Source organism: Prorops nasuta, unplaced genomic scaffold, assembly GCF_024137725.1.
Source record: "Prorops nasuta isolate Cenicafe-Biocafe unplaced genomic scaffold, Cenicafe_Pnas_1.2 PNAS00041, whole genome shotgun sequence".
Taxonomy (NCBI): Eukaryota; Metazoa; Arthropoda; class Insecta; order Hymenoptera; family Bethylidae; genus Prorops; species Prorops nasuta.
The window spans coordinates 489,211-561,299 of NW_027116838.1; positions in this window are offsets into that span (position 1 = coordinate 489,211).

The window sequence follows — 72,089 nt, forward strand, 5'->3', positions numbered from 1 at the left end:
GGTCAGAGAGCACATATAAAGGGGCTAGAATAACTCACTTGGGATCAGGGAGTACTTATAAAGGGGCTATGGTAACTCACTTGGGGTAAGGAGTACTTATATAGGACTAGGGTAATTCACTTGCGGTCAGAGAGAACATATATAGGGATAGGATAACTCACTTGCGGTCAGAGAGTACATATAAAGGGGCTAGAATAACTCACTTGTTGTCAGGGAGTACTTCTATGGGACTAGGGTAACTCACTTGGGGTCTGGGAGTACTTATATGGGACTAGGGTAACCTACTTAAGGTCAGGGAGTACTTGTATGGGACTAGGCTAACTCACTTGGTGTCTGGGAGTACTTATATGGGACCAGGGTATCTCACTTGGGGTCAGGGAGTACTTCGATGGGACTAGGGTAACTCACTTGGGCTCAGGGTGTACTTATAAAGGGGCTAGGGTAACTCACTTGGGGTCTGGGAGTACTTATATGGGACCAGGGTAACTCACTTGTGGCCGGGTGTACTTATAAAGGGGTCTAGGGTAACTCACTTGGGGTCAGGGAGTACTTATAAAGGTGATATGGTAACTCACTTGGGGTCAGGGGGTACTTATATGGGACTAGGGTAACTCAGTTGCGGTCAGAGAGTACATATAAAGGGGCTATGGTAACACACTTGGGGTCAGGGAGTACTTATAAAGGGGCTAGGGTAACTCTCTTGCGGTCAGAGAGTACATATAAAGGGGCTAGGATAACTCACTTGGGGTCAGGGAGTACATATAATGGGGCTAGGATAACTCACTTGCGGTCAGAGAGTACTTATAAAGGGGCTAGGGTAACTCACTTGCGGTCAGAGAGTACATATAAAGGGGCTAGGATAACTCACTTGGGGTCAGGGAGTACATATAATGGGGCTAGGATAACTCACTTGCGGTCGGAGAGTACATATAAAGGGGCTAGGATAACTCACTTGGGGTCAGGGAGTACTTATAAAGGCGCTAGGATAACTCACTTGCGGTCAGAGAGTACATATAACGGGGCTAGGGTATCTCACTTGGGGTCAGGGAGTACTTCGATGGGACTAGGGTAACTCACTTGGGATCAGGGTGTACTTATAAAGGGGCTAGGGTAACTCACTTGGTGCCAGGGTGTACTTATAAAGGGGCTAGGGTAACTCACTTGGGGTCAGGGAGTAGTTATAAGGGACTAGGGTAACTCACTTGGGGTCTGGGAGTACTTATATAGGGGCTAGGGTAACTCACTTGTGGTCAGGGAGTACTTCTATGGGACTAGGGTAACTCACTTGGGGTCTGGGAGTAGTTATAAGGGACTAGGGTAACTCACTTGGGGTCAGGGTGTACTTATAAAGGGGCTAGGGTAACTCACTTGGGGTCAGGGAGTACTTATAAAGGGGCTAGGGTAACCCATTTTCGGTCAAGGAGTACTTATACTAGACTAGGCTAACTCACTTGGTGTCTGGGAGTACTTATATGGGACCAGGGTAACTCACTTGTGGCCGGGTGTACTTATAAAGGGGTCTAGGGTAACTCACTTGGGGTCAGGGAGTACTTATAAAGGTGATATGGTAACTCACTTGGGGTCAGGGGGTACTTATATGGGACTAGGGTAACTCAGTTGCGGTCAGAGAGTACATATAAAGGGGCTATGGTAACACACTTGGGGTCAGGGAGTACTTATAAAGGGGCTAGGGTAACTCCCTTGCGGTCAGAGAGTACATATAAAGTGGCTAGGATAACTCACTTGGGGTCAGGGAGTACATATAATGGGGCTAGGATAACTCACTTGCGGTCAGAGAGTACTTATAAAGGGGCTAGGGTAACTCACTTGCGGTCAGAGAGTACATATAAAGGGGCTAGGATAACTCACTTGGGGTCAGGGAGTACATATAATGGGGCTAGGATAACTCACTTGCGGTCGGAGAGTACATATAAAGGGGCTAGGATAACTCACTTGGGGTCAGGGAGTACTTATAAAGGCGCTAGGATAACTCACTTGCGGTCAGAGAGTACATATAACGGGGCTAGGATAACTTACTTGTGGTCAGGGAGTACTTATATAGGAGCTAGGGTAACTCACTTGGGGTCAGGGAGTACTTATATGGGACCAGGGTATCTCACTTGGGGTCAGGGAGTACTTCGATGGGACTAGGGTAACTCACTTGGGGTCAGGGTGTACTTATAAAGGGGCTATGGTAACTCACTTGGGGTAAGGAGTACTTATATAGGACTAGGGTAATTCACTTGCGGTCAGAGAGAACATATATAGGGATAGGATAACTCACTTGCGGTCAGAGAGTACATATAAAGGGGCTAGAATAACTCACTTGTTGTCAGGGAGTACTTCTATGGGACTAGGGTAACTCACTTGGGGTCTGGGAGTACTTATATGGGACTAGGGTAACCTACTTAAGGTCAGGGAGTACTTATATGGGACTAGGCTAACTCACTTGGTGTCTGGGAGTACTTATATGGGACCAGGGTATCTCACTTGGGGTCAGGGAGTACTTCGATGGGACTAGGGTAACTCACTTGGGATCAGGGTGTACTTATAAAGGGGCTAGAGTAACTCACTTGGTGCCAGGGTGTACTTATAAAGGGGCTAGGGTAACTCACTTGGGGTCAGGGAGTAGTTATAAGGGACTAGGGTAACTCACTTGGGGTCTGGGAGTACTTATATAGGGGCTAGGGTAACTCACTTGTGGTCAGGGAGTACTTCTATGGGACTAGGGTAACTCACTTGGGGTCTGGGAGTGGTTATAAGGGACTAGGGTAACTCACTTGGGGTCAGGGTGTACTTATAAAGGGGCTAGGGTAACTCACTTGGGGTCAGGGAGTACTTATAAAGGGGCTAGGGTAACCCATTTTCGGTCAAGGAGTACTTATACTAGACTAGGCTAACTCACTTGGTGTCTGGGAGTACTTATATGGGACCAGGGTAACTCACTTGTGGCCGGGTGTACTTATAAAGGGGTCTAGGGTAACTCACTTGGGGTCAGGGGGTACTTATATGGGACTAGGGTAACTCAGTTGCGGTCAGAGAGTACATATAAAGGGGCTAGGATAACTCCCTTGGGGTCAGGGAGTACATATAATGGGGCTAGGATAACTCACTTGCGGTCAGAGAGTACATATAAAGGGGCTAGGATAACTCACTTGCGGTCAGAGAGTACATATAAAGGGGCTAGGATAACTCACTTGGGGTCAGGGAGTACTTATAAAGGGGATAGGGTAACTCAATTGCGGTCAGAGAGTACATATAAAGGGGCTAGGATAACTCACTTGGGGTCAGGGAGTACATATAATGGGGCTAGGATAACTAACTTGCGGTCAGAGAGTACATATAAAGGGGCTAGGATAACTCACTTGGGGTCAGGGAGTACATATAATGGGGCTAGGATAACTAACTTGCGGTCAGAGAGCACATATAAAGGGGCTAGAATAACTCACTTGGGATCAGGGAGTACTTATAAAGGGGCTATGGTAACTCACTTGGGGTAAGGAGTACTTATATAGGACTAGGGTAATTCACTTGCGGTCAGAGAGAACATATATAGGGATAGGATAACTCACTTGCGGTCAGAGAGTACATATAAAGGGGCTAGAATAACTCACTTGTTGTCAGGGAGTACTTCTATGGGACTAGGGTAACTCACTTGGGGTCTGGGAGTACTTATATGGGACTAGGGTAACCTACTTAAGGTCAGGGAGTACTTATATGGGACTAGGCTAACTCACTTGGTGTCTGGGAGTACTTATATGGGACCAGGGTATCTCACTTGGGGTCAGGGAGTACTTCGATGGGACTAGGGTAACTCACTTGGGCTCAGGGTGTACTTATAAAGGGGCTAGGGTAACTCACTTGGGGTCTGGGAGTACTTATATAGGGGCTAGGGTATCTCACTTGGGGTCAGGGAGTACTTCGATGGGACTAGGGTAACTCACTTGGGATCAGGGTGTACTTATAAAGGGGCTAGGGTAACTCACTTGGTGCCAGGGTGTACTTATAAAGGGGCTAGGGTAACTCACTTGGGGTCAGGGAGTAGTTATAAGGGACTAGGGTAACTCACTTGGGGTCTGGGAGTACTTATATAGGGGCTAGGGTAACTCCCTTGCGGTCAGAGAGTACATATAAAGTGGCTAGGATAACTCACTTGGGGTCAGGGAGTACATATAATGGGGCTAGGATAACTCACTTGCGGTCAGAGAGTACTTATAAAGGGGCTAGGGTAACTCACTTGCGGTCAGAGAGTACATATAAAGGGGCTAGGATAACTCACTTGGGGTCAGGGAGTACATATAATGGGGCTAGGATAACTCACTTGCGGTCGGAGAGTACATATAAAGGGGCTAGGATAACTCACTTGGGGTCAGGGAGTACTTATAAAGGCGCTAGGATAACTCACTTGCGGTCAGAGAGTACATATAACGGGGCTAGGATAACTTACTTGTGGTCAGGGAGTACTTATATAGGAGCTAGGGTAACTCACTTGGGGTCAGGGAGTACTTATATGGGACCAGGGTATCTCACTTGGGGTCAGGGAGTACTTCGATGGGACTAGGGTAACTCACTTGGGGTCAGGGTGTACTTATAAAGGGGCTATGGTAACTCACTTGGGGTAAGGAGTACTTATATAGGACTAGGGTAATTCACTTGCGGTCAGAGAGAACATATATAGGGATAGGATAACTCACTTGCGGTCAGAGAGTACATATAAAGGGGCTAGAATAACTCACTTGTTGTCAGGGAGTACTTCTATGGGACTAGGGTAACTCACTTGGGGTCTGGGAGTACTTATATGGGACTAGGGTAACCTACTTAAGGTCAGGGAGTACTTATATGGGACTAGGCTAACTCACTTGGTGTCTGGGAGTACTTATATGGGACCAGGGTATCTCACTTGGGGTCAGGGAGTACTTCGATGGGACTAGGGTAACTCACTTGGGATCAGGGTGTACTTATAAAGGGGCTAGAGTAACTCACTTGGTGCCAGGGTGTACTTATAAAGGGGCTAGGGTTACTCACTTGGGGTCAGGGAGTAGTTATAAGGGACTAGGGTAACTCACTTGGGGTCTGGGAGTACTTATATAGGGGCTAGGGTAACTCACTTGTGGTCAGGGAGTACTTCTATGGGACTAGGGTAACTCACTTGGGGTCTGGGAGTGGTTATAAGGGACTAGGGTAACTCACTTGGGGTCAGGGTGTACTTATAAAGGGGCTAGGGTAACTCACTTGGGGTCAGGGAGTACTTATAAAGGGGCTAGGGTAACCCATTTTCGGTCAAGGAGTACTTATACTAGACTAGGCTAACTCACTTGGTGTCTGGGAGTACTTATATGGGACCAGGGTAACTCACTTGTGGCCGGGTGTACTTATAAAGGGGTCTAGGGTAACTCACTTGGGGTCAGGGGGTACTTATATGGGACTAGGGTAACTCAGTTGCGGTCAGAGAGTACATATAAAGGGGCTAGGATAACTCCCTTGGGGTCAGGGAGTACATATAATGGGGCTAGGATAACTCACTTGCGGTCAGAGAGTACATATAAAGGGGCTAGGATAACTCACTTGCGGTCAGAGAGTACATATAAAGGGGCTAGGATAACTCACTTGGGGTCAGGGAGTACTTATAAAGGGGCTAGGGTAACTCAATTGCGGTCAGAGAGTACATATAAAGGGGCTAGGATAACTCACTTGGGGTCAGGGAGTACATATAATGGGGCTAGGATAACTAACTTGCGGTCAGAGAGTACATATAAAGGGGCTAGGATAACTCACTTGGGGTCAGGGAGTACATATAATGGGGCTAGGATAACTAACTTGCGGTCAGAGAGCACATATAAAGGGGCTAGAATAACTCACTTGGGATCAGGGAGTACTTATAAAGGGGCTATGGTAACTCACTTGGGGTAAGGAGTACTTATATAGGACTAGGGTAATTCACTTGCGGTCAGAGAGAACATATATAGGGATAGGATAACTCACTTGCGGTCAGAGAGTACATATAAAGGGGCTAGAATAACTCACTTGTTGTCAGGGAGTACTTCTATGGGACTAGGGTAACTCACTTGGGGTCTGGGAGTACTTATATGGGACTAGGGTAACCTACTTAAGGTCAGGGAGTACTTATATGGGACTAGGCTAACTCACTTGGTGTCTGGGAGTACTTATATGGGACCAGGGTATCTCACTTGGGGTCAGGGAGTACTTCGATGGGACTAGGGTAACTCACTTGGGCTCAGGGTGTACTTATAAAGGGGCTAGGGTAACTCACTTGGGGTCTGGGAGTACTTATATAGGGGCTAGGGTATCTCACTTGGGGTCAGGGAGTACTTCGATGGGACTAGGGTAACTCACTTGGGATCAGGGTGTACTTATAAAGGGGCTAGGGTAACTCACTTGGTGCCAGGGTGTACTTATAAAGGGGCTAGGGTAACTCACTTGGGGTCAGGGAGTAGTTATAAGGGACTAGGGTAACTCACTTGGGGTCTGGGAGTACTTATATAGGGGCTAGGGTAACTCACTTGTGGTCAGGGAGTACTTCTATGGGACTAGGGTAACTCACTTGGGGTCTGGGAGTAGTTATAAGGGACTAGGGTAACTCACTTGGGGTCAGGGTGTACTTATAAAGGGGCTAGGGTAACTCACTTGGGGTCAGGGAGTAGTTATAAGGGACTAGGGTAACTCACTTGGGGTCTGGGAGTACTTATATAGGGGCTAGGGTAACTCACTTGTGGTCAGGGAGTACTTCTATGAGACTAGGGTAACTCACTTGGGGTCTGGGAGTAGTTATAAGGGACTAGGGTAACTCACTTGGGGTCAGGGTGTACTTATAAAGGGGCTAGGGTAACTCACTTGGGGTCTGGGAGTACTTATATAGGGGCTAGGGTAACTCACTTGTGGTCAGGGAGTACTTCTATGGGACTAGGGTAACTCACTTGGTGTCTGGGAGTACTTATATGGGACCAGGGTAACTCACTTGTGGCCGGGTGTACTTATAAAGGGGTCTAGGGTAACTCACTTGGGGTCAGGGAGTACTTATAAAGGTGATATGGTAACTCACTTGGGGTCAGGGGGTACTTATATGGGACTAGGGTAACTCAGTTGCGGTCAGAGAGTACATATAAAGGGGCTAGGATAACTCCCTTGGGGTCAGGGAGTACATATAATGGGGCTAGGATAACTCACTTGCGGTCAGAGAGTACATATAAAGGGGCTAGGATAACTCACTTGCGGTCAGAGAGTACATATAAAGGGGCTAGGATAACTCACTTGGGGTCAGGGAGTACTTATAAAGGGGCTAGGGTAACTCAATTGCGGTCAGAGAGTACATATAAAGGGGCTAGGATAACTCACTTTCGGTCAGAGAGTACATATAAAGGGGCTAGGATAACTCACTTGGTGTCAGGGAGTGCTTATAAAGTGGCTAAGGTAACTCACTTGCGGTCAGAGTGTACATATAAAGGGGCTAGGATAACTCACTTGGGGTCAGGGAGTACATATAATGGGGCTAGGATAACTAACTTGCGGTCAGAGAGTACATATAAAGGGGCTAGGATAACTCACTTGGGGTCAGGGAGTACATATAATGGGGCTAGGATAACTAACTTGCGGTCAGAGAGCACATATAAAGGGGCTAGAATAACTCACTTGGGATCAGGGAGTACTTATAAAGGGGCTATGGTAACTCACTTGGGGTAAGGAGCACTTATATAGGACTAGGGTAATTCACTTGCGGTCAGAGAGAACATATATAGGGATAGGATAACTCACTTGCGGTCAGAGAGTACATATAAAGGGGCTAGAATAACTCACTTGTTGTCAGGGAGTACTTCTATGGGACTAGGGTAACTCACTTGGGGTCTGGGAGTACTTATATGGGACTAGGGTAACCTACTTAAGGTCAGGGAGTACTTATATGGGACTAGGCTAACTCACTTGGTGTCTGGGAGTACTTATATGGGACCAGGGTATCTCACTTGGGGTCAGGGAGTACTTCGATGGGACTAGGGTAACTCACTTGGGCTCAGGGTGTACTTATAAAGGGGCTAGGGTAACTCACTTGGGGTCTGGGAGTACTTATATAGGGGCTAGGGTATCTCACTTGGGGTCAGGGAGTACTTCGATGGGACTAGGGTAACTCACTTGGGATCAGGGTGTACTTATAAAGGGGCTAGGGTAACTCACTTGGTGCCAGGGTGTACTTATAAAGGGGCTAGGGTAACTCACTTGGGGTCAGGGAGTAGTTATAAGGGACTAGGGTAACTCACTTGGGGTCTGGGAGTACTTATATAGGGGCTAGGGTAACTCACTTGTGGTCAGGGAGTACTTCTATGGGACTAGGGTAACTCACTTGGGGTCTGGGAGTAGTTATAAGGGACTAGGGTAACTCACTTGGGGTCAGGTTGTACTTATAAAGGGGCTAGGGTAACTCACTTGGGGTCAGGGAGTACTTATAAAGGGGCTAGGGTAACCCATTTTCGGTCAAGGAGTACTTATACTAGACTAGGCTAACTCACTTGGTGTCTGGGAGTACTTATATGGGACCAGGGTAACTCACTTGTGGCCGGGTGTACTTATAAAGGGGTCTAGGGTAACTCACTTGGGGTCAGGGAGTACTTATAAAGGTGATATGGTAACTCACTTGGGGTCAGGGGGTACTTATATGGGACTAGGGTAACTCAGTTGCGGTCAGAGAGTACATATAAAGGGGCTAGGATAACTCACTTAGGGTCAGGGAGTACTTATAAAGGCGCTAGGATAACTCACTTGCGGTCAGAGAGTACATATAACGGGGCTAGGATAACTCACTTGTGGTCAGGGAGTACTTATATAGGGGCTAGGGTAATTCACTTGCGGTCAGAGAGAACATATATAGGGATAGGATAACTCACTTGCGGTCAGAGAGTAAATATAAAGGGGCTAGAATAACTCACTTGGGGTCAGGGAGTACTTATAAAGGGGCTATGGTAACTCACTTGTGGTAAGGAGTACTTATAAAGGGGCTATGGTAACTCACTTGGGGTGAGGAGTACTTATATAGGACTAGGGTAATTCACTTGCGGTCAGAGAGAACATATATAGGGATAGGATAACTCACTTGCGGTCAGAGAGTAAATATAAAGGGGCTAGAATAACTCACTTGGGGTCAGGGAGTACTTATAAAGGGGCTATGGTAACTCACTTGTGGTAAGGAGTACTTATATAGGACTAGGGTAATTCACTTGCGGTCAGAGAGAACATATATAGGGATAGGATAACTCACTTGCGGTCAGAGAGTACATATAACGGGGCTAGGATAGCTCACTTGTGGTCAGGGAGTACTTATATAGGGGCTAGGGTAACTCACTTGGGGTCAGGGAGTACTTATATAGGACTAGGGTAATTCACTTGCGGTCAGAGAGAACATATAAAGGGGCTAGAATAACTCACTTGGGGTCAGGTAGTACTTATAAAGGGGCTATGGTAACTCACTTGGGGTAAGGAGTACTTATAAAGGGGTCTAGGGTAACTCACTTGGGGTCAGGAGTACTTATAAAGGGGCTATGGTAACTCACTTGGGTTCAGGGAGTACTTATATGGGACTAGGGTAACTCACTTGGGGTCTGGAAGTACTTATATGGGACTAGGGTAACCCACTTAAGGTCAGGGAGTACTTATATGGAACTAGGGTAACTCTCTTGAGGTCAGGGAGTACATATAAAGGGGTTAGGGTAACTCAAATTGGGTCAAGGAGTATTTGTATTGGACTAGGCTAACTCACTTGGTGTCTGGGAGTACTTATATGGGACCAGGGTAACTCCCTTGGTGCCAGGGTGTACTTATAAAGGGGCTAGGGTAACTCACTTGGGATCAGGGAGTAGTTATAAGGGACTAGGATAACTCACTTGGGGTCTGGGAGTACTTATATAGGGGCTAGGGTAACTCACTTGGGGTCAGGGAGTACTTCGATGGGACTAGGATAACTCACTTGGGGTCAGGGAGTACTTATAAAGGGGCTAGGATAACTCACTTGGGGCCAGAGAGTACATATAAAGGGACTAGGATAACTCACTTGGGGTCAGGGAGTACTTATAAAGGGGCTATGGTAACTCACTTGGGGTCAGGAAGTACTAATATGGGACTAGGGTATTTCACTTGCCGTCAGAGAGTACATATAAAGGGGCTAGGATAACTCACTTGGGGTCAGGGAGTAGTTATAAAGAGGCTATGGTAACTCACTTGGGGTCAGGGAGTACTAATATGGGACCCGGGTAACTCACTTGCGGTCAGAGAGTACATATAAAGGGGCTGGGATAACTCACTTGCGGTCAGAGAGTACATATAAAGGGGCTAGGATAACTCACTTGGGGTCAGGGAGTACTTATAAAGGGGCTAGGGTAACTCAATTGCGGTCAGAGAGTACATATAAAGGGGCTAGTATAACTCACTTGGGGTCAGGGAGTACATATATTGGGGCTAGGATAACTCACTTGCGGTCAGAGAGTACATATAAAGGGGCTAGGATAACTCACTTAGGGTCAGGGAGTACTTATAAAGGCGCTAGGATAACTCACTTGTGGTCAGAGAGTACATATAACGGGGCTAGGATAACTCACTTGTGGTCAGGGAGTACTTATTAGGGGCTAGGGTAACTCACTTGGGGTCAGTGAGTACTTATATAGGACTAAGGTAATTCACTTGCGGTCAGAGAGAACATATATAGGGATAGGATAACTCACTTGCGGTCAGAGAGCACATATAAAGGGGCTAGAATAACTCACTTGGGGTCAGGGAGTACTTATAAAGGGGCTATGGTAACTCACTTGGGGTAAGGAGTACTTATATAGAACTAGGGTAATTCAATTGCGGTCAGAGAGAACATATATAGGGATAGGATAACTCACTTGCGGTCAGAGAGTACATATAAAGGGGCTAGAATAACTCACTTGTTGTCAGGGAGTACTTCTATGGGACTAGGGTAACTCACTTGGGGCATGGGAGTACTTATATGGGACTAGGGTAACCCACTTAAGGTCAGGGACTACTTATATGGGACTAGGGTAACTCTCTTGAGGTCAGGGAGTACATATAAAGGGGTTAGGGTAACTCAATTTGGGTCAAGGAATACTTGTATTGGACTAGGCTAACTCAATTGGTGTCTGGGAGTACTTATATGGGAACAGGGTAACTCCCTTGGTGCCAGGGTGTACTTATAAAGGGGCTAGGGTAACTCACTTGGGGTCAGGGAGTAGTTATAAAGGACTAGGGTAACTTACTTGGGGTCTGGGAGTACTTATAAAGGGGCTATGGTAACTCACTTGGGGTCAGGAAGTACTAATATGGGACTAGGGTATTTCACTTGCCGTCAGAGAGTACATATAAAGGGGCTAGGATAACTCACTTGACGTCAGGGAGTAGTTATAAAGGGGCTATGGTAACTCACTTGGGGTCAGGGAGTACTAATATGGGACTAGGGTAACTCACTTGCGGTCAGAGAGTACATATAAAGGGGCTAGGATAACTTACTTGGGGTCAGGGAGTACTTATAAAGGCGCTAGGATAACTCACTTGCGGTCAGTGAGTACATATAACGGGGCTAGGATAACTCACTTGGGGTCAGGGAGTACTTATAAAGGGGCTATGGTAACTCACTTGGGGTCAGGGAGTACTTATATGTGACTAGGGTAACTCACTTGCGGTCAGAGAGTACATATAAAGAGGATAGGATAACTCATTTGGGGTTAGAAAGTACTTATAAAGGGGCTATGGTACCTCACTTTGGGTCAGGGAGTACTTATATGGGATTAGGGTAACTCACTTGTGGTCAGGGAGTACTTATAAAGGGGCTACGGTAACTCTCTTCGGGTCAAGGAGTACTTATATTGGACTACGCTAACTCACTTTGTGTCTGGGAGTACTTATATGGGACCAGGGTAACTCACTTGGGACCAGGGTGTACTTATAAAGGGGCTAGGGTAACTCACTTGGGGTCAGGGAGTATTTATAAAGGGATTAGAATATCTCACTTGCGGTTAGGGAGTACTTACAAAGGTGATATGCTAAAACACTTGGGGTCAGGGAGTACTTCTATGGGACTAGGGTAACTTACTTGCGTACAGAGAGTACATATAAAGGGGCTAGGATAACTCACTTGGGGTCAGAGAGTACATATAAAGGGGCTAGGATAACTCACTTGCGGTCAGGGAGTACATATAATGGGGCTAGGATAACTCACTTGCGGTCAGAGAGTACATATAAAGGGGCTAGGATAACTCACTTGGGGTCAGGGAGTTCTTATAAAGGCGCTAGGATAACTCACTTGCGGTCAGAGAGTACATATAAAGGGGCTAGGATAACTCACTTGTGGTAAGGGAGTACATATGTGGGACTAGGGTAACTCAGTTGCGGTCAGAGAGTACATATAAAGGGGCTAGGATAACTCACTTGCGGTCAGAGAGTAAATATAAAGGGGCTAGGATAACTCACTTGGGGTCAGGGAGTACTTATAAAGGGGCTAGGGTAACTCACTTTGGTCAGAGAGTACATATAAAGGGGCTAGGGTAACTCACGTGGGGTCAGGGAGTACTTCTATGGGACTAGGATAACTCACTTGCGGTCAGAGAGTACATATAAAGGGGCTAGTATAACTCACTTGCGGTCAGAGAGTAAATATAAAGGGGCTAGGATAACTCACTTGGGGTCAGGGAGTACATATAATGGGACTAGCGTAACTCAGTTGCGGTCAGAGAGTACATATAAAGGGGCTAGGGTAACTCACTTGGGGTAAGGGAGTACTTCTATGGGACTAGGATAACTCTCTTGGGGTCAGGGAGTATTTATAAAGGGGCTAGGATAACTCACTTGGGGTCAGAGAGTACATATAAAGGGACTAGGATAACTCCCTTGGGGTCAGGGAGTTCATATAATGGGACTAGGGTAACTCAGTTGCGGTCAGAGAGTACATATAAAGGGGCTAGGATAACTCACGTGGGGTCAGGGAGTACATATAATGGGGCTAGGATAACTCACTTGCGGTCAGAGAGTACATATAAAGGGGCTAGGATAACTCACTTGCGGTCAGAGAGTAAATATAAAGGGGCTAGGATAACTCACTTGGGGTCAGGGAGTACTTATAAAGGGGCTAGGGTAACTCACTTGCGGTCAGAGAGTACATATAAAGGGGCTAGGGTAACTCACTTGGGGTCAGGGAGTACTTCTATGGGACTAGGGTAACTCACTTGGGGTCAGGGTGTACTTATAAAGGGGCTAGGGTAACTCACTTGGGGTCAGGGAGTACTTATAAAGGGGCTAGGGTAACCCATTTTCGGTCAAGGAGTACTTATACTAGACTAGGCTAACTCACTTGGTGTCTGGGAGTACTTATATGGGACCAGGGTAACACAATTGGGGCCAGGGTGTACTTATAAAGGGGCTAGGGTAACTCACTTGGGGTCAGGGAGTACTTATAAAGGGGTTAGAATAACTCACTTGCGGTTAGGGAGTACTTACAAAGGTGATATGGTAACACACTTGGGGTCAGGGAGTACATCTATGGGACTAGGGTAACTTACTTGCGGTCTGAGAGTGCATATAAAGGGGCTAGGATAACTCACTTGTGGTCAGGGAGTACTTATATAGGGGCTAGGGTAACTCACTTGAGGTCAGGGAGTACTTCTATGGGACTAGGGTAACTCACTTGGGGTCAGGGAGTACTTCTATGGGACTAGGGTAACTCACTTGGGGTCAGGGTGTACTTATAAAGGGGCTAGGGTAACTCACTTGGGGTCAGGGAGTACTTATAAAGGGGCTAGGGTAACCCATTTTCGATCAAGGAGTACTTATACTAGACTAGGCTAACTTACTTGGTGTCTGGGAGTACTTATATGGGACCAGGGTAACTCACTTGGGGCCAGGGTGTACTTATAAAGGGGTCTAGGGTAACTCACTTGGGGTCAAGGGGGACTTATAAAGGGGTTAGAATAAGTCACTTGCGGTTAGGGAGTACTTACAAAGGTGATATGGTAACACACTTGGGTTCAGGGAGTACTTCTATGGGACTAGGGTAACTTACTTGCGGTCAGAGAGTACATAAAAAGGAGCTAGGATAACTCACTTGTGGTCAGGGAGTACTTATATAGGGGCTAGGGTAACTCACTTGAGGTCAGGGAGTACTTCTATGGGACTAGGGTAACTCACTTGGGGTCAGGGAGTATTTCTATGGGACTAGGGTAACTCTCTTGAGGTCAGGGAGTTCATATAAAGGGGTTAGGGAACTCAATTTGGGTCAAGGAGTACTTGTATTGGACTAGGCTAACTCACTTGGTGTCTGGGAGTACTTATATGGGACCAGGGTAACTCCCTTGGTGCCAGGGTGTACTTATAAAGGGGCTAGGATAACTCACTTGGGGTCAGGGAGTAGTTATAAGGGACTAGGGTAACTCACTTGGGGTCTGGGAGTACTTATATAGGGGCTAGGGTAACTCACTTGGGGTCAGGGAGTACTTCGATGGGACTAGGATAACTCACTTGGGGTCAGAGAGTACATATAACCGGGCTAGGATAACTCACTTGTGGTCAGGGAGTACTTATATAGGGGCTAGGGTAACTCACTTGGGGTCAGGGAGTACTTATTAGGAATAGGGTAATTCACTTGCGGTCAGAGAGAACATATATAGGGATAGGATAACTCACTTGCGGTCAGAGAGTACATATAAAGGGGCTAGGATAACTCACTTAGGGTCAGGGAGTACTTATAAAGGCGCTAGGATAACCCACTTGCGTTCAGAGAGTACATATAACGGGGCTAGGATAACTCACTTGTGGTCAGGGAGTACTTATATAGGACTAAGGTAATTCACTTGCGGTCAGAGAGAACATATATAGGGATAGGATAACTCACTTGCGGTCAGAGAGCACATATAAAGGGGCTAGAATAACTCACTTGGGGTCAGGGAGTACTTATAAAGGGGCTATGGTAACTCACTTGGGGTAAGGAGTACTTATATAGAACTAGGGTAATTCACTTGCGGTCAGAGAGAACATATATAGGGATAGGATAACTCACTTGCGGTCAGAGAGTACATATAAAGGGGCTAGAATAACTCACTTGTTGTCAGGGAGTACTTCTATGGGACTAGGGTAACTCACTTGGGGTCTGGGAGTACTTATATGGGACTAGGGTAACCCACTTAAGGTCAGGGACTTCTGATATGGGACTAGGGTAACTCTCTTGAGGTCAGGTAGTACATATAAAGGGGTTAGGGTAACTCAATTTGGGTCAAGGAGTACTTGTATTGGACTAGGCTAACTCAATTTGTGTCTGGGAGTACTTATATGGGACCAGGGTAACTCCCTTGGTGCCAGGGTGTACTTATAAAGGGGCTAGGGTAACTCACTTGGGGTCAGGGAGTAGTTATAAGGGACTAGGGTAACTTACTTGGGGTCTGGGAGTACTTATTTAGGGGCTAGGGTAACTCACTTGGGGTCAGGGAGTACTTCGATGGGACTAGGATAACTCTCTTGGGGTCAGGGAGTATTTATAAAGGGGATAGGATAACTCACTTGGGGTCAGAGAGTACATATAAAGGGACTAGGATAACTCCCTTGGGGTCAGGGAGTACATATAATGGGACTAGGGTAACTCAGTTGCGGTCAGAGAGTACATATAAAGGGGCTAGGATAACTCACTTGCGGTCAGAGAGTAAATATAAAGGGGCTAGGATAACTCACTTGGGGTCAGGGAGTACTTATAAAGGGGCTAGGGTAACTCACTTGCGGTCAGAGAGTACATATAAAGGGGCTAGGGTAACTCACGTGGGGTCAGGGAGTACATATAATGGGGCTAGGATAACTAACTTGCGGTCAGAGAGCACATATAAAGGGGCTAGAATAACTCACTTGGGATCAGGGAGTACTTATAAAGGGGCTATGGTAACTCACTTGGGGTAAGGAGTACTTATATAGGACTAGGGTAATTCACTTGCGGTCAGAGAGTACATATAAAGGGGCTAGGATAACTCACTTTCGGTCAGAGAGTACATATAAAGGGGCTAGGATAACTCACTTGGTGTCAGGGAGTGCTTATAAAGTGGCTAAGGTAACTCACTTGCGGTCAGAGAGTACATATAAAGGGGCTAGGATAACTCACTTGGGGTCAGGGAGTACATATAATGGGGCTAGGATAACTAACTTGCGGTCAGAGAGTACATATAAAGGGGCTAGGATAACTCACTTGGGGTCAGGGAGTACATATAATGGGGCTAGGATAACTAACTTGCGGTCAGAGAGCACATATAAAGGGGCTAGAATAACTCACTTGGGATCATGGAGTACTTATAAAGGGGCTATGGTAACTCACTTGGGGTAAGGAGTACTTATATAGGACTAGGGTAATTCACTTGCGGTCAGAGAGAACATATATAGGGATAGGATAACTCACTTGCGGTCAGAGAGTACATATAAAGGGGCTAGAATAACTCACTTGTTGTCAGGGAGTACTTCTATGGGACTAGGGTAACTCACTTGGGGTCTGGGAGTACTTATATGGGACTAGGGTAACCTACTTAAGGTCAGGGAGTACTTATATGGGACTAGGCTAACTCACTTGGTGTCTGGGAGTACTTATATGGGACCAGGGTATCTCACTTGGGGTCAGGGAGTACTTCGATGGGACTAGGGTAACTCACTTGGGCTCAGGGTGTACTTATAAAGGGGCTAGGGTAACTCACTTGGGGTCTGGGAGTACTTATATAGGGGCTAGGGTATCTCACTTGGGGTCAGGGAGTACTTCGATGGGACTAGGGTAACTCACTTGGGATCAGGGTGTACTTATAAAGGGGCTAGGGTAACTCACTTGGTGCCAGGGTGTACTTATAAAGGGGCTAGGGTAACTCACTTGGGGTCAGGGAGTAGTTATAAGGGACTAGGGTAACTCACTTGGGGTCTGGGAGTACTTATATAGGGGCTAGGGTAACTCACTTGTGGTCAGGGAGTACTTCTATGGGACTAGGGTAACTCACTTGGGGTCTGGGAGTAGTTATAAGGGACTAGGGTAACTCACTTGGGGTCAGGTTGTACTTATAAAGGGGCTAGGGTAACTCACTTGGGGTCAGGGAGTACTTATAAAGGGGCTAGGGTAACCCATTTTCGGTCAAGGAGTACTTATACTAGACTAGGCTAACTCACTTGGTGTCTGGGAGTACTTATATGGGACCAGGGTAACTCACTTGTGGCCGGGTGTACTTATAAAGGGGTCTAGGGTAACTCACTTGGGGTCAGGGAGTACATATAAAGGGGCTAGGATAACTCCCTTGGGGTCAGGGAGTACATATAATGGGGCTAGGATAACTCACTTGCGGTCAGAGAGTACATATAAAGGGGTTGGATAACTCACTTGCGGTCAGAGAGTACATATAAAGGGGCTAGGATAACTCACTTGGGGTCAGGGAGTACTTATAAAGGGGCTAGGGTAACTCAATTGCGGTCAGAGAGTACATATAAAGGGGCTAGGATAACTCACTTGTGGTCAGGGAGCACATATAATGGGGCTAGGATAACTCACTTGCGGTCAGAGAGTACATATAAAGGGGCTAGGATAACTCACTTAGGGTCAGGGAGTACTTATAAAGGCGCTAGGATAACTCACTTGCGGTCAGAGAGTACATATAACGGGGCCAGGATAACTCACTTGTGGTCAGGGAGTACTTATATAGGGGCTAGGGTAACTCACTTGGGGTCAGGGAGTACTTATAAAAGGGCTATGGTAACTCACTTGGGGTAAGGAGTACTTATAAAGGGGCTATGGTAACTCACTTGGGGTGAGGAGTACTTATATAGGACTAGGGTAATTCACTTGCGGTCAGAGAGAACATATATAGGGATAGGATAACTCACTTGCGGTCAGAGAGTAAATATAAAGGGGCTAGAATAACTCACTTGGGGTCAGGGAGTACTTATAAAGGGGCTATGGTAACTCACTTGTGGTAAGGAGTACTTATATAGGACTAGGGTAATTCACTTGCGGTCAGAGAGAACATATATAGGGATAGGATAACTCACTTGCGGTCAGAGAGTACATATAACGGGGCTAGGATAGCTCACTTGTAGTCAGGGAGTACTTATATAGGGGCTAGGGTAACTCACTTGGGGTCAGGGAGTACTTATATAGGACTAGGGTAATTCACTTGCGGTCAGAGAGAACATATAAAGGGGCTAGAATAACTCACTTGGGGTCAGGTAGTACTTATAAAGGGGCTATGGTTACTCACTTGGGGTAAGGAGTACTTATAAAGGGGCTATGGTAACTCACTTGGGGTAAGGAGTACTTATATAGGACTAGGGTAATTCACTTGCGGTCAGAGAGAACATATATAGGGATAGGATAACTCACTTGCGGTCAGAGAGTAAATATAAAGGGGCTAGAATAACTCACTTGTTGTCAGGGAGTACTTCTATGGGACTAGGGTAACTCACTTGGGGTCTAGGAGTACTTATATGGGACTAGGGTAACTCTCTTGAGGTCAGGGAGTACATATAAAGGGGTTAGGGTAATTCAATTTGGGTCAAGGAGTACTTGTATTGGACTAGGCTAACTCACTTGGTGTCTGGGAGTACTTATATGGGACCAGGGTAACTCCCTTGGTGCCAGGGTGTACTTATAAAGGGGCTAGGGTAACTCACTTGGGGTCAGGGAGTACTTTTAAAGGGGCTAGGGTAACTCCCTTGCGGTCAGAGAGTACATATAAAGGGGCTAGGATAACTCACTTGGGGTCAGGGAGTACATATAATGGGGCTAGGATAACTCACTTGCGGTCAGAGAGTACTTATAAAGGGGCTAGGGTAACTCACTTGCGGTCAGAGAGTACATATAAAGGGGCTAGGATAACTCACTTGGGGTCAGGGAGTACATATAATGGGGCTAGGATAACTCACTTGCGGTCGGAGAGTACATATAAAGGGGCTAGGATAACTCACTTGGGGTCAGGGAGTACTTATAAAGGCGCTAGGATAACTCACTTGCGGTCAGAGAGTACATATAACGGGGCTAGGATAACTCACTTGTGGTCAGGGAGTACTTATATAGGAGCTAGGGTAACTCACTTGGGGTCAGGGAGTACTTATATGGGACCAGGGTATCTCACTTGGGGTCAGGGAGTACTTCGATGGGACTAGGGTAACTCACTTGGGGTCAGGGTGTACTTATAAAGGGGCTAGGGTAACTCACTTGGTGCCAGGGTGTACTTATAAAGGGGCTAGGGTAACTCACTTGGGGTCAGGGAGTAGTTATAAGGGACTAGGGTAACTCACTTGGGGTCTGGGAGTACTTATATAGGGGCTAGGGTAACTCACTTGTGGTCAGGGAGTACTTCTATGGGACTAGGGTAACTCACTTGGGGTCTGGGAGTAGTTATAAGGGACTAGGGTAACTCACTTGGGGTCAGGGTGTACTTATAAAGGGGCTAGGGTAACTCACTTGGGGTCAGGGAGTACTTATAAAGGGGCTAGGGTAACCCATTTTCGGTCAAGGAGTACTTATACTAGACTAGGCTAACTCACTTGGTGTCTGGGAGTACTTATATGGGACCAGGGTAACTCACTTGTGGCCGGGTGTACTTATAAAGGGGTCTAGGGTAACTCACTTGGGGTCAGGGAGTACTTATAAAGGTGATATGGTAACTCACTTGGGGTCAGGGGGTACTTATATGGGACTAGGGTAACTCAGTTGCGGTCAGAGAGTACATATAAAGGGGCTAGGATAACTCCCTTGGGGTCAGGGAGCACATATAATGGGGCTAGGATAACTCACTTGCGGTCAGAGAGTACATATAAAGGGGCTAGGATAACTCACTTGCGGTCAGAGAGTACATATAAAGGGGCTAGGATAACTCACTTGGGGTCAGGGAGTACTTATAAAGGGGCTAGGGTAACTCAATTGCGGTCAGAGAGTACATATAAAGGGGCTAGGATAACTCACTTGGGGTCAGGGAGCACATATAATGGGGCTAGGATAACTCACTTGCGGTCAGAGAGTACATATAAAGGGGCTAGGATAACTCACTTAGGGTCAGGGAGTACTTATAAAGGCGCTAGGATAACTCACTTGCGGTCAGAGAGTACATATAACGGGGCTAGGATAACTCACTTGTGGTCAGGGAGTACTTATATAGGGGCTAGGGTAATTCACTTGCGGTCAGAGAGAACATATATAGGGATAGGATAACTCACTTGCGGTCAGAGAGTAAATATAAAGGGGCTAGAATAACTCACTTGGGGTCAGGGAGTACTTATAAAGGGGCTATGGTAACTCACTTGTGGTAAGGAGTACTTATAAAGGGGCTATGGTAACTCACTTGGGGTGAGGAGTACTTATATAGGACTAGGGTAATTCACTTGCGGTCAGAGAGAACATATATAGGGATAGGATAACTCACTTGCGGTCAGAGAGTAAATATAAAGGGGCTAGAATAACTCACTTGGGGTCAGGGAGTACTTATAAAGGGGCTATGGTAACTCACTTGTGGTAAGGAGTACTTATATAGGACTAGGGTAATTCACTTGCGGTCAGAGAGAACATATATAGGGATAGGATAACTCACTTGCGGTCAGAGAGTACATATAACGGGGCTAGGATAGATCACTTGTGGTCAGGGAGTACTTATATAGGGGCTAGGGTAACTCACTTGGGGTCAGGGAGTACTTATATAGGACTAGGGTAATTCACTTGCGGTCAGAGAGAACATATAAAGGGGCTAGAATAACTCACTTGGGGTCAGGTAGTACTTATAAAGGGGCTATGGTAACTCACTTGGGGTAAGGAGTACTTATAAAGGGGTCTAGGGTAACTCACTTGGGGTCAGGAGTACTTATAAAGGGGCTATGGTAACTCACTTGGGTTCAGGGAGTACTTATATGGGACTAGGGTAACTCACTTGGGGTCTGGAAGTACTTATATGGGACTAGGGTAACCCACTTAAGGTCAGGGAGTACTTATATGGAACTAGGGTAACTCTCTTGAGGTCAGGGAGTACATATAAAGGGGTTAGGGTAACTCAAATTGGGTCAAGGAGTACTTGTATTGGACTAGGCTAACTCACTTGGTGTCTGGGAGTACTTATATGGGACCAGGGTAACTCCCTTGGTGCCAGGGTGTACTTATAAAGGGGCTAGGGTAACTCACTTGGGATCAGGGAGTAGTTATAAGGGACTAGGATAACTCACTTGGGGTCTGGGAGTACTTATATAGGGGCTAGGGTAACTCACTTGGGGTCAGGGAGTACTTCGATGGGACTAGGATAACTCACTTGGGGTCAGGGAGTACTTATAAAGGGGCTAGGATAACTCACTTGGGGCCAGAGAGTACATATAAAGGGACTAGGATAACTCACTTGGGGTCAGGGAGTACTTATAAAGGGGCTATGGTAACTCACTTGGGGTCAGGAAGTACTAATATGGGACTAGGGTATTTCACTTGCCGTCAGAGAGTACATATAAAGGGGCTAGGATAACTCACTTGGGGTCAGGGAGTAGTTATAAAGAGGCTATGGTAACTCACTTGGGGTCAGGGAGTACTAATATGGGACCCGGGTAACTCACTTGCGGTCAGAGAGTACATATAAAGGGGCTAGGATAACTCACTTGGGGTCAGGGAGTACTTATAAAGGTGATATGGTAACTCACTTGGGGTCAGGGGGTACTTATATGGGACTAGGGTAACTCAGTTGCGGTTAGAGAGTACATATAAAGGGGCTAGGATAACTCCCTTGGGGTCAGGGAGTACATATAATGGGGCTAGGATAACTCACTTGCGGTCAGAGAGTACATGTAAAGGGGCTGGGATAACTCACTTGCGGTCAGAGAGTACATATAAAGGGGCTAGGATAACTCACTTGGGGTCAGGGAGTACTTATAAAGGGGCTAGGGTAACTCAATTGCGGTCAGAGAGTACATATAAAGGGGCTAGGATAACTCACTTGGGGTCAGGGAGTACATATATTGGGGCTAGGATAACTCACTTGCGGTCAGAGAGTACATATAAAGGGGCTAGGATAACTCACTTAGGGTCAGGGAGTACTTATAAAGGCGCTAGGATAACTCACTTGTGGTCAGAGAGTACATATAACGGGGCTAGGATAACTCACTTGTGGTCAGGGAGTACTTATTAGGGGCTAGGGTAACTCACTTGGGGTCAGGGAGTACTTATATAGGACTAAGGTAATTCACTTGCGGTCAGAGAGAACATATATAGGGATAGGATAACTCACTTGCGGTCAGAGAGCACATATAAAGGGGCTAGAATAACTCACTTGGGGTCAGGGAGTACTTATAAAGGGGCTATGGTAACTCACTTGGGGTAAGGAGTACTTATATAGAACTAGGGTAATTCAATTGCGGTCAGAGAGAACATATATAGGGATAGGATAACTCACTTGCGGTCAGAGAGTACATATAAAGGGGCTAGAATAACTCACTTGTTGTCAGGGAGTACTTCTATGGGACTAGGGTAACTCACTTGGGGCATGGGAGTACTTATATGGGACTAGGGTAACCCACTTAAGGTCAGGGACTACTTATATGGGACTAGGGTAACTCTCTTGAGGTCAGGGAGTACATATAAAGGGGTTAGGGTAACTCAATTTGGGTCAAGGAGTACTTGTATTGGACTAGGCTAACTCAATTTGTGTCTGGGAGTACTTATATGGGACCAGGGTAACTCCCTTGGTGCCAGGGTGTACTTATAAAGGGGCTAGGGTAACTCACTTGGGGTCAGGGAGTAGTTATAAGGGACTAGGGTAACTTACTTGGGGTCTGGGAGTACTTATTTAGGGGCTAGGGTAACTCACTTGGGGTCAGGGAGTACTTCGATGGGACTAGGATAACTCTCTTGGGGTCAGGGAGTATTTATAAAGGGGATAGGATAACTCACTTGGGGTCAGAGAGTACATATAAAGGGACTAGGATAACTCCCTTGGGGTCAGGGAGTACATATAATGGGACTAGGGTAACTCAGTTGCGGTCAGAGAGTACATATAAAGGGGCTAGGATAACTCACTTGCGGTCAGAGAGTAAATATAAAGGGGCTAGGATAACTCACTTGGGGTCAGGGAGTACTTATAAAGGGGCTAGGGTAACTCACTTGCGGTCAGAGAGTACATATAAAGGGGCTAGGGTAACTCACGTGGGGTCAGGGAGTACATATAATGGGGCTAGGATAACTAACTTGCGGTCAGAGAGCACATATAAAGGGGCTAGAATAACTCACTTGGGATCAGGGAGTACTTATAAAGGGGCTATGGTAACTCACTTGGGGTAAGGAGTACTTATATAGGACTAGGGTAATTCACTTGCGGTCAGAGAGTACATATAAAGGGGCTAGGATAACTCACTTTCGGTCAGAGAGTACATATAAAGGGGCTAGGATAACTCACTTGGTGTCAGGGAGTGCTTATAAAGTGGCTAAGGTAACTCACTTGCGGTCAGAGAGTACATATAAAGGGGCTAGGATAACTCACTTGGGGTCAGGGAGTACATATAATGGGGCTAGGATAACTAACTTGCGGTCAGAGAGTACATATAAAGGGGCTAGGATAACTCACTTGGGGTCAGGGAGTACATATAATGGGGCTAGGATAACTAACTTGCGGTCAGAGAGCACATATAAAGGGGCTAGAATAACTCACTTGGGATCAGGGAGTACTTATAAAGGGGCTATGGTAACTCACTTGGGGTAAGGAGTACTTATATAGGACTAGGGTAATTCACTTGCGGTCAGAGAGAACATATATAGGGATAGGATAACTCACTTGCGGTCAGAGAGTACATATAAAGGGGCTAGAATAACTCACTTGTTGTCAGGGAGTACTTCTATGGGACTAGGGTAACTCACTTGGGGTCTGGGAGTACTTATATGGGACTAGGGTAACCTACTTAAGGTCAGGGAGTACTTATATGGGACTAGGCTAACTCACTTGGTGTCTGGGAGTACTTATATGGGACCAGGGTATCTCACTTGGGGTCAGGGAGTACTTCGATGGGACTAGGGTAACTCACTTGGGCTCAGGGTGTACTTATAAAGGGGCTAGGGTAACTCACTTGGGGTCTGGGAGTACTTATATAGGGGCTAGGGTATCTCACTTGGGGTCAGGGAGTACTTCGATGGGACTAGGGTAACTCACTTGGGATCAGGGTGTACTTATAAAGGGGCTAGGGTAACTCACTTGGTGCCAGGGTGTACTTATAAAGGGGCTAGGGTAACTCACTTGGGGTCAGGGAGTAGTTATAAGGGACTAGGGTAACTCACTTGGGGTCTGGGAGTACTTATATAGGGGCTAGGGTAACTCACTTGTGGTCAGGGAGTACTTCTATGGGACTAGGGTAACTCACTTGGGGTCTGGGAGTAGTTATAAGGGACTAGGGTAACTCACTTGGGGTCAGGGTGTACTTATAAAGGGGCTAGGGTAACTCACTTGGGGTCAGGGAGTACTTATAAAGGGGCTAGGGTAACCCATTTTCGGTCAAGGAGTACTTATACTAGACTAGGCTAACTCACTTGGTGTCTGGGAGTACTTATATGGGACCAGGGTAACTCACTTGTGGCCGGGTGTACTTATAAAGGGGTCTAGGGTAACTCACTTGGGGTCAGGGAGTACATATAAAGGGGCTAGGATAACTCCCTTGGGGTCAGGGAGTACATATAATGGGGCTAGGATAACTCACTTGCGGTCAGAGAGTACATATAAAGGGGTTGGATAACTCACTTGCGGTCAGAGAGTACATATAAAGGGGCTAGGATAACTCACTTGGGGTCAGGGAGTACTTATAAAGGGGCTAGGGTAACTCAATTGCGGTCAGAGAGTACATATAAAGGGGCTAGGATAACTCACTTGTGGTCAGGGAGCACATATAATGGGGCTAGGATAACTCACTTGCGGTCAGAGAGTACATATAAAGGGGCTAGGATAACTCACTTAGGGTCAGGGAGTACTTATAAAGGCGCTAGGATAACTCACTTGCGGTCAGAGAGTACATATAACGGGGCCAGGATAACTCACTTGTGGTCAGGGAGTACTTATATAGGGGCTAGGGTAACTCACTTGGGGTCAGGGAGTACTTATAAAAGGGCTATGGTATCTCACTTGGGGTAAGGAGTACTTATAAAGGGGCTATGGTAACTCACTTGGGGTGAGGAGTACTTATATAGGACTAGGGTAATTCACTTGCGGTCAGAGAGAACATATATAGGGATAGGATAACTCACTTGCGGTCAGAGAGTAAATATAAAGGGGCTAGAATAACTCACTTGGGGTCAGGGAGTACTTATAAAGGGGCTATGGTAACTCACTTGTGGTAAGGAGTACTTATATAGGACTAGGGTAATTCACTTGCGGTCAGAGAGAACATATATAGGGATAGGATAACTCACTTGCGGTCAGAGAGTACATATAACGGGGCTAGGATAGCTCACTTGTAGTCAGGGAGTACTTATATAGGGGCTAGGGTAACTCACTTGGGGTCAGGGAGTACTTATATAGGACTAGGGTAATTCACTTGCGGTCAGAGAGAACATATAAAGGGGCTAGAATAACTCACTTGGGGTCAGGTAGTACTTATAAAGGGGCTATGGTTACTCACTTGGGGTAAGGAGTACTTATAAAGGGGCTATGGTAACTCACTTGGGGTAAGGAGTACTTATATAGGACTAGGGTAATTCACTTGCGGTCAGAGAGAACATATATAGGGATAGGATAACTCACTTGCGGTCAGAGAGTAAATATAAAGGGGCTAGAATAACTCACTTGTTGTCAGGGAGTACTTCTATGGGACTAGGGTAACTCACTTGGGGTCTAGGAGTACTTATATGGGACTAGGGTAACTCTCTTGAGGTCAGGGAGTACATATAAAGGGGTTAGGGTAATTCAATTTGGGTCAAGGAGTACTTGTATTGGACTAGGCTAACTCACTTGGTGTCTGGGAGTACTTATATGGGACCAGGGTAACTCCCTTGGTGCCAGGGTGTACTTATAAAGGGGCTAGGGTAACTCACTTGGGGTCAGGGAGTACTTTTAAAGGGGCTAGGGTAACTCCCTTGCGGTCAGAGAGTACATATAAAGGGGCTAGGATAACTCACTTGGGGTCAGGGAGTACATATAATGGGGCTAGGATAACTCACTTGCGGTCAGAGAGTACTTATAAAGGGGCTAGGGTAAATCACTTGCGGTCAGAGAGTACATATAAAGGGGCTAGGATAACTCACGTGGGGTCAGGGAGTACATATAATGGGGCTAGGATAACTCACTTGCGGTCGGAGAGTACATATAAAGGGGCTAGGATAACTCACTTGGGGTCAGGGAGTACTTATAAAGGCGCTAGGATAACTCACTTGCGGTCAGAGAGTACATATAACGGGGCTAGGATAACTCACTTGTGGTCAGGGAGTACTTATATAGGAGCTAGGGTAACTCACTTGGGGTCAGGGAGTACTTATATGGGACCAGGGTATCTCACTTGGGGTCAGGGAGTACTTCGATGGGACTAGGGTAACTCACTTGGGGTCAGGGTGTACTTATAAAGGGGCTAGGGTAACTCACTTGGGGTCTGGGAGTACTTATATAGGGGCTAGGGTATCTCACTTGGGGTCAGGGAGTACTTCGATGGGACTAGGGTAACTCACTTGGGATCAGGGTGTACTTATAAAGGGGCTAGGGTAACTCACTTGGTGCCAGGGTGTACTTATAAAGGGGCTAGGGTAACTCACTTGGGGTCAGGGAGTAGTTATAAGGGACTAGGTTAACTCACTTGGGGTCTGGGAGTACTTATATAGGGGCTAGGGTAACTCACTTGTGGTCAGGGAGTACTTCTATGGGACTAGGGTAACTCACTTGGGGTCTGGGAGTAGTTATAAGGGACTAGGGTAACTCACTTGGGGTCAGGGTGTACTTATAAAGGGGCTAGGGTAACTCACTTGGGGTCAGGGAGTACTTATAAAGGGGCTAGGGTAACCCATTTTCGGTCAAGGAGTACTTATACTAGACTAGGCTAACTCACTTGGTGTCTGGGAGTACTTATATGGGACCAGGGTAACTCACTTGTGGCCGGGTGTACTTATAAAGGGGTCTAGGGTAACTCACTTGGGGTCAGGGAGTACTTATAAAGGTGATATGGTAACTCACTTGGGGTCAGGGGGTACTTATATGGGACTAGGGTAACTCAGTTGCGGTCAGAGAGTACATATAAAGGGGCTAGGATAACTCCCTTGGGGTCAGGGAGCACATATAATGGGGCTAGGATAACTCACTTGCGGTCAGAGAGTACATATAAAGGGGCTAGGATAACTCACTTGCGGTCAGAGAGTACATATAAAGGGGCTAGGATAACTCACTTGGGGTCAGGGAGTACTTATAAAGGGGCTAGGGTAACTCAATTGCGGTCAGAGAGTACATATAAAGGGGCTAGGATAACTCACTTGGGGTCAGGGAGCACATATAATGGGGCTAGGATAACTCACTTGCGGTCAGAGAGTACATATAAAGGGGCTAGGATAACTCACTTAGGGTCAGGGAGTACTTATAAAGGCGCTAGGATAACTCACTTGCGGTCAGAGAGTACATATAACGGGGCTAGGATAACTCACTTGTGGTCAGGGAGTACTTATATAGGGGCTAGGGTAATTCACTTGCGGTCAGAGAGAACATATATAGGGATAGGATAACTCACTTGCGGTCAGAGAGTAAATATAAAGGGGCTAGAATAACTCACTTGGGGTCAGGGAGTACTTATAAAGGGGCTATGGTAACTCACTTGTGGTAAGGAGTACTTATAAAGGGGCTATGGTAACTCACTTGGGGTGAGGAGTACTTATATAGGACTAGGGTAATTCACTTGCGGTCAGAGAGAACATATATAGGGATAGGATAACTCACTTGCGGTCAGAGAGTAAATATAAAGGGGCTAGAATAACTCACTTGGGGTCAGGGAGTACTTATAAAGGGGCTATGGTAACTCACTTGTGGTAAGGAGTACTTATATAGGACTAGGGTAATTCACTTGCGGTCAGAGAGAACATATATAGGGATAGGATAACTCACTTGCGGTCAGAGAGTACATATAACGGGGCTAGGATAGCTCACTTGTGGTCAGGGAGTACTTATATAGGGGCTAGGGTAACTCACTTGGGGTCAGGGAGTACTTATATAGGACTAGGGTAATTCACTTGCGGTCAGAGAGAACATATAAAGGGGCTAGAATAACTCACTTGGGGTCAGGTAGTACTTATAAAGGGGCTATGGTAACTCACTTGGGGTAAGGAGTACTTATAAAGGGGTCTAGGGTAACTCACTTGGGGTCAGGAGTACTTATAAAGGGGCTATGGTAACTCACTTGGGTTCAGGGAGTACTTATATGGGACTAGGGTAACTCACTTGGGGTCTGGAAGTACTTATATGGGACTAGGGTAACCCACTTAAGGTCAGGGAGTACTTATATGGAACTAGGGTAACTCTCTTGAGGTCAGGGAGTACATATAAAGGGGTTAGGGTAACTCAAATTGGGTCAAGGAGTACTTGTATTGGACTAGGCTAACTCACTTGGTGTCTGGGAGTACTTATATGGGACCAGGGTAACTCCCTTGGTGCCAGGGTGTACTTATAAAGGGGCTAGGGTAACTCACTTGGGATCAGGGAGTAGTTATAAGGGACTAGGATAACTCACTTGGGGTCTGGGAGTACTTATATAGGGGCTAGGGTAACTCACTTGGGGTCAGGGAGTACTTCGATGGGACTAGGATAACTCACTTGGGGTCAGGGAGTACTTATAAAGGGGCTAGGATAACTCACTTGGGGCCAGAGAGTACATATAAAGGGACTAGGATAACTCACTTGGGGTCAGGGAGTACTTATAAAGGGGCTATGGTAACTCACTTGGGGTCAGGAAGTACTAATATGGGACTAGGGTATTTCACTTGCCGTCAGAGAGTACATATAAAGGGGCTAGGATAACTCACTTGGGGTCAGGGAGTAGTTATAAAGAGGCTATGGTAACTCACTTGGGGTCAGGGAGTACTAATATGGGACCCGGGTAACTCACTTGCGGTCAGAGAGTACATATAAAGGGGCTAGGATAACTCACTTGGGGTCAGGGAGTACTTATAAAGGTGATATGGTAACTCACTTGGGGTCAGGGGGTACTTATATGGGACTAGGGTAACTCAGTTGCGGTTAGAGAGTACATATAAAGGGGCTAGGATAACTCCCTTGGGGTCAGGGAGTACATATAATGGGGCTAGGATAACTCACTTGCGGTCAGAGAGTACATGTAAAGGGGCTGGGATAACTCACTTGCGGTCAGAGAGTACATATAAAGGGGCTAGGATAACTCACTTGGGGTCAGGGAGTACTTATAAAGGGGCTAGGGTAACTCAATTGCGGTCAGAGAGTACATATAAAGGGGCTAGGATAACTCACTTGGGGTCAGGGAGTACATATATTGGGGCTAGGATAACTCACTTGCGGTCAGAGAGTACATATAAAGGGGCTAGGATAACTCACTTAGGGTCAGGGAGTACTTATAAAGGCGCTAGGATAACTCACTTGTGGTCAGAGAGTACATATAACGGGGCTAGGATAACTCACTTGTGGTCAGGGAGTACTTATTAGGGGCTAGGGTAACTCACTTGGGGTCAGGGAGTACTTATATAGGACTAAGGTAATTCACTTGCGGTCAGAGAGAACATATATAGGGATAGGATAACTCACTTGCGGTCAGAGAGCACATATAAAGGGGCTAGAATAACTCACTTGGGGTCAGGGAGTACTTATAAAGGGGCTATGGTAACTCACTTGGGGTAAGGAGTACTTATATAGAACTAGGGTAATTCAATTGCGGTCAGAGAGAACATATATAGGGATAGGATAACTCACTTGCGGTCAGAGAGTACATATAAAGGGGCTAGAATAACTCACTTGTTGTCAGGGAGTACTTCTATGGGACTAGGGTAACTCACTTGGGGCATGGGAGTACTTATATGGGACTAGGGTAACCCACTTAAGGTCAGGGACTACTTATATGGGACTAGGGTAACTCTCTTGAGGTCAGGGAGTACATATAAAGGGGTTAGGGTAACTCAATTTGGGTCAAGGAGTACTTGTATTGGACTAGGCTAACTCAATTGGTGTCTGGGAGTACTTATATGGGAACAGGGTAACTCCCTTGGTGCCAGGGTGTACTTATAAAGGGGCTAGGGTAACTCACTTGGGGTCAGGGAGTAGTTATAAAGGACTAGGGTAACTTACTTGGGGTCTGGGAGTACTTATAAAGGGGCTATGGTAACTCACTTGGGGTCAGGAAGTACTAATATGGGACTAGGGTATTTCACTTGCCGTCAGAGAGTACATATAAAGGGGCTTGGATAACTCACTTGAGGTCAGGGAGTAGTTATAAAGGGGCTATGGTAACTCACTTGGGGTCAGGGAGTACTAATATGGGACTAGGGTAACTCACTTGTGGTCAGAGAGTACATATAAAGGGGCTAGGATAACTTACTTGGGGTCAGGGAGTACTTATAAAGGCGCTAGGATAACTCACTTGCGGTCAGTGAGTACATATAACGGGGCTAGGATAACTCACTTGGGGTCAGGGAGTACTTATAAAGGGGCTATGGTAACTCACTTGGGGTCAGGGAGTACTTATATGTGACTAGGGTAACTCACTTGCGGTCAGAGAGTACATATAAAGAGGATAGGATAACTCATTTGGGGTTAGAGAGTACTTATAAAGGGGCTATGGTACCTCACTTTGGGTCAGGGAGTACTTATATGGGATTAGGGTAACTCACTTGTGGTCAGGGAGTACTTATCAAGGGGCTACGGTAACTCTCTTCGGGTCAAGGAGTACTTATATTGGACTACGCTAACTCACTTTGTGTCTGGGAGTACTTATATGGGACCAGGGTAACTCACTTGGGACCAGGGTGTACTTATAAAGGGGCTAGGGTAACTCACTTGGGGTCAGGGAGTATTTATAAAGGGATTAGAATATCTCACTTGCGGTTAGGGAGTACTTACAAAGGTGATATGCTAAAACACTTGGGGTCAGGGAGTACTTCTATGGGACTAGGGTAACTTACTTGCGTACAGAGAGTACATATAAAGGGGCTAGGATAACTCACTTGGGGTCAGAGAGTACATATAAAGGGGCTAGGATAACTCACTTGCGGTCAGGGAGTACATATAATGGGGCTAGGATAACTCACTTGCGGTCAGAGAGTACATATAAAGGGGCTAGGATAACTCACTTGGGGTCAGGGAGTACATATAAAGGGGCTAGGATAACTCACTTGCGGTCAGAGAGTACATATAAAGGGGCTAGGATAACTCACTTGCGGTCAGAGAGTAAATATAAAGGGGCTAGGATAACTCACTTGGGGTCAGGGAGTACTTATAAAGGGGCTAGGGTAACTCACTTGCGGTCAGAGAGTACATATAAAGGGGCTAGGGTAACTCACGTGGGGTCAGGGAGTACTTCTATGGGACTAGGATAACTCACTTGCGGTCAGAGAGTACATATAAAGGGGCTAGTATAACTCACTTGCGGTCAGAGAGTAAATATAAAGGGGCTAGGATAACTCACTTGGGGTCAGGGAGTACATATAATGGGACTAGGGTAACTCAGTTGCGGTCAGAGAGTACATATAAAGGGGCTAGGGTAACTCACTTGGGGTCAGGGAGTACTTCTATGGGACTAGGATAACTCTCTTGGGGTCAGGGAGTATTTATAAAGGGGCTAGGATAACTCACTTGGGGTCAGAGAGTACATATAAAGGGACTAGGATAACTCCCTTGGGGTCAGGGAGTTCATATAATGGGACTAGGGTAACTCAGTTGCGGTCAGAGAGTACATATAAAGGGGCTAGGATAACTCACGTGGGGTCAGGGAGTACATATAATGGGGCTAGGATAACACACTTGCGGTCAGAGAGTACATATAAAGGGGCTAGGATAACTCACTTGCGGTCAGAGAGTAAATATAAAGGGGCTAGGATAACTCACTTGGGGTCAGGGAGTACTTATAAAGGGGCTAGGGTAACTCACTTGCGGTCAGAGAGTACATATAAAGGGGCTAGGGTAACTCACTTCTGGTCAGGGAGTACTTCTATGGGACTAGGGTAACTCACTTGGGGTCAGGGTGTACTTATAAAGGGGCTAGGGTAACTCACTTGGGGTCAGGGAGTACTTATAAAGGGGCTAGGGTAACCCATTTTCGGTCAAGGAGTACTTATACTAGACTAGGCTAACTCACTTGGTGTCTGGGAGTACTTATATGGGACCAGGGTAACACAATTGGGGCCAGGGTGTACTTATAAAGGGGCTAGGGTAACTCACTTGGGGTCAGGGAGTACTTATAAAGGGGTTAGAATAACTCACTTGCGGTTAGGGAGTACTTACAAAGGTGATATGGTAACACACTTGGGGTCAGGGAGTACATCTATGGGACTAGGGTAACTTACTTGCGGTCTGAGAGTGCATATAAAGGGGCTAGGATAACTCACTTGTGGTCAGGGAGTACTTATATAGGGGCTAGGGTAACTCACTTGAGGTCAGGGAGTACTTCTATGGGACTAGGGTAACTCACTTGGGGTCAGGGAGTACTTCTATGGGACTAGGGTAACTCACTTGGGGTCAGGGAGTACTTCTATGGGACTAGGGTAACTCTCTTGAGGTCAGGGAGTTCATATAAAGGGGTTAGGGAACTCAATTTGGGTCAAGGAGTACTTGTATTGGACTAGGCTAACTCACTTGGTGTCTGGGAGTACTTATATGGGACCAGGGTAACTCCCTTGGTGCCAGGGTGTACTTATAAAGGGGCTAGGGTAACTCACTTGGGGTCAGGGAGTAGTTATAAGGGACTAGGGTAACTCACTTGGGGTCTGGGAGTACTTATATAGGGGCTAGAGTAACTCACTTGGGGTCAGGGAGTACTTCGATGGGACTAGGATAACTCACTTGGGGTCAGAGAGTACATATAACCGGGCTAGGATAACTCACTTGTGGTCAGGGAGTACTTATATAGGGGCTAGGGTAACTCACTTGGGGTCAGGGAGTACTTATTAGGAATAGGGTAATTCACTTGCGGTCAGAGAGAACATATATAGGGATAGGATAACTCACTTGCGGTCAGAGAGTACATATAAAGGGGCTAGGATAACTCACTTAGGGTCAGGGAGTACTTATAAAGGCGCTAGGATAACCCACTTGCGGTCAGAGAGTACATATAACGGGGCTAGGATAACTCACTTGTGGTCAGGGAGTACTTATATAGGACTAAGGTAATTCACTTGCGGTCAGAGAGAACATATATAGGGATAGGATAACTCACTTGCGGTCAGAGAGCACATATAAAGGGGCTAGAATAACTCACTTGGGGTCAGGGAGTACTTATAAAGGGGCTATGGTAACTCACTTGGGGTAAGGAGTACTTATATAGAACTAGGGTAATTCACTTGCGGTCAGAGAGAACATATAAAGGGGCTAGAATAACTCACTTGGGGTCAGGTAGTACATATAAAGGGGCTAGAATAACTCACTTGTTGTCAGGGAGTACTTCTATGGGACTAGGGTAACTCACTTGGGGTCTGGGAGTACTTATATGGGACTAGGGTAACCCACTTAAGGTCAGGGACTACTGATATGGGACTAGGGTAACTCTCTTGAGGTCAGGTAGTACATATAAAGGGGTTAGGGTAACTCAATTTGGGTCAAGGAGTACTTGTATTGGACTAGGCTAACTCAATTTGTGTCTGGGAGTACTTATATGGGACCAGGGTAACTCCCTTGGTGCCAGGGTGTACTTATAAAGGGGCTAGGGTAACTCACTTGGGGTCAGGGAGTAGTTATAAGGGACTAGGGTAACTTACTTGGGGTCTGGGAGTACTTATTTAGGGGCTAGGGTAACTCACTTGGGGTCAGGGAGTACTTCGATGGGACTAGGATAACTCTCTTGGGGTCAGGGAGTATTTATAAAGGGGATAGGATAACTCCCTTGGGGTCAGAGAGTACATATAAAGGGACTAGGATAACTCCCTTGGGGTCAGGGAGTACATATAATGGGACTAGGGTAACTCAGTTGCGGTCAGAGAGTACATATAAAGGGGCTAGGATAACTCACTTGGGGTCAGGGAGTACATATAATGGGGCTAGGATAACTCACTTGCGGTCAGAGAGTACATATAAAGGGGCTAGGATAACTCACTTGCGGTCAGAGAGTAAATATAAAGGGGCTAGGATAACTCACTTGGGGTCAGGGAGTACTTATAAAGGGGCTAGGGTAACTCACTTGCGGTCAGAGAGTACATATAAAGGGGCTAGGGTAACTCACGTGGGGTCAGGGAGTACATATAATGGGGCTAGGATAACTCACTTGCGGTCAGAGAGTACATATAAAGGGGCTAGGATAACTCACTTGCGGTCAGAGAGTAAATATAAAGGGGCTAGGATAACTCACTTGGGGTCAGGGAGTACATATAATGGGACTAGGGTAACTCAGTTGCGGTCAGAGAGTACATATAAAGGGGCTAGGGTAACTCACTTGGGGTCAGGGAGTACTTCTATGGGACTAGGATAACTCTCTTGGGGTCAGGGAGTATTTATAAAGGGGCTAGGATAACTCACTTGGGGTCAGAGAGTACATATAAAGGGACTAGGATAACTCCCTTGGGGTCAGGGAGTTCATATAATGGGACTAGGGTAACTCAGTTGCGGTCAGAGAGTACATATAAAGGGGCTAGGATAACTCACGTGGGGTCAGGGAGTACATATAATGGGGCTAGGATAACTCACTTGCGGTCAGAGAGTACATATAAAGGGGCTAGGATAACTCACTTGCGGTCAGAGAGTAAATATAAAGGGGCTAGGATAACTCACTTGGGGTCAGGGAGTACTTATAAAGGGGCTAGGGTAACTCACTTGCGGTCAGAGAGTACATATAAAGGGGCTAGGAAAACTCACTTGGGGTCAGGGAGTACTTCTATGGGATTAGGGTAACTCACTTGGGGTCAGGGTGTACTTATAAAGGGGCTAGGGTAACTCACTTGGGGTCAGGGAGTACTTATAAAGGGGCTAGGGTAACCCATTTTCGGTCAAGGAGTACTTATACTAGACTAGGCTAACTCACTTGGTGTCTGGGAGTACTTATATGGGACCAGGGTAACACAATTGGGGCCAGGGTGTACTTATAAAGGGGCTAGGGTAACTCACTTGGGGTCAGGGAGTACTTATAAAGGGGTTAGAATAACTCACTTGCGGTTGGGGAGTACTTACAAAGGTGATATGGTAACACACTTGGGGTCAGGGAGTACATCTATGGGACTAGGGTAACTTACTTGCGGTCTGAGAGTGCATATAAAGGGGCTAGGATAACTCACTTGTGGTCAGGGAGTACTTATATAGGGGCTAGGGTAACTCACTTGAGGTCAGGGAGTACTTCTATGGGACTAGGGTAACTCACTTGGTGTCTGGGAGTACTTCTATGGGACCAGGGTAACTCACTTGGGGCCAGGGTGTACTTATAAAGGGGTCTAGGGTAACTCACTTGGGGTCAAGGGGGACTTATAAAGGGGTTAGAATAAGTCACTTGCGGTTAGGGAGTACTTACAAAGGTGATATGGTAACACACTTGGGTTCAGGGAGTACTTCTATGGGACTAGGGTAACTTACTTGCGGTCAGAGAGTACATAAAAAGGGGCTAGGATAACTCACTTGTGGTCAGGGAGTACTTATATAGGGGCTAGGGTAACTCACTTGAGGTCAGGGAGTACTTCTATGGGACTAGGGTAACTCACTTGGGGTCAGGGAGTATTTCTATGGGACTAGGGTAACTCTCTTGAGGTCAGGGAGTTCATATAAAGGGGTTAGGGAACTCAATTTGGGTCAAGGAGTACTTGTATTGGACTAGGCTAACTCACTTGGTGTCTGGGAGTACTTATATGGGACCAGGGTAACTCCCTTGGTGCCAGGGTGTACTTATAAAGGGGCTAGGGTAACTCACTTGGGGTCAGGGAGTAGTTATAAGGGACTAGAGTAACTCACTTGGGGTCTGGGAGTACTTATATAGGGGCTAGGGTAACTCACTTGGGGTCAGGGAGTACTTCGATGGGACTAGGATAACTCACTTGGGGTCAGAGAGTACATATAACCGGGCTAGGATAACTCACTTGTGGTCAGGGAGTACTTATATAGGGGCTAGGGTAACTCACTTGGGGTCAGGGAGTACTTATTAGGAATAGGGTAATTCACTTGCGGTCAGAGAGAACATATATAGGGATAGGATAACTCACTTGCGGTCAGAGAGTACATATAAAGGGGCTAGGATAACTCACTTAGGGTCAGGGAGTACTTATAAAGGCGCTAGGATAACCCACTTGCGGTCAGAGAGTACATATAACGGGGATAGAATAACTCACTTGTGGTCAGGGAGTGCTTATATAGGACTAAGGTAATTCACTTGCGGTCAGAGAGAACATATATAGGGATAGGATAACTCACTTGCGGTCAGAGAGCACATATAAAGGGGCTAGAATAACTCACTTGGGGTCAGGGAGTACTTATAAAGGGGCTATGGTAACTCACTTGGGGTAAGGAGTACTTATATAGAACTAGGGTAATTCACTTGCGGTCAGAGAGAACATATATAGGGATAGGATAACTCACTTGCGGTCAGAGAGTACATATAAAGGGGCTAGAATAACTCACTTGTTGTCAGGGAGTACTTCTATGGGACTAGGGTAACTCACTTGGGGTCTGGGAGTACTTATATGGGACTAGGGTAACCCACTTAAGGTCAGGGACTACTGATATGGGACTAGGGTAACTCTCGTGAGGTCAGCTAGTACATATAAAGGGGTTAGGGTAACTCAATTTAGGTCAAGGAGTACTTGTATTGGACTAGGCTAACTCAATTTGTGTCTGGGAGTACTTATATGGGACCAGGGTAACTCCCTTGGTGCCAGGGTGTACTTATAAAGGGGCTAGGGTAACTCACTTGGGGTCAGGGAGTAGTTATAAGGGACTAGGGTAACTTACTTGGGGTCTGGGAGTACTTATTTAGGGGCTAGGGTAACTCACTTGGGGTCAGGGAGTACTTCGATGGGACTAGGATAACTCTCTTGGGGTCAGGGAGTATTTATAAAGGGGCTAGGATAACTCACTTGGGGTCAGAGAGTACATATAAAGGGACTAGGATAACTCCCTTGGGGTCAGGGAGTACATATAATGGGACTAGGGTAACTCAGTTGCGGTCAGAGAGTACATATAAAGGGGCTAGGATAACTCACGTGGGGTCAGGGAGTACATATAATGGGGATAGGATAACTCACTTGCGGTCAGAGAGTACATATAAAGGGGCTAGGATAACTCACTTGCGGTCAGAGAGTAAATATAAAGGGGCTAGGATAACTCACTTGGGGTCAGGGAGTACTTATAAAGGGGCTAGGGTAACTCACTTGCGGTCAGAGAGTACATATAAAGGGGCTAGGGTAACTCACTTGGGGTCAGGGAGTACTTCTATGGGACTAGGGTAACTCACTTGCGGTCAGAGAGTACATATAAAGGGGCTAGGATAACTTACTTGGGGTCAGGGAGTACTTATAAAGGGGCTAGGGTAACTCACTTGCGGTCAGAGAGTACATATAAAGGGGCTAGGGTAACTCACGTGGGGTCAGGGAGTACTTATAAAGGGGCTAGGGTAACTCACTTGCGGTCAGAGAGTACATATAAAGGGGCTAGGATAACTTACTTGGGGTCAGGGAGTACTTATAAAGGCGCTAGGATAACTCACTTGCGGTCAGAGAGTACATATAAAGGGGCTAGGATAACTCACTTGGGGTCAGGGAGTACTTATAAAGGCGCTAGGATAACTCACTTGCGGTCAGAGAGTACATATAAAGGGGCTAGGATAACTCACTTGTGGTCAGGGAGTACTTATAAAGGGGCTAGGGTAACTCACTTGCGGTCAGAGAGTACATATAAAGGGGCTAGGGTAACTCACGTGGGGTCAGGGAGTACTTATAAAGGGGCTAGGGTAACTCACTTGCGGTCAGAGAGTACATATAAAGGGGCTAGGATAACTCACTTGCGGTCAGAGAGTAAATATAAAGGGGCTAGGATAACTCACTTGGGGTCAGGGAGTACTTATAAAGGGGCTAGGGTAACTCACTTGCGGTCAGAGAGTACATATAAAGGGGCTAGGATAACTCACTTGCGGTCAGAGAGTAAATATAAAGGGGCTAGGATAACTCACTTGGGGTCAGGGAGTACATATAATGGGACTAGGGTAACTCAGTTGCGGTCAGAGAGTACATATAAAGGGGCTAGGGTAACTCACTTGGGGTCAGGGAGTACTTCTATGGGACTAGGATAACTCTCTTGGGGTCAGGGAGTATTTATAAAGGGGCTAGGATAACTCACTTGGGGTCAGAGAGTACATATAAAGGGACTAGGATAACTCCCTTGGGGTCAGGGAGTTCATATAATGGGACTAGGGTAACTCAGTTGCGGTCAGAGAGTACATATAAAGGGGCTAGGATAACTCACGTGGGGTCAGGGAGTACATATAATGGGGCTAGGATAACTCACTTGCGGTCAGAGAGTACATATAAAGGGGCTAGGATAACTCACTTGCGGTCAGAGAGTAAATATAAAGGGGCTAGGATAACTCACTTGGGGTCAGGGAGTACTTATAAAGGGGCTAGGGTAACTCACTTGCGGTCAGAGAGTACATATAAAGGGGCTAGGGTAACTCACTTGGGGTCAGGGAGTACTTCTATGGGACTAGGGTAACTCACTTGGGGTCAGGGTGTACTTATAAAGGGGCTAGGGTAACTCACTTGGGGTCAGGGAGTACTTATAAAGGGGCTTGGGTAACCCATTTTCGGTCAAGGAGTACTTATACTAGACTAGGCTAACTCACTTGGTGTCTGGGAGTACTTATATGGGACCAGGGTAACACAATTGGGGCCAGGGTGTACTTATAAAGGGGCTAGGGTAACTCACTTGGGGTCAGGGAGTACTTATAAAGGGGTTAGAATAACTCACTTGCGGTTAGGGAGTACTTACAAAGGTGATATGGTAACACACTTGGGGTCAGGGAGTACATCTATGGGACTAGGGTAACTTACTTGCGGTCTGAGAGTGCATATAAAGGGGCTAGGATAACTCACTTGTGGTCAGGGAGTACTTATATAGGGGCTAGGGTAACTCACTTGAGGTCAGGGAGTACTTATAAAGGGGCTAGGGTAACCCATTTTCGATCAAGGAGTACTTATACTAGACTAGGCTAACTTACTTGGTGTCTGGGAGTACTTATATGGGACCAGGGTAACTCACTTGGGGCCAGGGTGTACTTATAAAGGGGTCTAGGGTAACTCACTTGGGGTCAAGGGGGACTTATAAAGGGGTTAGAATAAGTCACTTGCGGTTAGGGAGTACTTACAAAGGTGATATGGTAACACACTTGGGTTCAGGGAGTACTTCTATGGGACTAGGGTAACTTACTTGCGGTCAGAGAGTACATAAAAAGGGGCTAGGATAACTCACTTGTGGTCAGGGAGTACTTATATAGGGGCTAGGGTAACTCACTTGAGGTCAGGGAGTACTTCTATGGGACTAGGGTAACTCACTTGGGGTCAGGCAGTATTTCTATGGGACTAGGGTAACTCTCTTGAGGTCAGGGAGTTCATATAAAGGGGTTAGGGAACTCAATTTGGGTCAAGGAGTACTTGTATTGGACTAGGCTAACTCACTTGGTGTCTGGGAGTACTTATATGGGACCAGGGTAACTCCCTTGGTGCCAGGGTGTACTTATAAAGGGGCTAGGGTAACTCACTTGGGGTCAGGGAGTAGTTATAAGGGACTAGGGTAACTCACTTGGGGTCTGGGAGTACTTATATAGGGGCTAGGGTAACTCACTTGGGGTCAGGGAGTACTTATTAGGAATAGGGTAATTCACTTGCGGTCAGAGAGAACATATATAGGGATAGGATAACTCACTTGCGGCCAGAGAGTACATATAAAGGGGCTAGGATAACTCACTTAGGGTCAGGGAGTACTTATAAAGGCGCTAGGATAACCCACTTGCGGTCAGAGAGTACATATAACGGGGCTAGGATAACTCACTTGTGGTCAGGGAGTACTTATATAGGACTAAGGTAATTCACTTGCGGTCAGAGAGAACATATATAGGGATAGGATAACTCAATTGCGGTCAGAGAGCACATATAAAGGGGCTAGAATAACTCACTTGGGGTCAGGGAGTACTTATAAAGGGGCTATGGTAACTCACTTGGGGTAAGGAGTACTTATATAGAACTAGGGTAATTCACTTGCGGTCAGAGAGAACATATATAGGGATAGGATAACTCACTTGCGGTCAGAGAGTACATATAAAGGGGCTAGAATAACTCACTTGTTGTCAGGGAGTACTTCTATGGGACTAGGGTAACTCACTTGGGGTCTGGGAGTACTTATATGGGACTAGGGTAACCCACTTAAGGTCAGGGACTACTGATATGGGACTAGGGTAACTCTCTTGAGGTCAGGTAGTACATATAAAGGGGTTAGGGTAACTCAATTTGGGTCAAGGAGTATTTGTATTGGACTAGGCTAACTCAATTTGTGTCTGGGAGTACTTATATGGGACTAGGGTAACTCCCTTGGTGCCAGGGTGTACTTATAAAGGGGCTAGGGTAACTCACTTGGGGTCAGGGAGTAGTTATAAGGGACTAGGGTAACTTACTTGGGGTCTGGGAGTACTTATTTAGGGGCTAGGGTAACTCACTTGGGGTCAGGGAGTAGTTATAAGGGACTAGGGTAACTCACTTGGGGTCTGGGAGTACTTATATAGGGGCTAGGGTAACTCACTTGGGGTCAGGGAGTACTTCGATGGGACTGGGATAACTCACTTGGGGTCAGGGAGTACTTATAAAGGGGCTAGGATAACTCACTTGGGGTCAGAGAGTACATATAAAGGGACTAGGATAACTCACTTGGGGTCAGGGAGTACTTATAAAGGGGCTATAGTAACTCACTTGGGGTCAGGAAGTACTAATATGGGACTAGGGTATTTCACTTGCCGTCAGAGAGTACATATAAAGGGGCTAGGATAACTCACTTGGGGTCAGGGAGTAGTTATAATGGGGCTATGGTAACTCACTAGGGGTCAGGGAGTACTAATATAGGACTAGGGTAACTCACTTGCGGTCAGAGAGTACATATAAAGGGGCTAGGATAACTCACTTGGGGTCAGGGAGTACTTATAAAGGCGCTAGGATAACTCACTTGCGGTCAGAGAGTACATATAACGGGGCTAGGATAACTCACTTGGGGTCAGGGAGTACTTATAAAGGGGCTATGGTAACTCACTTGGGGTCAGGGAGTACTTATATGTACCTAGGGTAACTCACTTGCGGTCAGAGAGTACATATAAAGAGGATAGGATAACTCATTTGGGGTTAGAGAGTACTTATAAACGGGCTATGGTACCTCAATTTGGGTCAGGGAGTACTTATATGGGATTAGGGTAACTCACTTGCGGTCAGGGAGTACTTATAAAGGGGCTACGGTAACTCTCTTCGGGTCAAGGAGTACTTATATTGGACTACGCTAACTCACTTGGGGTCAGGGAGTAGTTATAAGGGACTAGGGTAACTCACTTGGGGTCTGGGAGTACTTATATAGGGGCTAGGGTAACTCACTTGCGGTCAGAGAGTACATATAAAGAGGATAGGATAACTCATTTGGGGTTAGAGAGTACTTATAAACGGGCTATGGTACCTCAATTTGGGTCAGGGAGTACTTATATGGGATTAGGGTAACTCACTTGGGGCCAGGGTGTACTTATAAAGGGGCTAGGGTAACTCACTTGAAGTCAGGGAGTATTTATAAAGGGATTAGAATATCTCACTTGCGGTTAGGGAGTACTTACAAAGGTGATATGCTAAAACACTTGGGGTCAGGGAGTACTTCTATGGGACTAGGGTAACTTACTTGCGTACAGAGAGTACATATAAAGGGGATAGGATAACTCACTTGGGGTCAGAGAGTACATATAAAGGGGCTAGGATAACTCACTTGCGGTCAGGGAGTACATATAATGGGGCTAGGATAACTCACTTGCGGTCAGAGAGTAAATATAAAGGGGCTAGGATAACTCACTTGGGGTCAGGGAGTACTTATAAAGGGGCTAGGGTACCTCACTTGCGGTCAGAGAGTACATATAAAGGGGCTAGGGTAACTCACGTGGGGTCAGGGAGTACATATAATGGGGCTAGGATAACTCACTTGCGGTCAGAGAGTACATATAAAGGGGCTAGGATAACTCACTTGCGGTCAGAGAGTAAATATAAAGGGGCTAGGATAACTCACTTGGGGTCAGGGTGTACTTATAAAGGGGCTAGGGTAACTCACTTGGGGTCAGGGAGTACTTATAAAGGGGCTAGGGTAACCCATTTTCGGTCAAGGAGTACTTATACTAGACTAGGCTAACTCACTTGGTGTCTGGGAGTACTTATATGGGACCAGGGTAACTCACTTGGGGTCAGGGGGTACTTATATGGGACTAGGGTAACTCAGTTGCCGTCAGAGAGTACATATAAAGGGGCTAGGATAACTCCCTTGGGGTCAGGGAGTACATATAATGGGGCTAGGATAACTCACTTGCGGTCAGAGAGTACATGTAAAGGGGCTAGGATAACTCACTTGCGGTCAGAGAGTACATATAAAGGGGCTAGGATAACTCACTTGGGGTCAGGGAGTACTTATATGGGACTAGGGTAACTCAGTTGCGGTCAGAGAGTACATATATAGGGGCTAGGATAACTCACTTGGGGTCAGGGAGTACTTATAATGGGGCTAGGGTAACTCACTTGCGGTCAGAGAGTACATATAAAGGGGCTAGGGTAACTCACGTGGGGTGAGGGAGTACATATAATGGGGCTAGGATAACTCACTTGCGGTCAGAGAGTACATATAAAGGGGCTAGGATAACTCACTTGCGGTCAGAGAGTAAATATAAAGGGGCTAGGATAACTCACTTGGGGTCAGGGTGTACTTATAAAGGGGCTAGGGTAACTCACTTGGGGTCAGGGAGTACTTCTATGGGACTAGGGTAACTCTCTTGAGGTCAGGGAGTTCATATAAAGGGGTTAGGGTAACTCAATTTGGGTCAAGGAGTACTTGTATTGGACTAGGCTAACTCACTTGGTGTCTGGGAGTACTTCTATGGGACTAGGGTAACTCACTTGGGGTCAGGGAGTACTTCTATGGGACTAGGGTAACTCACTTGGGGTCAGGGTGTACTTATAAAGGGGCTAGGGTAACTCACTTGGGGTCAGGGAGTACTTATAAAGGGGCTAGGGTAACCCATTTTCGATCAAGGAGTACTTATACTAGACTAGGCTAACTTACTTGGTGTCTGGGAGTACTTATATGGGACCAGGGTAACTCACTTGGGGCCAGGGTGTACTTATAAAGGGGTCTAGGGTAACTCACTTGGGGTCAAGGGGGACTTATAAAGGGGTTAGAATAAGTCACTTGCGGTTAGGGAGTACTTACAAAGGTGATATGGTAACACACTTGGGGTCAGGGAGTACTTCTATGGGACTAGGGTAACTTACTTGCGGTCAGAGAGTACATATAAAGGGGCTAGGATAACTCTCTTGTGGTCAGGGAGTACTTATATAGGGGCTAGGGTATCCCACTTGGGGTCAGGGAGTACTTCTATGGGACTAGGGTAACTCACATGGGGTCAGGGAGTACTTCTATGGGACTAGGGTAACTCTCTTGAGGTCAGGGAGTTCATATAAAGGGGTTAGGGTAACTCAATTTGGGTCAAGGAGTACTTGTATTGGACTAGGCTAACTCACTTGGTGTCTGGGAGTACTTATATGGGACCAGGGTAACTCCCTTGGTGCCAGGGTGTACTTATAAAGGGGCTAGGGTAACTCACTTGGGGTCAGGGAGTAGTTATAAGGGACTAGGGTAACTCACTTGGGGTCTGGGAGTACTTATATAGGGGCTAGGGTAACTCACTTGGGGTCAGGGAGTACTTCGATGGGACTGGGATAACTCACTTGGGGTCAGGGAGTACTTATAAAGGGGCTAGGATAACTCACTTGGGGTCAGAGAGTACATATAAAGGGGCTAGGATAACTCACTTGCGGTCAGAGAGTACATATAAAGGGGCTAGGATAACTCACTTGGGGTCAGGGAGTACTTATATGGGACTAGGGTAACTCAGTTGCGGTCAGAGAGTACATATATAGGGGCTAGGATAACTCACTTGGGGTCAGGGAGTACTTATAATGGGGCTAGGGTAACTCACTTGCGGTCAGAGAGTACATATAAAGGGGCTAGGGTAACTCACGTGGGGTGAGGGAGTACATATAATGGGGCTAGGATAACTCACTTGCGGTCAGAGAGTACATATAAAGGGGCTAGGATAACTCACTTGCGGTCAGAGAGTAAATATAAAGGGGCTAGGATAACTCACTTGGGGTCAGGGTGTACTTATAAAGGGGCTAGGGTAACTCACTTGGGGTCAGGGAGTACTTCTATGGGACTAGGGTAACTCTCTTGAGGTCAGGGAGTTCATATAAAGGGGTTAGGGTAACTCAATTTGGGTCAAGGAGTACTTGTATTGGACTAGGCTAACTCACTTGGTGTCTGGGAGTACTTCTATGGGACTAGGGTAACTCACTTGGGGTCAGGGAGTACTTCTATGGGACTAGGGTAACTCACTTGGGGTCAGGGTGTACTTATAAAGGGGCTAGGGTAACTCACTTGGGGTCAGGGAGTACTTATAAAGGGGCTAGGGTAACCCATTTTCGATCAAGGAGTACTTATACTAGACTAGGCTAACTTACTTGGTGTCTGGGAGTACTTATATGGGACCAGGGTAACTCACTTGGGGCCAGGGTGTACTTATAAAGGGGTCTAGGGTAACTCACTTGGGGTCAAGGGGGACTTATAAAGGGGTTAGAATAAGTCACTTGCGGTTAGGGAGTACTTACAAAGGTGATATGGTAACACACTTGGGGTCAGGGAGTACTTCTATGGGACTAGGGTAACTTACTTGCGGTCAGAGAGTACATATAAAGGGGCTAGGATAACTCTCTTGTGGTCAGGGAGTACTTATATAGGGGCTAGTGTATCTCACTTGGGGTCAGGGAGTACTTCTATGGGACTAGGGTAACTTTCATGGGGTCAGGGAGTACTTCTATGGGACTAGGGTAACTCTCTTGAGGTCAGGGAGTTCATATAAAGGGGTTAGGGTAACTCAATTTGGGTCAAGGAGTACTTGTATTGGACTAGGCTAACTCACTTGGTGTCTGGGAGTACTTATATGGGACCAGGGTAACTCCCTTGGTGCCAGGGTGTACTTATAAAGGGGCTAGGGTAACTCACTTGGGGTCAGGGAGTAGTTATAAGGGACTAGGGTAACTCACTTGGGGTCTGGGAGTACTTATATAGGGGCTAGGGTAACTCACTTGGGGTCAGGGAGTACTTCGATGGGACTGGGATAACTCACTTGGGGTCAGGGAGTACTTATAAAGGGGCTAGGATAACTCACTTGGGGTCAGAGAGTACATATAAAGGGACTAGGATAACTCACTTGGGGTCAGGGAGTACTTATAAAGGGGCTATAGTAACTCACTTGGGGTCAGGAAGTACTAATATGGGAGTAGGGTATTTCACTTGCCGTCAGAGAGTACATATAAAGGGGCTAGGATAACTCACTTGGTGTCAGGGAGTAGTTATAAAGGGGCTATGGTAACTCACTAGGGGTCAGGGAGTACTAATATAGGACTAGGGTAACTCACTTGCGGTCAGAGAGTACATATAAAGGGGCTAGGATAACTCACTTGGGGTCAGGGAGTACTTATAAAGGCGCTAGGATAACTCACTTGCGGTCAGAGAGTACATATAACGGGGCTAGGATAACTCACTTGGGGTCAGGGAGTACTTATAAAGGGGCTATGGTAACTCACTTGGGGTCAGGGAGTACTTATATGTACCTAGGGTAACTCACTTGCGGTCAGAGAGTACATATAAAGAGGATAGGATAACTCATTTGGGGTTAGAGAGTACTTATAAACGGGCTATGGTACCTCAATTTGGGTCAGGGAGTACTTATATGGGATTAGGGTAACTCACTTGGGGTCAGGGAGTAGTTATAAGGGACTAGGGTAACTCACTTGGGGTCTGGGAGTACTTATATAGGGGCTAGGGTAACTCACCTGGGGTCAGGGAGTACTTCAATGGGACTGGGATAACTCACTTGGGGCCAGGGTGTACTTATAAAGGGGCTAGGGTAACTCACTTGAAGTCAGGGAGTATTTATAAAGGGATTAGAATATCTCACTTGCGGTTAGGGAGTACTTACAAAGGTGATATGCTAAAACACTTGGGGTCAGGGAGTACTTCTATGGGACTAGGGTAACTTACTTGCGTACAGAGAGTACATATAAAGGGGATAGGATAACTCACTTGGGGTCAGAGAGTACATATAAAGGGGCTAGGATAACTCACTTGCGGTCAAGGAGTAAATATAAAGGGGCTAGGATAACTCACTTGGGGTCAGGGAGTACTTATAAAGGGGCTAGGGTAACTCACTTACGGTCAGAGAGTACATATAAAGGGGCTAGGATAACTCACTTGCGGTCAGAGAGTAAATATAAAGGGGCTAGGATAACTCACTTGGGGTCAGGGAGTACTTATAAAGGGGCTAGGGTAACTCACTTACGGTCAGAGAGTACATATAAAGGGGCTAGGATAACTCACTTGCGGTCAGAGAGTAAATATAAAGGGGCTAGGATAACTCACTTGGGGTCAGGGAGTACTTATAAAGGGGCTAGGGTAACCCATTTTCGGTCAAGGAGTACTTATACTAGACTAGGCTAACTCACTTGGTGTCTGGGAGTACTTATATGGGACCAGGGTAACTCACTTGCTGTCGGAGAGTACATATAAAGGGGCTAGGATAACTCACTTGGGGTCAGAGAGTACATATAAAGGGACTAGGATAACTCACTTGGGGTCAGGGAGTACTTATAAAGGGGCTATAGTAACTCACTTGGGGTCAGGAAGTACTAATATGGGACTAGGGTATTTCACTTGCCGTCAGAGAGTACATATAAAGGGGCTAGGATAACTCACTTGGGGTCAGGGAGTAGTTATAAAGGGGCTATGGTAACTCACTAGGGGTCAGGGAGTACTAATATAGGACTAGGGTAACTCACTTGCGGTCAGAGAGTACATATAAAGGGGCTAGGATAACTCACTTGGGGTCAGGGAGTACTTATAAAGGCGCTAGGATAACTCACTTGCGGTCAGAGAGTACATATAACGGGGCTAGGATAACTCACTTGGGGTCAGGGAGTACTTATAAAGGGGCTATGGTAACTCACTTGGGGTCAGGGAGTACTTATATGTACCTAGGGTAACTCACTTGCGGTCAGAGAGTACATATAAAGAGGATAGGATAACTCATTTGGGGTTAGAGAGTACTTATAAACGGGCTATGGTACCTCAATTTGGGTCAGGGAGTACTTATATGGGATTAGGGTAACTCACTTGGGGTCAGGGAGTAGTTATAAGGGACTAGGGTAACTCACTTGGGGTCTGGGAGTACTTATATAGGGGCTAGGGTAACTCACCTGGGGTCAGGGAGTACTTCAATGGGACTGGGATAACTCACTTGGGGCCAGGGTGTACTTATAAAGGGGCTAGGGTAACTCACTTGAAGTCAGGGAGTATTTATAAAGGGATTAGAATATCTCACTTGCGGTTAGGGAGTACTTACAAAGGTGATATGCTAAAACACTTGGGGTCAGGGAGTACTTCTATGGGACTAGGGTAACTTACTTGCGTACAGAGAGTACATATAAAGGGGATAGGATAACTCACTTGGGGTCAGAGAGTACATATAAAGGGGCTAGGATAACTCACTTGCGGTCAGGGAGTAAATATAAAGGGGCTAGGATAACTCACTTGGGGTCAGGGAGTACTTATAAAGGGGCTAGGGTAACTCACTTACGGTCAGAGAGTACATATAAAGGGGCTAGGATAACTCACTTGCGGTCAGAGAGTAAATATAAAGGGGCTAGGATAACTCACTTGGGGTCAGGGAGTACTTATAAAGGGGCTAGGGTAACTCACTTACGGTCAGAGAGTACATATAAAGGGGCTAGGATAACTCACTTGCGGTCAGAGAGTAAATATAAAGGGGCTAGGATAACTCACTTGGGGTCAGGGAGTACTTATAAAGGGGCTAGGATAACCCATTTTCGGTCAAGGAGTACTTATACTAGACTAGGCTAACTCACTTGGTGTCTGGGAGTACTTATATGGGACCAGGGTAACTCACTTGCTGTCGGAGAGTACATATAAAGGGACTAGGATAACTCCCTTGGGGTCAGGGAGTACATATAATGGGTCTAGGGTAACTCAATTGGGGTCAGGGAGTACTTATAAAGGGGCTAGGGTAACTCACTTACGGTCAGAGAGTACATATAAAGGGGCTAGGATAACTCACTTGCGGTCAGAGAGTAAATATAAAGGGGCTAGGATAACTCACTTGGGGTCAGAGAGTACATATAAAGGGGCTAGGATAACTCACTTGCGGTCAGAGAGTAAATATAAAGGGGCTAGGATAACTCACTTGGGGTCAGGGAGTACTTATAAAGGGGCTAGGGTAACCCATTTTCGGTCAAGGAGTACTTATACTAGACTAGGCTAACTCACTTGGTGTCTGGGAGTACTTATATGGGACCAGGGTAACTCACTTGCTGTCGGAGAGTACATATAAAGCGGCTAGGATAACTCACTTGGGGTCAGAGAGTACATATAAAGGGACTAGGATAACTCACTTGGGGTCAGGGAGTACTTATAAAGGGGCTATAGTAACTCACTTGGGGTCAGGAAGTACTAATATGGGACTAGGGTATTTCACTTGCCGTCAGAGAGTACATATAAAGGGGCTAGGATAACTCACTTGGGGTCAGGGAGTAGTTATAAAGGGGCTATGGTAACTCACTAGGGGTCAGGGAGTACTAATATAGGACTAGGGTAACTCACTTGCGGTCAGAGAGTACATATAAAGGGGCTAGGATAACTCACTTGGGGTCAGGGAGTACTTATAAAGGCGCTAGGATAACTCACTTGCGGTCAGAGAGTACATATAACGGGGCTAGGATAACTCACTTGGGGTCAGGGAGTACTTATAAAGGGGCTATGGTAACTCACTTGGGGTCAGGGAGTACTTATATGTACCTAGGGTAACTCACTTGCGGTCAGAGAGTACATATAAAGAGGATAGGATAACTCATTTGGGGTTAGAGAGTACTTATAAACGGGCTATGGTACCTCAATTTGGGTCAGGGAGTACTTATATGGGATTAGGGTAACTCACTTGGGGTCAGGGAGTAGTTATAAGGGACTAGGGTAACTCACTTGGGGTCTGGGAGTACTTATATAGGGGCTAGGGTAACTCACCTGGGGTCAGGGAGTACTTCAATGGGACTGGGATAACTCACTTGGGGCCAGGGTGTACTTATAAAGGGGCTAGGGTAACTCACTTGAAGTCAGGGAGTATTTATAAAGGGATTAGAATATCTCACTTGCGGTTAGGGAGTACTTACAAAGGTGATATGCTAAAACACTTGGGGTCAGGGAGTACTTCTATGGGACTAGGGTAACTTACTTGCGTACAGAGAGTACATATAAAGGGGATAGGATAACTCACTTGGGGTCAGAGAGTACATATAAAGGGGCTAGGATAACTCACTTGCGGTCAGGGAGTAAATATAAAGGGGCTAGGATAACTCACTTGGGGTCAGGGAGTACTTATAAAGGGGCTAGGGTAACTCACTTACGGTCAGAGAGTACATATAAAGGGGCTAGGATAACTCACTTGCGGTCAGAGAGTAAATATAAAGGGGCTAGGATAACTCACTTGGGGTCAGGGAGTACTTATAAAGGGGCTAGGGTAACTCACTTACGGTCAGAGAGTACATATAAAGGGGCTAGGATAACTCACTTGCGGTCAGAGAGTAAATATAAAGGGGCTAGGATAACTCACTTGGGGTCAGGGAGTACTTATAAAGGGGCTAGGATAACCCATTTTCGGTCAAGGAGTACTTATACTAGACTAGGCTAACTCACTTGGTGTCTGGGAGTACTTATATGGGACCAGGGTAACTCACTTGCTGTCGGAGAGTACATATAAAGGGACTAGGATAACTCCCTTGGGGTCAGGGAGTACATATAATGGGTCTAGGGTAACTCAATTGGGGTCATGGAGTACTTATAAAGGGGCTATGGTAACTCACTTGGGTTCAGGGAGTACTTATATGGGACTAGGGTAACTCACTTGCTGTCGGAGAGTACATATAAAGGGGCTAGGATAACTCATTTGGGGTCAGAGAGTACTTATAAATGGGCTATGGTACCTCACTTGATGTCTGGGAGTACTTATATGGGACCAGGGTAACACACTTGGGGCCAGGGTGTACTTATAAAGGGGCTAGGGTAACTCACTTGGGGTCAGGGAGTACTTATAAAGGGGTTAGAATAACTCATTTGCGGTTAGGGAGTACTTACAAAGGTGATATGGTAACACACTTGGGGTCAGGGAGTTCATCTATGGGACTAGGGTAACTTACTTGCGGTCTGAGAGTGCATATAAAGGGGCTAGGATAACTCACTTGTGGTCAGGGAGTACTTATATAGGGGCTAGGGTAACTCACTTGAGGTCAGGGAGTACTTCTATGGGACTAGGGTAACTCACTTGGGGTCAGGGAGTACTTCTATGGGACTAGGGTAACTCACTTGGGGTCAGGGTGTACTTATAAAGGGGCTAGGGTAACTCACTTGGGGTCAGGGAGTACTTATAAAGGGGCTAGGGTAACCCATTTTCGATCAAGGAGTACTTATACTAGACTAGGCTAACTTACTTGGTGTCTGGGAGTACTTATATGGGACCAGGGTAACTCACTTGGGGCCAGGGTGTACTTATAAAGGGGTCTAGGGTAACTCACTTGGGGTCAAGGGGGACTTATAAAGGGGTTAGAATAAGTCACTTGCGGTTAGGGAGTACTTACAAAGGTTTTATGGTAACACACTTGGGGTCAGGGAGTACTTCTATGGGACTAGGGTAACTTACTTGCGGTCAGAGAGTACATATAAAGGGGCTAGGATAACTCTCTTGTGGTCAGGGAGTACTTATATAGGGGCTAGGGTATCTCACTTGGGGTCAGGGAGTACTTCTATGGGACTAGGGTAACTCACATGGGGTCAGGGAGTACTTCTATGGGACTAGGGTAACTCTCTTTTGGTCAGGGAGTTCATATAAAGGGGTTAGGGTAACTCAATTTGGGTCAAGGAGTACTTGTATTGGACTAGGCTAACTCACTTGGTGTTTGGGAGTACTTATATGGGACCAGGGTAACTCCCTTGGTGCCAGGGTGTACTTATAAAGGGGCTAGGGTAACTCACTTGGGGTCAGGGAGTAGTTATAAGGGACTAGGGTAACTCACTTGGGGTCAGGGAGTACTTATATAGGGGCTAGGGTAACTCACTTGGGGTCAGGGAGTACTTCGATGGGACTGGGATAACTCACTTGGGGTCAGGGAGTACTTATAAAGGGGCTAGGATAACTCACTTGGGGTCAGAGAGTACATATAAAGGGACTAGGATAACTCACTTGGGGTCAGGGAGTACTTATAAAGGGGCTATAGTAACTCACTTGGGGTCAGGAAGTACTAATATGGGACTAGGGTATTTCACTTGCCGTCAGAGAGTACATTCAAAGGGGCTAGGATAACTCACTTGGGGTCAGGGAGTAGTTATAAAGGGGCTATGGTAACTCACTAGGGGTCAGGGAGTACTAATATAGGACTAGGGTAACTCACTTGCGGTCAGAGAGTACATATAAAGGGGCTAGGATAACTCACTTGGGGTCAGGGAGTACTTATAAAGGGGCTATGGTAACTCACTTGGGGTCAGGGAGTACTTATATGTACCTAGGGTAACTCACTTGCGGTCAGAGAGTACATATAAAGAGGATAGGATAACTCATTTGGGGTTAGAGAGTACTTATAAACGGGCTATGGTACCTCAATTTGGGTCAGGGAGTAGTTATAAGGGACTAGGGTAACTCACTTGGGGTCTGGGAGTACTTATATAGGGGCTAGGGTAACTCACCTGGGGTCAAGGAGTACTTCAATGGGACTGGGATAACTCACTTGGGGCCAGGGTGTACTTATAAAGGGGCTAGGGTAACTCACTTGAAGTCAGGGAGTATTTATAAAGGGATTAGAATATCTCACTTGCGGTTAGGGAGTACTTACAAAGGTGATATGCTAAAACACTTGGGGTCAGGGAGTACTTCTATGGGACTAGGGTAACTTACTTGCGTACAGAGAGTACATATAAAGGGGATAGGATAACTCACTTGGGGTCAGAGATTACATATAAAGGGGCTAGGATAACTCACATGCGGTCAGGGAGTAAATATAAAGGGGCTAGGATAACTCACTTGGGGTCAGGGAGTACTTATAAAGGGGCTAGGGTAACTCACTTACGGTCAGAGAGTACATATAAAGGGGCTAGGATAACTCACTTGCGGTCAGAGAGTAAATATAAAGGGGCTAGGATAACTCACTTGGGGTCAGGGAGTACTTATAAAGGGGCTAGGGTAACTCACTTACGGTCAGAGAGTACATACAAAGGGGCTAGGATAACTCACTTGCGGTCAGAGAGTAAATATAAAGGGGCTAGGATAACTCACTTGGGGTCAGGGAGTACTTATAAAGGGGCTAGGGTAACCCATTTTCGGTCAAGGAGTACTTATACTAGACTAGGCTAACTCACTTGGTGTCTGGGAGTACTTATATGGGACCAGGGTAACTCACTTGCTGTCGGAGAGTACATATAAAGGGACTAGGATAACTCCCTTGGGGTCAGGGAGTACATATAATGGGTCTAGGGTAACTCAATTGGGGTCATGGAGTACTTATAAAGGGGCTATGGTAACTCACTTGGGTTCAGGGAGTACTTATATGGGACTAGGGTAACTCACTTGCTGTCGGAGAGTACATATAAAGGGGCTAGGATAACTCATTTGGGGTCAGAGAGTACTTATAAATGGGCTATGGTACCTCACTTGATGTCTGGGAGTACTTATATGGGACCAGGGTAACACACTTGGGGCCAGGGTGTACTTATAAAGGGGCTAGGGTAACTCACTTGGGGTCAGGGAGTACTTATAAAGGGGTTAGAATAACTCATTTGCGGTTAGGGAGTACTTACAAAGGTGATATGGTAACACACTTGGGGTCAGGGAGTTCATCTATGGGACTAGGGTAACTTACTTGCGGTCTGAGAGTGCATATAAAGGGGCTAGGATAACTCACTTGTGGTCAGGGAGTATTTATATAGGGGCTAGGGTAACTCACTTGAGGTCAGGGAGTACTTCTATGGGACTAGGGTAACTCACTTGGGGTCAGGGAGTACTTCTATGGGACTAGGGTAACTCACTTGGGGTCAGGGTGTACTTATAAAGGGGCTAGGGTAACTCACTTGGGATCAGGGAGTACTTATAAAGGGGCTAGGGTAACCCATTTTCGATCAAGGAGTACTTATACTAGACTAGGCTAACTTACTTGGTGTCTGGGAGTACTTATATGGGACCAGGGTAACTCCCTTGGTGCCAGGGTGTACTTATAAAGGGGCTAGGGTAACTCACTTGGGGTCAGGGAGTAGTTATAAGGGACTAGGGTAACTCACTTGGGGTCTGGGAGTACTTATATAGGGGCTAGGGTAACTCACTTGGGGTCAGGGAGTACTTCGATGGGACTGGGATAACTCACTTGGGGTCAGGGAGTACTTATAAAGGGGCTAGGATAACTCACTTGGGGTCAGAGAGTACATATAAAGGGACTAGGATAACTCACTTGGGGTCAGGGAGTACTTATAAAGGGGCTATAGTAACTCACTTGGGGTCAGGAAGTACTAATATGGGACTAGGGTATTTCACTTGCCGTCAGAGAGTACATATAAAGGGGCTAGGATAACTCACTTGGGGTCAGGGAGTAGTTATAAAGGGGCTATGGTAACTCACTAGGGGTCAGGGAGAACTAATATAGGACTAGGGTAACTCACTTGCGGTCAGAGAGTACATATAAAGGGGCTAGGATAACTCACTTGGGGTCAGGGAGTACTTATAAAGGCGCTAGGATAACTCACTTGCGGTCAGAGAGTACATATAACGGGGCTAGGATAACTCACTTGGGGTCAGGGAGTACTTATAAAGGGGCTATGGTAACTCACTTGGGGTCAGGGAGTACTTATATGTACCTAGGGTAACTCACTTGCGGTCAGAGAGTACATATAAAGAGGATAGGATAACTCATTTGGGGTTAGAGAGTACTTATAAACGGGCTATGGTACCTCAATTTGGGTCAGGGAGTACTTATATGGGATTAGGGTAACTCACTTGCGGTCAGGGAGTACTTATAAAGGGGCTACGGTAACTCTCTTCGGGTCAAGGAGTACTTATATTGGACTACGCTAACTCACTTGGGGTCAGGGAGTAGTTATAAGGGACTAGGGTAACTCACTTGGGGTCTGGCAGTACTTATATAGGGGCTAGGGTAACTCACCTGGGGTCAGGGAGTACTTCAATGGGACTGGGATAACTCACTTGGGGCCAGGGTGTACTTATAAAGGGGCTAGGGTAACTCACTTGAAGTCAGGGAGTATTTATAAAGGGATTAGAATATCTCACTTGCGGTTAGGGAGTACTTACAAAGGTGATATGCTAAAACACTTGGGGTCAGGGAGTACTTCTATGGGACTAGGGTAACTTACTTGCGTACAGAGAGTACATATAAAGGGGATAGGATAACTCACTTGGGGTCAGAGAGTACATATAAAGGGGCTAGGATAACTCACTTGCGGTCAGGGAGTACATATAATGGGGCTAGGATAACTCACTTGCGGTCAGAGAGTAAATATAAAGGGGCTAGGATAACTCACTTGGGGTCAGGGAGTACTTCGATGGGACTGGGATAACTCACTTGGGGTCAGGGAGTACTTATAAAGGGGCTAGGATAACTCACTTGGGGTCAGAGAGTACATATAAAGGGACTAGGATAACTCACTTGGGGTCAGGGAGTACTTATAAAGGGGCTATAGTAACTCACTTGGGGTCAGGAAGTACTAATATGGGACTAGGGTATTTCACTTGCCGTCAGAGAGTACATTCAAAGGGGCTAGGATAACTCACTTGGGGTCAGGGAGTAGTTATAAAGGGGCTATGGTAACTCACTAGGGGTCAGGGAGTACTAATATAGGACTAGGGTAACTCACTTGCGGTCAGAGAGTACATATAAAGGGGCTAGGATAACTCACTTGGGGTCAGGGAGTACTTATAAAGGGGCTATGGTAACTCACTTGGGGTCAGGGAGTACTTATATGTACCTAGGGTAACTCACTTGCGGTCAGAGAGTACATATAAAGAGGATAGGATAACTCATTTGGGGTTAGAGAGTACTTATAAACGGGCTATGGTACCTCAATTTGGGTCAGGGAGTAGTTATAAGGGACTAGGGTAACTCACTTGGGGTCTGGGAGTACTTATATAGGGGCTAGGGTAACTCACCTGGGGTCAAGGAGTACTTCAATGGGACTGGGATAACTCACTTGGGGCCAGGGTGTACTTATAAAGGGGCTAGGGTAACTCACTTGAAGTCAGGGAGTATTTATAAAGGGATTAGAATATCTCACTTGCGGTTAGGGAGTACTTACAAAGGTGATATGCTAAAACACTTGGGGTCAGGGAGTACTTCTATGGGACTAGGGTAACTTACTTGCGTACAGAGAGTACATATAAAGGGGATAGGATAACTCACTTGGGGTCAGAGATTACATATAAAGGGGCTAGGATAACTCACTTGCAGTCAGGGAGTAAATATAAAGGGGCTAGGATAACTCACTTGGGGTCAGGGAGTACTTATAAAGGGGCTAGGGTAACTCACTTACGGTCAGAGAGTACATATAAAGGGGCTAGGATAACTCACTTGCGGTCAGAGAGTAAATATAAAGGGGCTAGGATAACTCACTTGGGGTCAGGGAGTACTTATAAAGGGGCTAGGGTAACTCACTTACGGTCAGAGAGTACATACAAAGGGGCTAGGATAACTCACTTGCGGTCAGAGAGTAAATATAAAGGGGCTAGGATAACTCACTTGGGGTCAGGGAGTACTTATAAAGGGGCTAGGGTAACCCATTTTCGGTCAAGGAGTACTTATACTAGACTAGGCTAACTCACTTGGTGTCTGGGAGTACTTATATGGGACCAGGGTAACTCACTTGCTGTCGGAGAGTACATATAAAGGGACTAGGATAACTCCCTTGGGGTCAGGGAGTACATATAATGGGTCTAGGGTAACTCAATTGGGGTCATGGAGTACTTATAAAGGGGCTATGGTAACTCACTTGGGTTCAGGGAGTACTTATATGGGACTAGGGTAACTCACTTGCTGTCGGAGAGTACATATAAAGGGGCTAGGATAACTCATTTGGGGTCAGAGAGTACTTATAAATGGGCTATGGTACCTCACTTGATGTCTGGGAGTACTTATATGGGACCAGGGTAACACACTTGGGGCCAGGGTGTACTTATAAAGGGGCTAGGGTAACTCACTTGGGGTCAGGGAGTACTTATAAAGGGGTTAGAATAACTCATTTGCGGTTAGGGAGTACTTACAAAGGTGATATGGTAACACACTTGGGGTCAGGGAGTTCATCTATGGGACTAGGGTAACTTACTTGCGGTCTGAGAGTGCATATAAAGGGGCTAGGATAACTCACTTGTGGTCAGGGAGTATTTATATAGGGGCTAGGGTAACTCACTTGAGGTCAGGGAGTACTTCTATGGGACTAGGGTAACTCACTTGGGGTCAGGGAGTACTTCTATGGGACTAGGGTAACTCACTTGGGGTCAGGGTGTACTTATAAAGGGGCTAGGGTAACTCACTTGGGATCAGGGAGTACTTATAAAGGGGCTAGGGTAACCCATTTTCGATCAAGGAGTACTTATACTAGACTAGGCTAACTTACTTGGTGTCTGGGAGTACTTATATGGGACCAGGGTAACTCACTTGGGGCCAGGGTGTACTTATAAAGGGGTCTAGGGTAACTCACTTGGGGTCAAGGGGGACTTATAAAGGGGTTAGAATAAGTCACTTGCGGTTAGGGAGTACTTACAAAGGTGATATGGTAACACACTTGGGTTCAGGGAGTACTTCTATGGGACTAGGGTAACTTACTTGCGGTCAGAGAGTACATATAAAGGGGCTAGGATAACTCTCTTGTGGTCAGGGAGTACTTATATAGGGGCTAGGGTATCTCACTTGGGGTCAGGGAGTACTTCTATGGGACTAGGGTAACTCACATGGGGTCAGGGAGTACTTCTATGGGACTAGGGTAACTCTCTTTTGGTCAGGGAGTTCATATAAAGGGGTTAGGGTAACTCAATTTGGGTCAAGGAGTACTTGTATTGGACTAGGCTAACTCACTTGGTGTCTGGGAGTACTTATATGGGACCAGGGTAACTCCCTTGGTGCCAGGGTGTACTTATAAAGGGGCTAGGGTAACTCACTTGGGGTCAGGGAGTAGTTATAAGGGACTAGGGTAACTCACTTGGGGTCTGGGAGTACTTATATAGGGGCTAGGGTAACTCACTTGAGGTCAGGGAGTACTTCGATGGGACTGGGATAACTCACTTGGGGTCAGGGAGTACTTATAAAGGGGCTAGGATAACTCACTTGGGGTCAGAGAGTACATATAAAGGGACTAGGATAACTCACTTGGGGTCAGGGAGTACTTATAAAGGGGCTATAGTAACTCACTTGGGGTCAGGAAGTACTAATATGGGACTAGGGTATTTCACTTGCCGTCAGAGAGTACATATAAAGGGGCTAGGATAACTCACTTGGGGTCAGGGAGTAGTTATAAAGGGGCTATGGTAACTCACTAGGGGTCAGGGAGTACTAATATAGGACTAGGGTAACTCACTTGCGGTCAGAGAGTACATATAAAGGGGCTAGGATAACTCACTTGGGGTCAGGGAGTACTTATAAAGGCGCTAGGATAACTCACTTGCGGTCAGAGAGTACATATAACGGGGCTAGGATAACTCACTTGGGGTCAGGGAGTACTTATAAAGGGGCTATGGTAACTCACTTGGGGTCAGGGAGTACTTATATGTACCTAGGGTAACTCACTTGCGGTCAGAGAGTACATATAAAGAGGATAGGATAACTCATTTGGGGTTAGAGAGTACTTATAAACGGGCTATGGTACCTCAATTTGGGTCAGGGAGTACTTATATGGGATTAGGGTAACTCACTTGCGGTCAGGGAGTACTTATAAAGGGGCTACGGTAACTCTCTTCGGGTCAAGGAGTACTTATATTGGACTACGCTAACTCACTTGGGGTCAGGGAGTAGTTATAAGGGACCAGGGTAACTCCCTTGGTGCCAGGGTGTACTTATAAAGGGGCTAGGGTAACTCACTTGGGGTCAGGGAGTAGTTATAAGGGACTAGGGTAACTCACTTGGGGTCTGGGAGTACTTATATAGGGGCTAGGGTAACTCACTTGGGGTCAGGGAGTACTTCGATGGGACTGGGATAACTCACTTGGGGTCAGGGAGTACTTATAAAGGGGCTAGGATAACTCACTTGGGGTCAGAGAGTACATATAAAGGGACTAGGATAACTCACTTGGGGTCAGGGAGTACTTATAAAGGGGCTATAGTAACTCACTTGGGGTCAGGAAGTACTAATATGGGACTAGGGTATTTCACTTGCCGTCAGAGAGTACATATAAAGGGGCTAGGATAACTCACTTGGGGTCAGGGAGTAGTTATAAAGGGGCTATGGTAACTCACTAGGGGTCAGGGAGTACTAATATAGGACTAGGGTAACTCACTTGCGGTCAGAGAGTACATATAAAGAGGATAGGATAACTCATTTGGGGTTAGAGAGTACTTATAAACGGGCTATGGTACCTCAATTTGGGTCAGGGAGTACTTATATGGGATTAGGGTAACTCACTTGGGGTCAGGGAGTAGTTATAAGGGACTAGGGTAACTCACTTGGGGTCTGGGAGTACTTATATAGGGGCTAGGGTAACTCACCTGGGGTCAGGGAGTACTTCAATGGGACTGGGATAACTCACTTGGGGTCTGGGAGTACTTATATAGGGGCTAGGGTAACTCACCTGGGGTCAGGGAGTACTTCAATGGGACTGGGATAACTCACTTGGGGCCAGGGTGTACTTATAAAGGGGCTAGGGTAACTCACTTGAAGTCAGGGAGTATTTATACAGGGATTAGAATATCTCACTTGCGGTTAGGGAGTACTTACAAAGGTGATATGCTAAAACACTTGGGGTCAGGGAGTACTTCTATGGGACTAGGGTAACTTACTTGCGGTCAGAGAGTACATATAAAGGGGCTAGGATAACTCTCTTGTGGTCAGGGAGTACTTATATAGGGGCTAGGGTATCTCACTTGGGGTCAGGGAGTACTTCTATGGGACTAGGGTAACTCACATGGGGTCAGGGAGTACTTCTATGGGACTAGGGTAACTCTCTTTTGGTCAGGGAGTTCATATAAAGGGGTTAGGGTAACTCAATTTGGGTCAAGGAGTACTTGTATTGGACTAGGCTAACTCACTTGGTGTCTGGGAGTACTTATATGGGACCAGGGTAACTCCCTTGGTGCCAGGGTGTACTTATAAAGGGGCTAGGGTAACTCACTTGGGGTCAGGGAGTAGTTATAAGGGACTAGGGTAACTCACTTGGGGTCTGGGAGTACTTATATAGGGGCTAGGGTAACTCACTTGGGGTCAGGGAGTACTTCGATGGGACTGGGATAACTCACTTGGGGTCAGGGAGTACTTATAAAGGGGCTAGGATAACTCACTTGGGGTCAGAGAGTACATATAAAGGGACTAGGATAACTCACTTGGGGTCAGGGAGTACTTATAAAGGGGCTATAGTAACTCACTTGGGGTCAGGAAGTACTAATATGGGACTAGGGTATTTCACTTGCCGTCAGAGAGTACATATAAAGGGGCTAGGATAACTCACTTGGGGTCAGGGAGTAGTTATAAAGGGGCTATGGTAACTCACTAGGGGTCAGGGAGTACTAATATAGGACTAGGGTAACTCACTTGCGGTCAGAGAGTACATATAAAGGGGCTAGGATAACTCACTTGGGGTCAGGGAGTACTTATAAAGGCGCTAGGATAACTCTCTTGCGGTCAGAGAGTACATATAACTGGGCTAGGATAACTCACTTGGGGTCAGGGAGTACTTATAAAGGGGCTATGGTAACTCACTTGGGGTCAGGGAGTACTTATATGTACCTAGGGTAACTCACTTGCGGTCAGAGAGTACATATAAAGAGGATAGGATAACTCATTTGGGGTTAGAGAGTACTTATAAACGGGCTATGGTACCTCAATTTGGGTCAGGGAGTACTTATATGGGATTAGGGTAACTCACTTGCGGTCAGGGAGTACTTATAAAGGGGCTACGGTAACTCTCTTCGGGTCAAGGAGTACTTATATTGGACTACGCTAACTCACTTGGGGTCAGGGAGTAGTTATAAGGGACCAGGGTAACTCCCTTGGTGCCAGGGTGTACTTATAAAGGGGCTAGGGTAACTCACTTGGGGTCAGGGAGTACTTATATAGGGGCTAGGGTAACTCACTTGGGGTCAGGGAGTACTTCGATGGGACTGGGATAACTCACTTGGGGTCAGGGAGTACTTATAAAGGGGCTAGGATAACTCACTTGGGGTCAGAGAGTACATATAAAGGGACTAGGATAACTCACTTGGGGTCAGGGAGTACTTATAAAGGGGCTATAGTAACTCACTTGGGGTCAGGAAGTACTAATATGGGACTAGGGTATTTCACTTGCCGTCAGAGAGTACATATAAAGGGGCTAGGATAACTCACTTGGGGTCAGGGAGTAGTTATAAAGGGGCTATGGTAACTCACTAGGGGTCAGGGAGTACTAATATAGGACTAGGGTAACTCACTTGCGGTCAGAGAGTACATATAAAGGGGCTAGGATAACTCACTTGGGGTCAGGGAGTACTTATAAAGGCGCTAGGATAACTCACTTGCGGTCAGAGAGTACATATAACGGGGCTAGGATAACTCACTTGGGGTCAGGGAGTACTTATAAAGGGGCTATGGTAACTCACTTGGGGTCAGGGAGTACTTATATGTACCTAGGGTAACTCACTTGCGGTCAGAGAGTACATATAAAGAGGATAGGATAACTCATTTGGGGTTAGAGAGTACTTATAAACGGGCTATGGTACCTCAATTTGGGTCAGGGAGTACTTATATGGGATTAGGGTAACTCACTTGGGGTCAGGGAGTAGTTATAAGGGACTAGGGTAACTCACTTGGGGTCTGGGAGTACTTATATAGGGGCTAGGGTAACTCACCTGGGGTCAGGGAGTACTTCAATGGGACTGGGATAACTCACTTGGGGCCAGGGTGTACTTATAAAGGGGCTAGGGTAACTCACTTGAAGTCAGGGAGTATTTATACAGGGATTAGAATATCTCACTTGCGGTTAGGGAGTACTTACAAAGGTGATATGCTAAAACACTTGGGGTCAGGGAGTACTTCTATGGGACTAGGGTAACTTACTTGCGTACAGAGAGTACATATAAAGGGGATAGGATAACTCACTTGGGGTCAGAGAGTACATATAAAGGGGCTAGGATAACTCACTTGCGGTCAGGGAGTAAATATAAAGGGGCTAGGATAACTCACTTGGGGTCAGGGAGTACTTATAAAGGGGCTAGGGTAACTCACTTACGGTCAGCGAGTACATATAAAGGGGCTAGGATAACTCACTTGCGGTCAGAGAGTAAATATAAAGGGGCTAGGATAACTCACTTGGGGTCAGGGAGTACTTACAAAGGGGCTAGGGTAACTCACTTACGGTCAGAGAGTACATATAAAGGGGCTAGGATAACTCACTTGCGGTCAGAGAGTAAATATAAAGGGGCTAGGATAACTCACTTGGGGTCAGGGAGTACTTATAAAGGGGCTAGGGTAACCCATTTTCGGTCAAGGAGTACTTATACTAGACTAGGCTAACTCACTTGGTGTCTGGGAGTACTTATATGGGACCAGGGTAACTCACTTGCTGTCGGAGAGTACATATAAAGGGACTAGGATAACTCCCTTGGGGTCAGGGAGTACATATAATGGGTCTAGGGTAACTCACTTGGGGTCAGGGAGTACTTCTATGGGACTAGGGTAACTCACTTGGGGTCAGGGTGTACTTATAAAGGGGCTAGGGTAACTCACTTGGGGTCAGGGAGTACTTATAAAGGGGCTAGGGTAACCCATTTTCGATCAAGGAGTACTTATACTAGACTAGGCTAACTTACTTGGTGTCTGGGAGTACTTATATGGGACCAGGGTAACTCACTTGGGGCCAGGGTGTACTTATAAAGGGGTCTAGGGTAACTCACTTGGGGTCAAGGGGGACTTATAAAGGGGTTAGAATAAGTCACTTGCGGTTAGGGAGTACTTACAAAGGTGATATGGTAACACACTTGGGGTCAGGGAGTACTTCTATGGGACTAGGGTAACTTACTTGCGGTCAGAGAGTACATATAAAGGGGCTAGGATAACTCTCTTGTGGTCAGGGAGTACTTATATAGGGGCTAGGGTATCTCACTTGGGGTCAGGGAGTACTTCTATGGGACTAGGGTAACTCACATGGGGTCAGGGAGTACTTCTATGGGACTAGGGTAACTCACTTGGGGTCAGGGTGTACTTATAAAGGGGCTAGGGTAACTCACTTGGGGTCAGGGAGTACTTATAAAGGGGCTAGGGTAACCCATTTTCGATCAAGGAGTACTTATACTAGACTAGGCTAACTTACTTGGTGTCTGGGAGTACTTATATGGGACCAGGGTAACTCACTTGGGGCCAGGGTGTACTTATAAAGGGGTCTAGGTTAACTCACTTGGGGTCAAGGGGGACTTATAAAGGGGTTAGAATAAGTCACTTGCGGTTAGGGAGTACTTACAAAGGTGATATGGTAACACACTTGGGGTCAGGGAGTACTTCTATGGGACTAGGGTAACTTACTTGCGGTCAGAGAGTACATATAAAGGGGCTAGGATAACTCTCTTGTGGTCAGGGAGTACTTATATAGGGGCTAGGGTATCTCACTTGGGGTCAGGGAGTACTTCTATGGGACTAGGGTAACTCACATGGGGTCAGGGAGTACTTCTATGGGACTAGGGTAACTCTCTTTTGGTCAGGGAGTTCATATAAAGGGGTTAGGGTAACTCAATTTGGGTCAAGGAGTACTTGTATTGGACTAGGCTAACTCACTTGGTGTCTGGGAGCACTTATATGGGACCAGGGTAACTCCCTTGGTGCCAGGGTGTACTTATAAAGGGGCTAGGGTAACTCACTTGGGTTCAGGGAGTAGTTATAAGGGACTAGGGTAACTCACTTGGGGTCTGGGAGTACTTATATAGGGGCTAGGGTAACTCACTTGGGGTCAGGGAGTACTTCGATGGGGCTGGGATAACTCACTTGGGGTCAGGGAGTACTTATAAAGGGGCTAGGATAACTCACTTGGGGTCAGAGAGTACATATAAAGGGACTAGGATAACTCACTTGGGGTCAGGGAGTACTTATAAAGGGGCTATAGTAACTCACTTGGGGTCAGGAAGTACTAATATGGGACTAGGGTATTTCACTTGCCGTCAGAGAGTACATATAAAGGGGCTAGGATAACTCACTTGGGGTCAGGGAGTAGTTATAAAGGGGCTATGGTAACTCACTAGGGGTCAGGGAGTACTTATAAAGGGGCTATAGTAACTCACTTGGGGTCAGGAAGTACTAATATGGGACTAGGGTATTTCACTTGCCGTCAGAGAGTACATATAAAGGCGCTAGGATAACTCACTTGCGGTCAGAGAGTACATATAACGGGGCTAGGATAACTCACTTGGGGTCAGGGAGTACTTATAAAGGGGCTATGGTAACTCACTTGGGGTCAGGGAGTACTTATATGTACCTAGGGTAACTCACTTGCGGTCAGAGAGTACATATAAAGAGGATATGATAACTCATTTGGGGTTAGAGAGTACTTATAAACGGGCTATGGTACCTCAATTTGGGTCAGGGAGTACTTATATGGGATTAGGGTAACTCACTTGCGGTCAGGGAGTACTTATAAAGGGGCTACGGTAACTCTCTTCGGGTCAAGGAGTACTTATATTGGACTACGCTAACTCACTTGGGGTCAGGGAGTAGTTATAAGGGACTAGGGTAACTCACTTGGGGTCTGGGAGTACTTATATAGGGGCTAGGGTAACTCACCTGGGGTCAGGGAGTACTTCAATGGGACTGGGATAACTCACTTGGGGCCAGGGTGTACTTATAAAGGGGCTAGGGTAACTCACTTGAAGTCAGGGAGTATTTATAAAGGGATTAGAATATCTCACTTGCGGTTAGGGAGTACTTACAAAGGTGATATGCTAAAACACTTGGGGTCAGGGAGTACTTCTATGGGACTAGGGTAACTTACTTGCGTACAGAGAGTACATATAAAGGGGATAGGATAACTCACTTGGGGTCAGAGAGTACATATAAAGGGGCTAGGATAACTCACTTGCGGTCAGGGAGTACATATAATGGGGCTAGGATAACTCACTTGCGGTCAGAGAGTAAATATAAAGGGGCTAGGATAACTCACTTGGGGTCAGGGAGTACTTATAAAGGGGCTAGGGTAACTCACTTGCGGTCAGAGAGTACATATAAAGGGGCTAGGGTAACTCACGTGGGGTCAGGGAGTACATATAATGGGGCTAGGATAACTCACTTGCGGTCAGAGAGTACATATAAAGGGGCTAGGATAACTCACTTGCGGTCAGAGAGTAAATATAAAGGTGCTAGGATAACTCACTTGGGGTCAGGGTGTACTTATAAAGGGGCTAGGGTAACTCACTTGGGGTCAGGGAGTACTTATAAAGGGGCTAGGGTAACCCATTTTCGGTCAAGGAGTACTTATACTAGACTAGGCTAACTCACTTGGTGTCTGGGAGTACTTATATGGGACCAGGGTAACTCACTTGGGGTCAGGGGGTACTTATATGGGATTAGGGTAACTCAGTTGCGGTCAGAGAGTACATATAAAGGGGCTAGGATAACTCCCTTGGGGTCAGGGAGTACATATAATGGGGCTAGGATAACTCACTTGCGGTCAGAGAGTACATGTAAAGGGGCTAGGATAACTCACTTGCGGTCAGAGAGTACATATAAAGGGGCTAGGATAACTCACTTGGGGTCAGGGAGTACTTATATGGGACTAGGGTAACTCAGTTGCGGTCAGAGAGTACATATATAGGGGCTAGGATAACTCACTTGGGGTCAGGGAGTACTTATAATGGGACTAGGGTAACTCACTTGCGGTCAGAGAGTACATATAAAGGGGCTAGGGTAACTCACGTGGGGTGAGGGAGTACATATAATGGGGCTAGGATAACTCACTTGCGGTCAGAGAGTACATATAAAGGGGCTAGGATAACTCACTTGCGGTCAGAGAGTAAATATAAAGGGGCTAGGATAACTCACTTGGGGTCAGGGTGTACTTATAAAGGGGCTAGGGTAACTCACTTACGGTCAGAGAGTACATATAAAGGGGCTAGGATAACTCACTTGCGGTCAGAGAGTAAATATAAAGGGGCTAGGATAACTCACTTGGGGTCAGGGAGTACTTATAAAGGGGCTAGGGTAACTCACTTATGGTCAGAGAGTACATATAAAGGGGCTAGGATAACTCACTTGCGGTCAGAGAGTAAATATAAAGGGGCTAGGATAACTCACTTGGGGTCAGGGAGTACTTATAAAGGGGCTAGGGTAACCCATTTTCGGTCAAGGAGTACTTATACTAGACTAGGCTAACTCACTTGGTGTCTGGGAGTACTTATATGGGACCAGGGTAACTCACTTGCTGTCGGAGAGTACATATAAAGGGACTAGGATAACTCCCTTGGGGTCAGGGAGTACATATAATGGGTCTAGGGTAACTCAATTGGGGTCATGGAGTACTTATAAAGGGGCTATGGTAACTCACTTGGGTTCAGGGAGTACTTATATGGGACTAGGGTAACTCACTTGCTGTCGGAGAGTACATATAAAGGGGCTAGGATAACTCATTTGGGGTCAGAGAGTACTTATAAATGGGCTATGGTACCTCACTTGATGTCTGGGAGTACTTATATGGGACCAGGGTAACACACTTGGGGCCAGGGTGTACTTATAAAGGGGCTAGGGTAACTCACTTGGGGTCAGGGAGTACTTATAAAGGGGTTAGAATAACTCATTTGCGGTTAGGGAGTACTTACAAAGGTGATATGGTAACACACTTGGGGTCAGGGAGTTCATCTATGGGACTAGGGTAACTTACTTGCGGTCTGAGAGTGCATATAAAGGGGCTAGGATAACTCACTTGTGGTCAGGGAGTACTTATATAGGGGCTAGGGTAACTCACTTGAGGTCAGGGAGTACTTCTATGGGACTAGGGTAACTCACTTGGGGTCAGGGAGTACTTCTATGGGACTAGGGTAACTCACTTGGGGTCAGGGTGTACTTATAAAGGGGCTAGGGTAACTCACTTGGGGTCAGGGAGTACTTATAAAGGGGCTAGGGTAACCCATTTTCGATCAAGGAGTACTTATACTAGACTAGGCTAACTTACTTGGTGTCTGGGAGTACTTATATGGGACCAGGGTAACTCACTTGGGGCCAGGGTGTACTTATAAAGGGGTCTAGGGTAACTCACTTGGGGTCAAGGGGGACTTATAAAGGGGTTAGAATAAGTCACTTGCGGTTAGGGAGTACTTACAAAGGTGATATGGTAACACACTTGGGGTCAGGGAGTACTTCTATGGGACTAGGGTAACTTACTTGCGGTCAGAGAGTACATATAAAGGGGCTAGGATAACTCTCTTGTGGTCAGGGAGTACTTATATAGGGGCTAGGGTATCTCACTTGGGGTCAGGGAGTACTTCTATGGGACTAGGGTAACTCACATGGGGTCAGGGAGTACTTCTATGGGACTAGGGTAACTCTCTTTTGGTCAGGGAGTTCATATAAAGGGGTTAGGGTAACTCAATTTGGGTCAAGGAGTACTTGTATTGGACTAGGCTAACTCACTTGGTGTCTGGGAGTACTTATATGGGACCAGGGTAACTCCCTTGGTGCCAGGGTGTACTTATAAAGGGGCTAGGGTAACTCACTTGGGGTCAGGGAGTAGTTATAAGGGACTAGGGTAACTCACTTGGGGTCTGGGAGTACTTATATAGGGGCTAGGGTAACTCACTTGGGGTCAGGGAGTACTTCGATGGGACTGGGATAACTCACTTGGGGTCAGGGAGTACTTATAAAGGGGCTAGGATAACTCACTTGGGGTCAGAGAGTACATATAAAGGGACTAGGATAACTCACTTGGGGTCAGGGAGTACTTATAAAGGGGCTATAGTAACTCACTTGGGGTCAGGAAGTACTAATATGGGACTAGGGTATTTCACTTGCCGTCAGAGAGTACATATAAAGGGGCTAGGATAACTCACTTGGGGTCAGGGAGTAGTTATAAAGGGGCTATGGTAACTCACTAGGGGTCAGGGAGTACTAATATAGGACTAGGGTAACTCACTTGCGGTCAGAGAGTACATATAAAGGGGCTAGGATAACTCACTTGGGGTCAGGGAGTACTTATAAAGGCGCTAGGATAACTCACTTGCGGTCAGAGAGTACATATAACGGGGCTAGGATAACTCACTTGGGGTCAGGGAGTACTTATAAAGGGGCTATGGTAACTCACTTGGGGTCAGGGAGTACTTATATGTACCTAGGGTAACTCACTTGCGGTCAGAGAGTACATATAAAGAGGATAGGATAACTCATTTGGGGTTAGAGAGTACTTATAAACGGGCTATGGTACCTCAATTTGGGTCAGGGAGTACTTATATGGGATTAGGGTAACTCACTTGCGGTCAGGGAGTACTTATAAAGGGGCTACGGTAACTCTCTTCGGGTCAAGGAGTACTTATATTGGACTACGCTAACTCACTTGGGGTCAGGGAGTAGTTATAAGGGACTAGGGTAACTCACTTGGGGTCTGGGAGTACTTATATAGGGGCTAGGGTAACTCACCTGGGGTCAGGGAGTACTTCAATGGGACTGGGATAACTCACTTGGGGCCAGGGTGTACTTATAAAGGGGCTAGGGTAACTCACTTGAAGTCAGGGAGTATTTATAAAGGGATTAGAATATCTCACTTGCGGTTAGGGAGTACTTACAAAGGTGATATGCTAAAACACTTGGGGTCAGGGAGTACTTCTATGGGACTAGGGTAACTTACTTGCGTACAGAGAGTACATATAAAGGGGATAGGATAACTCACTTGGGGTCAGAGAGTACATATAAAGGGGCTAGGATAACTCACTTGCGGTCAGGGAGTACATATAATGGGGCTAGGATAACTCACTTGCGGTCAGAGAGTAAATATAAAGGGGCTAGGATAACTCACTTGGGGTCAGGGAGTACTTATAAAGGGGCTAGGGTAACTCACTTGCGGTCAGAGAGTACATATAAAGGGGCTAGGGTAACTCACGTGGGGTCAGGGAGTACATATAATGGGGCTAGGATAACTCACTTGCGGTCAGAGAGTACATATAAAGGGGCTAGGATAACTCACTTGCGGTCAGAGAGTAAATATAAAGGGGCTAGGATAACTCACTTGGGGTCAGGGTGTACTTATAAAGGGGCTAGGGTAACTCACTTGGGGTCAGGGAGTACTTATAAAGGGGCTAGGGTAACCCATTTTCGGTCAAGGAGTACTTATACTAGACTAGGCTAACTCACTTGGTGTCTGGGAGTACTTATATGGGACCAGGGTAACTCACTTGGGGTCAGGGGGTACTTATATGGGACTAGGGTAACTCAGTTGCGGTCAGAGAGTACATATAAAGGGGCTAGGATAACTCCCTTGGGGTCAGGGAGTACATATAATGGGGCTAGGATAACTCACTTGCGGTCAGAGAGTACATGTAAAGGGGCTAGGATAACTCACTTGCGGTCAGAGAGTACATATAAAGGGGCTAGGATAACTCACTTGGGGTCAGGGAGTACTTATATGGGACTAGGGTAACTCAGTTGCGGTCAGAGAGTACATATATAGGGGCTAGGATAACTCACTTGGGGTCAGGGAGTACTTATAATGGGGCTAGGGTAACTCACTTGCGGTCAGAGAGTACATATAAAGGGGCTAGGGTAACTCACGTGGGGTGAGGGAGTACATATAATGGGGCTAGGATAACTCACTTGCGGTCAGAGAGTACATATAAAGGGGCTAGGATAACTCACTTGCGGTCAGAGAGTAAATATAAAGGGGCTAGGATAACTCACTTGGGGTCAGGGTGTACTTATAAAGGGGCTAGGGTAACTCACTTGGGGTCAGGGAGTACTTCTATGGGACTAGGGTAACTCTCTTGAGGTCAGGGAGTTCATATAAAGGGGTTAGGGTAACTCAATTTGGGTCAAGGAGTACTTGTATTGGACTAGGCTAACTCACTTGGTGTCTGGGAGTACTTCTATGGGACTAGGGTAACTCACTTGGGGTCAGGGAGTACTTCTATGGGACTAGGGTAACTCACTTGGGGTCAGGGTGTACTTATAAAGGGGCTAGGGTAACTCACTTGGGGTCAGGGAGTACTTATAAAGGGGCTAGGGTAACCCATTTTCGATCAAGGAGTACTTATACTAGACTAGGCTAACTTACTTGGTGTCTGGGAGTACTTATATGGGACCAGGGTAACTCACTTGGGGCCAGGGTGTACTTATAAAGGGGTCTAGGGTAACTCACTTGGGGTCAAGGGGGACTTATAAAGGGGTTAGAATAAGTCACTTGCGGTTAGGGAGTACTTACAAAGGTGATATGGTAACACACTTGGGGTCAGGGAGTACTTCTATGGGACTAGGGTAACTTACTTGCGGTCAGAGAGTACATATAAAGGGGCTAGGATAACTCTCTTGTGGTCAGGGAGTACTTATATAGGGGCTAGGGTATCTCACTTGGGGTCAGGGAGTACTTCTATGGGACTAGGGTAACTCACATGGGGTCAGGGAGTACTTCTATGGGACTAGGGTAACTCTCTTGAGGTCAGGGAGTTCATATAAAGGGGTTAGGGTAACTCAATTTGGGTCAAGGAGTACTTGTATTGGACTAGGCTAACTCACTTGGTGTCTGGGAGTACTTATATGGGACCAGGGTAACTCCCTTGGTGCCAGGGTGTACTTATAAAGGGGCTAGGGTAACTCACTTGGGGTCAGGGAGTAGTTATAAGGGACTAGGGTAACTCACTTGGGGTCTGGGAGTACTTATATAGGGGCTAGGGTAACTCACTTGGGGTCAGGGAGTACTTCGATGGGACTGGGATAACTCACTTGGGGTCAGGGAGTACTTATAAAGGGGCTAGGATAACTCACTTGGGGTCAGAGAGTACATATAAAGGGACTAGGATAACTCACTTGGGGTCAGGGAGTACTTATAAAGGGGCTATAGTAACTCACTTGGGGTCAGGAAGTACTAATATGGGACTAGGGTATTTCACTTGCCGTCAGAGAGTACATATAAAGGGGCTAGGATAACTCACTTGGGGTCAGGGAGTAGTTATAAAGGGGCTATGGTAACTCACTAGGGGTCAGGGAGTACTAATATAGGACTAGGGTAACTCACTTGCGGTCAGAGAGTACATATAAAGGGGCTAGGATAACTCACTTGGGGTCAGGGAGTACTTATAAAGGCGCTAGGATAACTCACTTGGGGTCAGGGAGTACTTATAAAGGGGCTATGGTAACTCACTTGGGGTCAGGGAGTACTTATATGTACCTAGGGTAACTCACTTGCGGTCAGAGAGTACATATAAAGAGGATAGGATAACTCATTTGGGGTTAGAGAGTACTTATAAACGGGCTATGGTACCTCAATTTGGGTCAGGGAGTACTTATATGGGATTAGGGTAACTCACTTGGGGTCAGGGAGTAGTTATAAGGGACTAGGGTAACTCACTTGGGGTCTGGGAGTACTTATATAGGGGCTAGGGTAACTCACCTGGGGTCAGGGAGTACTTCAATGGGACTGGGATAACTCACTTGGGGCCAGGGTGTACTTATAAAGGGGCTAGGGTAACTCACTTGAAGTCAGGGAGTATTTATAAAGGGATTAGAATATCTCACTTGCGGTTAGGGAGTACTTACAAAGGTGATATGCTAAAACACTTGGGGTCAGGGAGTACTTCTATGGGACTAGGGTAACTTACTTGCGTACAGAGAGTACATATAAAGGGGATAGGATAACTCACTTGGGGTCAGAGAGTACATATAAAGGGGCTAGGATAACTCACTTGCGGTCAGGGAGTAAATATAAAGGGGCTAGGATAACTCACTTGGGGTCAGGGAGTACTTATAAAGGGGCTAGGGTAACTCACTTACGGTCAGAGAGTACATATAAAGGGGCTAGGATAACTCACTTGCGGTCAGAGAGTAAATATAAAGGGGCTAGGATAACTCACTTGGGGTCAGGGAGTACTTATAAAGGGGCTAGGGTAACTCACTTACGGTCAGAGAGTACATATAAAGGGGCTAGGATAACTCACTTGCGGTCAGAGAGTAAATATAAAGGGGCTAGGATAACTCACTTGGGGTCAGGGAGTACTTATAAAGGGGCTAGGGTAACTCACTTACGTTCAGAGAGTACATATAAAGGGGCTAGGGTAACTCACGTGGGGTCAGGGAGTACATATAATGGGGCTAGGATAACTCACTTGCGGTCAGAGAGTACATATAAAGGGGCTAGGATAACTCACTTGCGGTCAGAGAGTAAATATAAAGGGGCTAGGGTAACTCACTTGGGGTCAGGGGGTACTTATATGGGACTAG